This window comes from Lichenostomus cassidix, chromosome 2 (genome assembly GCF_008360975.1).
Source record: "Lichenostomus cassidix isolate B80296 chromosome 2, HeHo_3.0, whole genome shotgun sequence".
Classification (NCBI taxonomy): domain Eukaryota; kingdom Metazoa; phylum Chordata; class Aves; order Passeriformes; family Meliphagidae; genus Lichenostomus; species Lichenostomus cassidix.
In genome coordinates, this window is record NC_139482.1 from 122,629,627 (window position 1) to 122,701,715 (window position 72,089).

The 72,089-nt window shown below is 39.0% G+C and overlaps 2 long non-coding RNA genes across 2 annotated transcripts; both read left to right on the forward strand.

The window, feature by feature from the left end:
- Nucleotides 1-11,118: 11,118 nt before the first annotated feature.
- Nucleotides 11,119-26,327, forward strand: LOC146442156 (uncharacterized). The gene is made up of 3 exons (XR_014850170.1): nucleotides 11,119-11,311; nucleotides 20,751-20,841; nucleotides 23,655-26,327. It is a non-coding gene; the product is annotated as an uncharacterized LOC146442156 (long non-coding RNA).
- Nucleotides 26,328-31,308: 4,981 nt separating this feature from the next.
- On the forward strand, nucleotides 31,309-35,880 carry LOC146442157 (uncharacterized). Its single transcript, XR_014850171.1, has 2 exons — nucleotides 31,309-32,702; nucleotides 33,469-35,880. It is a non-coding gene; the product is annotated as an uncharacterized LOC146442157 (long non-coding RNA).
- Nucleotides 35,881-72,089: the final 36,209 nt, after the last annotated feature.

The following is a 72,089-nucleotide window of genomic DNA, read 5'->3' on the forward strand; positions in this document are numbered from 1 at the left end:
TCTGCAACTATACCAGGATGATTCACTTTGTTGTTCTATTCTATCCCAATTTTTAGTTAATTTAAAAATGTGCGATTAGAACATAATAGGTAGGAGTGAAAACACCAATATCCATTTGCTGTTTCTACCAACAACACTTCCAGCACTTGTCTAACTGCTACAGTTAAAATCCTGAGAACCCAAGATATTTGTAACTGTCTTCAATGTTAAGATGAATAAAAACGGGGCGTGGTAATCATAAATATTTTTTGCTAAGATACAAAACATAGAAGAAATAGATAAACTGTGGTTGGTGTTGGCAACTTTGAACTATTGTTTATAGTAAATACATTTGTTGGTTTACCTAGTCTGTCCATATCCAGGAAAAAAATCCTGAAAAAACCCTGCTTGGTTTCTGCTACTAAAGCTTAAAGAAAACAAACAAGGAGCAATCTTCTCTGCTAGCTTTAATTAGCAGTTGAACATATGAGAAATGTAACTCTAGGTGACAGAATGTATGTAGGTGTTCCAAAAAGACAATATAGTCATATTAATGAGTTGAAACAACACGAGAAAAGAGTCATATGATTAAATACAGACTGTATTTAAACTAAGATAAATATTCTGTCCGTGAGTCTGTCACAGACAACAGGAAAAAAAGAGAGACAATTTTAGCTTCAAAAGTCTTGACCTGCAAAGACTTTCTGACTTTGAAGTCAATCCAAGTGCTCGTTTATAGGCAATGCAATTAAGCCATGATTTGCCCCTGGGCAACTGCCTGACAGTATTGGAAGGATCCATTTGGTGGATGGATTTTAAAGAATTAAAGGACACTAATAAATATTCTTCAGGAGAACAAGCACCACTGCTGGTCTAAGGCCAACAAAATTCAGTGAGGATGCTGGCTGTGTATGAAAAGAGATTCTACCTCCCATTGCACTTGATGCAAATGAAACCAGAAGTTGCCTTTGTCAAAGATGCTCATGGCTTGAATGAGCAAGTGTTTCACTGGATAAAAAACTGGCTTGATGACCAGGGCCAGTCAATGGAGTTACATCCAGCTGGCAGCCAGTCACAAGTGGTGTTACCCTGGGCTCAGTACTGGGACCAGGTCTGTTTAACATATTTATTAATGATTTGGATGTGGGCATTGAGAGCACCATCAGCCAGTTCACAGATGACACCAAGTTGGTTGGGACTGTTGATCTGCTGGAGGGTAGGAAGGCTCTTCAGAGGGATCAATGGGCTGAAGCCAGTGGTGTGAGTTTCAGCAACACCAAGTGCTGGGTCCTGCACAAGGATCACAACAACCCCATGCAGTGCTACGGGCTTGGGAAAGAGTGTCTGGGAAGCTGCCCAGTGGAAAAGGACCTTAGGGTGCTGGTCAGCAGCAGCTGAACATGATCCAGCTGTGCCCAGGTGGCCAAGAAAGCCAATAGCATCTTGGTCTGTATCAGCAATAGTGTGGACTTGATCATCTCAGAGGTCTTTTCCAACCTAGTTGATTCTGTGATTCTTTATCCAGCAGGAGGAAAAGGCCTCAAGTTGCACCAGGAGAGGTTTAGACTGGATACTGAGAAAACTTCCTTCAATGAAACGGTTGTTGTGCATTGGAACAGGCTTCCAAGGGAAGTGGTTGAGTCTCCATCTCTGGAGCTGTATAAAATATGCATAGGTGTGGCACTTAGGGACATGGTTTAATGGTGGACTTGGCAGTGTTAGGTTAATGGTTGCACTCATGGGTCTTAGAGACATTTTCCAACCTAAATGATTTTATGATTCTATATGATGTTCACTGCTGCCCTCCAGCACCTCCACACAAGACACACAGGTCATGACCTCAAGAGGTGTGAGCTTTTGTACTTGCTTTGGAAACAGAAGCAAAAGGGACTATTCCCCTTAGATACTTATTTTCCACTAGTGCAGGTATAATTTATATGCATGTTTAAAGAAATATACCTATGGGCAATAGTAAGCGTGTAACAAGAAGATAATCAAAAAGTAATGTCCTTATTGCAAAAGATAAAAGTAACACATCACTCAGCTGCTTAGTGAAACCTCATACTGCTTGCTAGATTGCTCTGGTTGCTTTTAACTGCTCCTAAGTGATTAGGAATAGAGCAGTTCAAAAATACAGTAAAAATAATGTGTCCTTAGATTTTTTAATAGTTTTATTATTATTGCAAAAATTTAATAGAGAAAAGAATTCCTAGACAGCTCAAAGATTAAAATGGAATTAAGAGATATGGCACCTTTCTACTAGTAAGAGTAAACATAATTGTCGGCATGAAAACCTTTAGAAGGGTGGATAACTTCTGCCCTGTAGGAATAGCACAAGAGAAAAATTCAAATGTAGTTTCAAAAGCCAGGGACGAAAAGCTTAAAATACCTTAACCTTCTGGTGTTAATTGTAGGGGTGTTCATAATACAATGTACTGGGCACTCCACTTAGAGTTGTTTTGCAGCTGACTCATCGGAGAAAGCTTATTCATTCATCAGAGAATAATTCAGCATCAAAACAACTCATAGTGAGCAGACTTTTGCTGAAGCTATGGCATGCCCTGAGGGAACTTTCAGAGGTTTCCTTCCCCAGGGCAGAGGCTGTGATGGTTTTGATGCTGGCAGCTCTATAAAGGCCTGTGTGTGGGTGATCTCCTCATGGTGATAAAAACATCTCAATTTCCAGTTGAGGGAGACATGTGAATTGTTTGACTTCAGTTATATAGATCCAAAGGACTCCTCTTTCTTCTTCCATGTGCAGATGAGTAAAGAAGGAGAGTTGGGGGTGGAGCACATTACACTTGCCCTGGAAAGGAAAGAAAGGGAAGCCAGCAGAATAAGTGGAAAGCTGTGAACTTCACTATGAATTTATGAATCAAAATGTACACTTCTTGGCCCATTATTTTACTGAAGTTGTAAAATCATGTATTTCCCTTTTCCAGGATTACATGCAAAATACAGCTGATTCAAAACCTACATTACTATTTCTTTTTGAGAAGGAATATAGATAAAAATTAAGGAAATTACCAGGATATTCCCATTGGGTAGAAACAGATATATTTAGTGTCAGCTGGATATTTTAGGGAGTGCAGAGAGTTTCAAAAGTAAGTTTACATTTGTATGTACATATTGTTATTTGTGTAACTAAAAGCCTGATTATGTTGCTAGCAATTCATTTGCTGGAACATGGACAGAATATGTTGTTGTACTCATACTGAATATGCCTGGTTTTGAAGTCTTCTGCTGGATTGCATAACTTAAAAATTTTTTAGGTCTTAGATCAATATTAAAAAAATTGCCTTGAAATGCTCTTCTCCACTCCCTCAATTCTGTTCCTCAAATCAGTAACAGATTTTCAGTTTTTTATGTCTAGAAAGTAAATGTTGTCAAGTCTTCCCACATTCCCAATCTGATGCCATTTAGGACTGAAATCCCTTAAAAGAATTCTGCCTCTGCTAAATCAATTTTTTTATAATTGACTCAATGGCTGAGCCAAGTGATTCACTCCATGCTCACCATCTTCCACATAACCAAGATAACAAACCCAGAAACACTACTGAAATATGATAATTACACATTTTGTTAGGAACCTATATACTCCAGAATCCTGAATTACTCTAATTTTTGTCATTCAGGAAACCATTTTTCCTTGTATTCCATCATACTTAACTGAAAAATATAAAACACTGGCCAGACTTTCTCACAACAAAGAATTTAATGCAGTAAAAAGCAAGTAGAATTTAAATTGCACTGTTGATTTGAGAGAAACATTTAGAATTTAGCACACTGAATCAGATTTCAGACTTGGGTAATCTTATTTTAGCATTTATTTATATAAAGATTCTTAACTATTTCATCTCTAGTTGTGAAAATGATGATGGAAATTTAATCTCAAATGATTCATACAGAGTAGAAAGATATTTTTCATAATTTACTATTGTAAATCACATTAGTCCAAACTCTTAAAACAAAATATGCAAATATTTGACAGTGCCCAAAAGCTACCTTAATTAAAAGAAAGCTATTCCTAGGGTAGGCTGCAATACAGTTATATTTTTCTGCTTCTAAATCTTGAACTGCTCTCTGTAACCTTTTTGTTGCTGTGCCACTAGACCGTTCAATAAAAAAGAAAGATAGTTTTATATAGAAAGGCTCTTGCTCAACTTCTGAGACAATAAAAAAGGAGGTCATAGGTGATACTTCTATTAGTGTTGACTTATTTAGGTCATGAATCAATTTTTTTTTTAATTTCGTACAAACCCACTGATTAAAAACATCAAACACGTGCAATTTAGCTTGCATTCAAGTGATGGTAATAAAATCCAGTCTTTTGCTTTCTCTAGGGTTGTTCAGCTCTATCCTGAACTGAGCAAAACATTTAAATACTTTCTTATTTATTTCAGAGAAACTCTAAAATTTACATTTGCACAGTTCTTTTGATCTTCACTGCACAGATGGAAACAAACCTAGATATATATGAAGGAACATGGGCAAGCTGTTCTGCTGGGGAAGGTTTTGTGTGCCTGGGAGTCTTTGAGAGCCCTTTGCCCTGCTCTCAGGGGAACAGCTGTAATACCTGGCACAGCACTCTAAATGTACTCAGATTTGCCAGTCTTTTTTTTTACTTCAGCAGGGAAGCAAGAGAAAATACTGAATACTGATTCCTAAAGCAATGATTTCTTTCATTTCCAGAATAAGGGGACAATGTGGATATATATGAGATGCTTTCTTAACTGTTACAACAGCAAAAATGCCTTTTTTGAGGTGAAAGTTTCAACACTCTGATCTAAAAAATCGAATACATCAGAGACTAAAATGCCAGTTAATTTGTTAATTTTACAAGGAAATGGCTCTCTTTTTCTACAATAAAAATTGATATTTGCCTGTAGTTTTTTTGCCTATTAATAAAATTTTTAAAAGCTACAATAAGAGTTTTGATGAGAATCCTGGTTAGATTTAGGCAGTTCTTCAATATAATTTTCTAGCCTGCATACCCAGGACAAGAAAAATATTCTCAAACAATACTTGGATGACTGCCACATCCAGAGGAGATATACTCTTATCTGTGATCCTGAGACATCATCCCATGAATTATTACTTATTTTATCAGAAGCTGTTCCCCCATCCTCAGACATAATATAAATAAAAACTTTAATAAGGCCAATGGAAAAATTGGAGGCTGCTGTTTGTGAGGATGACAATATTGTCCCGTAACACCTCCATGACCTCCCTCCCTTGCTCTGCTCTCCTGGTACAACAGTAATGCTCACACTGTGGTCAAGTGCCACATTCAGCTTCTGAAAAGTATGAAGAAACCTTTTCCTGGCTGCAAAGTAAAAATGCCAAATGACAGTAAACTAGAGAGCAAGATGGTTATGCTTAAAAAAAAAAGATATTTCTGACACTTTTTATGCTGTGTGCCCGCTCTACTCTTCTAAGTAGCATTCACATTTGCCAAAACCACCAACTTGTATGTGTAAGAGGCAATGGAGCAGAAAAACAAAGTAACCTAAAACCCTATGGAAGTAACCCCTTCCTTGGCCCAAACTGATAATGCTGGCATCATCTCTGTTTTTCACGGTGGACTGAGGAGACCTCTGTAACATGATAGAAAATGCTGCATAGCATCACAGTCACAAATTTGGCGTAACAGGATTTAAACTGAGGGGCTATGGGGAAACTTGACTCCTCAGAACAAAACTGCTACAGAGAAGTACTTCTCACCATGCTGAGTCTAAGGAGCTTAAGGCAGAGCTTAAGGAAGAAGTGGAAAAGGCTGAGGAGTATATGGGAGAGGGAAAGAGAAATAGGTGGAGTCACACCCTTCCAACCCTGAGAGCAGCTCAGCAGGAGCCAAAGGAGCCCTGCTCCTCTTGCCAGCTGGCAGAAGGAGGAGACCTAGTAGATGGGGGGAATGTAAATGGGTCTCTACTAGGAGGGGAGGTAAAATAATTCCCTCCTGACCAACCCCCAATGCCTTCCCTTGTGCCCTTACAGGATAGGTACAAGGCCCTGCATCCAGAGGGTCAGGCAGATGACACTCGAGAAAAAAAATCTGTCTGAAGGGTCTCCCATTGCACTCCATGTGTCAGACAGATCACAACTTCAGGTACTAAGAAGAAAAGAAAGATAGCTGTAGTAGGTGATTCCCTTCTGAGGGGAACATCTGAGGACCCTGTATGTTGACCGGACCCTTCCCACAGGGAAGTCTGCTGCCTCCCTGAGGCTTGGGTACAGGATATTACCAGGACACTCCCTGAACTAATTCAGCCTTCTGATTATTACCCAGGATGGTGATTTGGAGAGCACCTTGGGAAACAGCCCTGAAAAACAAAGGAGTGCAAGAAGGATGGACATACTTAAAGGAAGAAATACTGAAGGTGCAGGAGCAGGTTGTCCCTGTGGGGCAAAAGATGAGCTGGAGGTGAGTTTGAGCATAAAGGAAACCAAATTCTCCCTCACCAGATCAGCTGCCACAGATCTGGCACCTTCTCATTAAACTGAAGTCCTAAGTGGGAGGTGGAAAGGCAGAGGAAGATTTTTCAAAATGTTTTTCAGGTTAGGATATCACATAATCAAGGCCTGGAATACAGATGGGAATTTCCAATCTGAGAGTACTGAAAAGCCCTATGGATCCTGTACAGGCCTGATAAGCTCCCTTCCTGGTTTTGATACTGTGCTGCCAGTTTTTTGGGAGCTATTCTACACAGCAACAATAACAATGAGACCAGAATCCAAAATTTATAAACTATAGAGTCTTCTGTATAAGGACAAGGACAAATTGACCTTAGGTGACACTCTTAAGTGTTGACAGTCAAGAAGGAGGATTTGATTTTTTAAAATTTGGATTCAAAAATATGTAAACCAGACAAAAATTATAACGTATTACAGTCATTTTTATTCTAAAGTGCCCTACACTCATGATATCCCAAAAGGCTCAGAGAAAAAGATTCAGAGATAAACTAATTAACTAAGTAAATAAAAAAATAATTTTGTTCCAGCAGAGATTCTGGAGAACTAAATTTTCCCTGTAAAACAGTGATTCTGGTCGCAGTACAAATTCTTGTTACCCAGCTGACGTCAGCAAACAAAGATGAACCCTCCCTTCCAGCACTCAGATGAGCATTGGGCTTTTCCCTGGCCAGGCCACCACTGCAGCTTCCAGTTTTTGGAGATCTTTGGAATAGATTCAAGTTTCCAGAATTCTCCAGAATACTCTTACTTCCATGGTAGGAAATGGTTTGTGTGAGCACAGCCTTAAAAACTATGTGCCCTTGGGAAACACTCTTGCTACTGTGCAAATAAAATTGATCCATTAAGATATGAGGTCTATTTTGTGAGGGGCTTTGCTTTTGTATGGCTCATTCTACATCTGTTTGCCTGGAATGGATAATATATCTGACCCTTCTCCTTTCAACTGCAAACCCAAATCCATCTGCTGTGTTCCCATGTGTTCCCATTTGCATTTAATTTTCAATTTCTGATGAAAATATGTGAGGCCCTGGTCTGTAACAATCAGCACCTGGGTCACTGAGCCATAACAGTGAAGTGTCATCAGCTGTGGTAAGGAGTATCAAAGTCAAAATATCTTCTTTGTGCTCACTTCCACAGCTACAGACCCCAGGAACAAAAAGGATGCTGAGAAGGACTTGGGAATGTTGGTGGATATGAGACTGGACATGACCCAACAATGAGCACTCACAGCCCAAAAAGCTCATATGTGTCCTGGCTGCATCCAAAGCAGCATGAGCAGCAGGGCCAGGGAGTGGATTCTATCCCTCTGCTTGCCCAGGTGAGACCCCACCTGCAGTGCTGCATCCAGATCTGGGGTCCTCAGCACAGGGAGGACATGGATCTGTTGGAGTGAGTCCAGAGGAGGTCACCAAGATGATTGGAGGGATGGAGCACCTCTCCTGTGAGGAAAGGATTGTTCAGCCTGGAGAGGAGAAGGCTTTGGGGTGACCTATCTGAGGCCTTTCAGTACCTGCAGGGAGCCTACAAGAAAGATGAAGAGAGACTTTTTACAAGTGCATGTAGTGAATGGACAAGGGTGAAGGGCTTTAAAATGAGAGTAGGTTTAGATTAGATACAAGGAGAAGCTCTTTTCCATGAGGGTGGTGAGGCACTGAAACAGGTTGCCCAGAGAAATTATGGATGCCCCAACACTGGGGGTGTTCAAGGCCAGGTTGGATGGGGCTTTGAGCAACCTGGTCAAGTGAAAGGTGTCCCTGCCCTTGGGTGGGGTTTAGAACAAAGTGATCTTTAATGACTCTTCCAACCAAAGTCATGTTATGATTCTATGATTCTGTTCTGTGATTCTGTAATATGAACAGAAATGGCTTCCACAAAAGTTATAGAGATTAAAAGGTGGATTAGGTTTTATGTGCAAAATATCTGAGGTTTTTCTGTTTTGTCCCACAAAAGATTGTGAATGGGCCTCAAAATGGAGGAAAAAACAATTAATTGCTACTTAAACTTGCTATATATTGCTGAAGAGGGATGAAAAAGTTTCACATAGAAAAGAATGTGACCTACCAGGAATATATATAATACTCTATTACAGGAAGACACGTGTCCTTTGAAGTCACTAATGTTGCATTAACTTGCCTTGTGACTGTGTGTCCAGAAATTCACTTTTACAGCTAAATCAAGTTTTTGGTAAATGTGTCCAGGCTGTAAACATATTGTGTTGACAAAGATAATAGAAATGTGCATTAAAGCAGCTCAGTCACAAGCTGCATGTAAAACCAGATAGTCTAAAGCCAACCCTTTCCCAAATTTAGCATCTGGACAATGTTTGCAGCTTTAAACAGCTGCTCTTTGTTGTTTTAAAATTTTGAAGTATACCATAGTACATGGGGTACAACACTATAATCACATTTTTCTCAGGGTTTTCTCATGGATTGCCTTCAGCTGCTCCTAGAAATGAACAATGTTTTTCAAGTCCTGTTCCTCTAGACTATCCTATTCTATACACGTGTTTGTTGATGCATTCATGTCTTGGAAGAGAAATGGGTTATAACCACAATTGTGCCCCATCTGGGAAGTGCACAGCCTGGGTAAGCCAGCAGCAGATTTCTTCTGCTTGCAGCTGCACAACCCAGTGAAATTTAGGCTCCCTCCTTGAAGCTCAGCTTCTCACAGTGTTTGCCAGAGGCTGGACATCCTCAAAAGGGACAAAAGAAGGTTGAGGGAAGGCAGCCTGCTTGCACAGATGTGGGCATGTCTGACCTCTTTCAGAAAGCCTTCAAGTCACTTGTGTGGTCACACTGTGTGTTAAAAACTACCAGTGGGGCAGCCCAGTAAAATACAGGTGTGACCAATACTTCTCATAGCAGGTAATATGATGAAAAGTTTGGACTTCCAAAGATTTATAAATATGCATCAGGTCCCTGAACATAAAGTCATAAGAAACCAAAATACAAAATCTTCTTTTTAAGACAGCTGTAAAGCAGAAGGCCATATTCAGAGGATTTAAATACCAGGAGAACCAGCTTAAGGTCTAAGATATCATGTACATTGGACCTCATGGGAATGCAGACATTGTCTGGGGAGCAGCAGGGATCCTGGACTGCCCCACAAAGCCTGGCCAAGGGGGTCCCTGGGGGCTGAATGGAGGATGGGGAGCAATACAGCAGCACAGGAATTGTCACTACTGCCTCAAATGCACCTCATGCTTTTGTCTCGCCTATTACTCTTCTCTATGTTCACATGTGTAGAACTGTCTGAGCCTGTGGCTAGCACAGGTCTTTCCCATGAGAACTTTCCTATGTGTTTTATAAACAAAGATAAAGTTTGGATGTTATGAAAACAGTGTCTCGAGATTTGGACAGTTCAGGCCTGGCCAATCAGGCCTAGGGGGAGGTTTCCAACTGACCAATCTGGGTGACCTCTGAAAAGTCTATATAAGTTGGAATCAAAATAATAAAGCTTCTCTTTTCTTGCCACACTGAGAACCCGGGTCCTTTCTCTGCTAGCAGCTCAACAGCAACATGAGCCCCGCTGGGTCACCAGGGAATGAATCTCACCTTTTCTGGATACTAAAAAGCCTGTCTATTGTCATGGGTCTGTGTTTTGTGGGACACAGTGAAGCCACAGACACTTCCAGTGGAGATCTGCCTCAGGAGACTGGCATTATGGTGTGGACAGGGAAGCCAAATGCCATCTTCAAATGATCTCTAGATTGCCAAAGATGTGTTTTCATCACACAGTGAACAGATAGTACTTTATTCCTCTGCTGAAATATTCCCAGATGTATTGTCATGCCTAATGTTTCCTTTTTCACCTCAAGGTCTTCTGATTATGCCTGACTTCTGTGGAAGTAAAAGAATGTAATATGTGCCTTTACAATAATCCTAACCAAGTCTTGGAGAACAAAATCAACAGTCTGCTTACACTGCCTGCATGCAGATTGTTGGGCAAACAGGGTTGTGTTCTCAGTAGCAAATCTCATTTGTAGTAATGTGGAAAAAAGACAATTCTTGCATCAATCAACTGCAGAATCTGCCCTGGGAAAAGGTAGCTGGAGCCTTGCATTTCCTAAAAAACAAAATTAAATCATATGCTGTGAAGTCAAAGTTTGTAAGCAGCCTCGCAAGACATCTCAGACAAAGGTCTCAGTCAGTCCTGTTCCCTAGTCCTGGCAACATCCTTGGGTGGAGGGCATTGCCACAGGAGGCAGAGCTGTAGCCTGTGAGTCTTGACCTTCCACTGCATGAGTTACAGACCTATAGATCATGAAGCTGCAGAGACTCCTTTGAATAATTACAGACCCCAGGGACCTGAGGAAACCAGAGAAGGTTTAATCAGTGAAACCAGCTGCTTGTTACTTGTGTGGTCAGGTAGGAGGAGGAAGGTGCTTATTCTTCCTGTGAGGCTGCTCCAAGGAGTACCTTCAGACCTTCTGACTCAGCTGCATTCACTGCAAATCATATTAAGCAAAGCTTTGCTGCCTTTTAGCTGGGAAGGGCTGGACATCACTCAGTGAACTCTGTCTATAGCCCTGATGTTTCTTTCCAAGAAACATCTGTCTGTCTCTTTCCAAGAGCAGCCTGCCTGTCCATGATGGGTGGTGCCACAGAACCTTTCACAGTACTACAAAGAGCACACTTGCCACTGGTTAACTGAGGAATCCACCCAGCTGTATGGGGTTAGAGAACTTCTTTAAGACTCCCCATTAGGGGCTCAGTTGCTCCTTTGCTCCCCACCCCTGTATCTAATGCTTCTCCCCACCAGACTGGTCTCAGGAACTATGTTTGGTGATGCCTCTCAGCTCCATGATGGAGACTGCACAAGGAAGTGTTTCAGCAGTGCATTGACAGCACCTGGCCAGGTAACACCATAACACTCTCTCTTTTGCATGTATGGAGCCTTGTTTACCCTCACACTTTGAACAGCTTTGCCCTGCTCCAGCACTTTGAAGAGGAGGGCAAGCAGAATGACCACTGGCTGCAGCGAAGAGGGAAGGGCATGTAGGCCATCCACCTCCAGTCCTTCTGTGTCTGCCCTGCTGTGACAGGGCCCAGAAAGCAGCAATGACTAGGAGATTGCAGTCAGTAATTTTGTTATCAGTGGGTGTTGGGGACAGCTGCATACATATACTGTTGATACTATTGGTACTAACAATATAATATTGGAGTAGAGATATGTTGCCCATGGCTACTTAGCCTTGAACAAGTGACAGATGACAGGAATGAAGGCAGGGACAAGGGACCGTAGACAGTGCTGTTAATGCTTTGTCTGAGCTGGGGATCATTTTCCTTTAGAGTAACACTGCACTCACCTGCTTCTTGATAATAGCATGAGACAAAAACCCAAACAGTGCAGTTCACTTAATAATTTTTCATGAAGACAGACAGTACAGTTGACTTATAATTTACTGACATGATTTTGAGCTCACCTGTCTCACCCCAGAACTCCAGATCACAGAAGCAAAAAAACTTGAACTCCTTTCCTCTGGGCATAACCTTCTCTAGAGGCAGTAGTCCCCATAGAAAAAATGCAGTTATTTTGTTGTATCTGACAGTTTTACAGCCATCATAAACAATGTGAAATGACCTTACTATGAACCATTCTGGCACCTTGTCTTCTACTGCCCAGGTCAGACTGAAGATAGGATGGAGTTCAGCATAACTGAAGAAAACACTCTAGTGAACATGCTCACAGCTGAAAAGCAGTCAGGAATAAGGGCTGTTTGTTCGTCGGCTGATTCTTTAAAACTGTGTTTTCCAGCAAAAAACACCTCCCCCCAGTCCAAACCCTTTGCTCAAAGCAGGGTCAATTCAAGCAACCTGCTTTGATATTTTTTTTTTTTAAACTTATCTGTGGTAAATAACTTTATTTATATAATCTTTTTTTCTTTTTTCTTCTTCTTTCTTTTTCTCTTTTCTTTTCTCTTTTTTCTTTTTTCCTTTTTTCTTTTCCCTTTTCCCTTTTCCCTTTTTTTCCGTTTTCTTCCCTTTTTTTCCGTTTTCTTCCCTTTTTTTCCGTTTTCTTCCCTTTTTTTCCCCTTCCTTCTCCTTTCCCCTTCCTTCTCCTTTCCCCTTCCTTCTCCTTTCCTCTTCTTTCCTCTTCTTTCCTCTTCTTTCCTCTTCTTTCCTCTTCTTTCCTCTTCTTTCCTCTTCTTTCTCCTTTCCCCTTCCTTCTCCTTTCCCCTTCTCCTTTCTGTTGTTTTCTTTTTTCTGGTTTTCTGTTTTCTGTTTTCTTCTCCTTTTTTCCTTTTTTCCTTTTTTTTTTCCTTTTTTCCTTTTTTTCCCTTTTTCCCTTTTTCCCTTTTTCCGTTTTTTTCCCTTTTTTTCCCTTTTCCCCTTTTTCCGTTTTTTCCCCCCCTGTTTCCCCCTCTGTTTCCCTCCCCTCTGTTTCCCTCCCCTCTGTTTCCCTCCCCTCTGTTTCCCTCCCCTCTGTTTCCTTGTTTCCCCTCTGTTTCCTTGTTTCCTTCCCCTCTGTTTCCTTGTTTCCTTCCCCTCTGTTTCCTTGTTTCCTTCCCCTCTGTTTCCTTGTTTCCTTCCCCTCTGTTTCCTTGTTTCCTTCCCCTCTGTTTCCTTGTTTCCTTCCCCTCTGTTTCCTTGTTTCCTTCCCCTCTGTTTCCTTGTTTCTTCCCCTCTTTTCCTTTTTTCCTTCCTCTCTTTTCCTTTTTTCCTTCCTCTCTTTTCCTTTTTTCCTTCCCTCTCTTTTCCTTTTTCCTTTCCTCTGTTTCCTTTTTTCCTTCCCTCTTTTTCCTTGTTTCCTTCCCCTCTGTTTCCTTGTTTCCTTCCCCTCTGTTTCCTTGTTTCCTTCCCCTCTGTTTCCTTGTTTCCTTCCCCTCTGTTTCCTTGTTTCCTTCCCCTCTGTTTCCTTGTTTCCCCTCTGTTTCCTTGTTTCCCCTCTGTTTGTTTCCCCTCTGTTTGTTTCCCCTCTGTTTGTTTCCCCTCTGTTTGTTTCCCCTCTGTTTGTTTCCCCTCTGTTTGTTTCCCCTCTGTTTGTTTCCCCTCTGTTTTCTTCTTTCTTTTTTCCTTTTTTTTCCTTTTTTTCCTTTTTTCCTTTTTTCCTTTTTTCCTTTTTTCTTTTTTCCTTTTTTTTTTCCTTTTTTTTCCTTTTTCTCCTTCCTTCCTTCCTTCCTTCCTTCCTTCCTTCCTTCCTTCCTTCCTTCCTTCCTTCCTTCCTTCCTTCCTTCCTTCCTTCCTTCCTTCCTTCCTTCCTTCCTTTTCTTTCTTTCTTTCTTTCTTTCTTTCTTTCTTTCTTTCTTTCTTCTTTCTGTTTTTTTCATATATATAAAGGTAATTGAGGGGGGAAAAAATCAAGCCAGACTAGATTCATGTAATAGTAAAGTAGAAAGCCAGTCAATATCCAGCTTTCTTACATTTTTTCCTTCAAGCAAAAGTAAACAGAATGTGGCATTTTGCCCTGTATGATGCTGTTAGAGTAACAGAAAGACTTCTTTTCTTTGGACTGAAGACTTAAATATACAATAAAAACAGTGTTCACTGTCAGCTCTCTTAAATATATGGGCTGCAATTTCAGTAATTCTCTGTGCTGCCTGTGTTGAATAACAAAAAGTGATACTAAGCCTATGATTACATACACATGGCATGCTGAAGTGCTGACTCCAGTCAGATATATAGGGAACCATGAGTGGATTGCCACAATCTCTCTGGGCAATACAGCCTTCTACAGCCTCCCTTAAACTGTGAATTCGCACAATCTCTGTGACCTGAGGCAGCTCAGGTACTGCAGAAGGTGTCAAAAGGGGGGAATAAAAAGGCAATGAAATCTAAGTTTGATTTTAAATTCTCTGGTGTAACATAGAACCAGAAGTTTCAAAATACCGAGGTGCTGGATTTAAATAAATCTGCTGAAAGCTGCTATGCTTATATTCCATTTCAACATGTCCTGAAAACACCAACAAAACATTCTGCCACCAACTCCACTAGGAACAGAAAATGTCCCTGTTAGAGCCTCTTTCTCTCTCTAATGCCACTATGAATATTGGGGGGTGGATGGTTCATTTCCATAAAATCCATTGAAAAGTTCATTAAAGGAGAGAGAGGGATGGTTTGGATATTTATGAGGATTTTAATTGATCCAAACTGTAAAGCATGGGGAATCCAAAATATCAACTTGCTTCAGATCTATCCTTGAAATTCCAGCTTCTGAGGCCATACCTGCAATTTTCTTTTTAAGACAACTCTGCATTATAAAGTAGTATTAATTCATTGCTAATGCTGTATCTCTTGAGATTCTTGAACTTCCTTCATTTATGTTAGAAATGTTAAAAAAATACTGAACTAATACAAAATTAAAGATGTCCCAATGTTATTCACTTTCACATTATCTATTTTATTGTTTACTCTAATACCATTATTCTAACACAGCACACTTTATAAAAAAAGTTTTAAGAGCGGTTGAAATTTTTAGACTTTTGTCAACATTTGTCTGTAGAAATAGCTGGAAAGAAGTTGTAATTGTGAAGTTTGCCTTTCTTCTATCATATAGGCTTTGCCATCTGTATCGCTGGTTTTGTAAAGTTTTCCATAACATATTTATCTTCAGAAAGGAAAGAAATGAATTTCTGACATAGCCATAATGTAGCAACAGAGGGCAGGGGCACATTGATATAGCACCTTTGTAAATGTAAAATAAATATAGTTCTCATGCTCAGAACATAGGAAGGAGGCCTAAAGAGAAAAAAATCTGCAGAAGTTAAAAGTTTTCTTTCAATAGCTACTTGAGAAGGATGGGTTTGGCTGTACTCTAGTCCCCAAAGAAAAGGGACGACCTGAGTGTCCCTCATACAGTCCCAAATCTGCCTTCAGGTCATACAAGAGAGAACCTGAGCCTACCTGCCCTTGAACTCCACTAGGACTGTAGCTCTGAAGGATCACCTCTGGGAGGAACTTGTATCCACTTGCTGTCAAGCAAAAGATGCTCATACCAAACAGTGATCAATCAGGCATAGCACACGGGAAAATTATGAAGGTGAGGTGACAGGTGAGGAAACCTTTGGGGTCCACGCCAGGGGTAAAAATCCAAGAGGGAAAAGCTATACATAAAGAGAGGGGAAGAACACTGTTCTTGTTAGTGAGATCAGTGGACAAATTGTGTGCCATCTGCAATGCAAAGATACAAATAACTCACAGAAAAATAGCCTGGTCTAAGGAATAAGCTTCTGAACAGATTCTGGTGATGCCTAAAATGCTGGTAAAAATTGAGATGCAGACACTGCAGTATAGGAAAAAGGGTATTACTTTGGTTTAATAGGATCCTAGGTGCACCACGACAAAAAGAGAGTGATGGTATCACGCGTATACAATTTATGGACTTCATCAATTAGCATGCCTATCTAAAATTCCCCAATAAGAAACCTAACAAATGAAGTAATTGCCCCCTTATTCAAATTACCTCCCCCAAAAAGGTTACAACTTAGTTTACAAAAACATGTTCCAGGGATGGGGCTCTTTCAAGGTTAGTGCCTCATGTTCTTGAGATTGTGGAGATTGTTTCATCTTCTCCAAAGAATTCTGAACAAGGCTAGAGTACAAGGGTTATAAACATGTGGGGCTAAAATACAGGGAGTAAAAAGTAAAGGAATGTGAAAGGGTAAAAAGTATATAAAAAGGGTATAAAAGTATAATGAAGAAGGACAAAAAACCCATCAGGCATCATTTGAAGAACAGTTTTACCAACTGTAAACAGGAATTTGCAAGGCTTAAATAGTGATCTTCCATTTAGTACAAAGAGGAATAACAGCTAGGGAGGGTGGCAGTGCTGGTGCTGTCTGTGGTCTGGCTGGCTACAGAAGCACTGCTGGAATATGTTGAACAAACAGACACATCTGCCCCCTCAGCAGGAGGAAAGCCATGGCTGTGTGGATCCCTGCAGCATTTAGTTAGATGTGGCAAAATGAAAAGCTTCAGGATGGATCTCTGAGACATTACAGGAAAGTCACTGTGTACCACAGTTCAGGATCAAATGAAAAGTCACACTGGCGAGGGAAGAAAATGTTTCTGTTGAAGCAAATGTTAAAACATAGAAATATATTTCACCTGGCAGCTTGTCACATTTCACTGAAGTAACTGAGTGGGCAAGTGAGCTCACAGCACAAGCTGAAAGGATGCCTACCCTGATATCTGACTCGATGGCAATAGTAGAGGCTGCATGATGTTGCAGATCCTTGCAGAGAGACTGTAGGCACACTTATTCCTCACTCTTTCATCCTGGAAAGAAAAAGGAAAGCAAACATTCAGGAAACTGAGTGACAGATAAAAGAAATGGAAGATAAAGCCTTGAGGTACCAGATCAACCTCTGAACAAGCACTGAACAGCTGCACATATGCTTTACACAGAGCCAAACCTAGAGTGAAGAAGAAAATTAAGGGGAATAGCCCATATTTTTTAGTGAAAGTTTGTTGGACTGCAAATAGCATTTGAGGATAATGCATAACAGATGGTAACTTAATGGGAAGGGAGATGGAAAGCAATTTACAGTATAAAAACTGTTTTATGAAATAGCACGGCAAAAGAAAGTACTGAAGGGATTAGAGGTAACTAGCAAATGGTACAGACAGCAAAGGAGCTGTGGCCTGCTTGAGGTAAATGAGGACCTGCATCTGTTGGCTGTGTTCTGGGCAAAAGATAAGATATGCACTGAAAATAAGAAAAGGGGCAAAAGGGACGGAGAACATTAGCACAAGTGCAAAGTCAATGCACAGAAGACCAGTAAAAACCCAACTGAAGGACTGTTTTTAGGAGCCAGACCAGGAACTCCACTAATCTTACTTGTAGATCCGCTGTGTTGAGGGAAAGGGAGAAAGACCTCAAATCATGGTCTCTCATTTCCCAGCAAGGTGCTTCTAGCACACAGAGATAAATTGGGCTTAAGCAGGGACTCTTGCTATTAGGTCTTCTCTGTTTGTATGAATACTTGGATTTGTATTTCCTGGACCAGGGAGAGCAACCATTTGTTGAGACACTAAATTAGGAGTGAACATCAGCAAATGAAAATTTGAATATTAAAAACCCCAGAAATATTTCTGGGGTAGCCTAGCTGAGGAATTGAGCTCTAATAAGCGGAAGTGTAAGTAGGAGTTTTGAGATGAAGTGAGTAGCACTGTAAAGGACCAGTACAGGATGGGAGCCAACTTGCTGGAAAAACTCCATAGAGAAGGACCAGGAGTCCTTATGGACACAAGGTGTCCATGATCCAGCAGTGTGTCCTTCTGGTCCAGAAGGCCAGTGGTATCCTGGGGTGCATTAGGAAGACAGGGTCCCAGCAGGTCAAGGGAGGTGATCCTGCTCCTCCACTCAGCCCTGATGAAGGCACATCTGGAGTGCTGTGTCTTGTCCTCAGGACAAGAGAGACATGGAGCTCCTGGAGCAGGTCCAAGAGAGAGCAACAAAGATGAATATGGGACAGGAGAATCTCTCCTATGAAGACAGGCTGAGTGAGCTGGGCCTGTTCAGTCTCAAGAAGAGAAGACTGAGAAGGAACCTCATCAGTGTCTATCAGTATCTGAAGGGAGGGTGCCAAGAGACTGGAGACAGGGTCAACTCAGTGGTGCCAAGCTGTAGTACAAGAGGCAATGGGCAGAAACTGAGGTACAGGAAATTCCACCTGATTATGGGGAAAAGTTTCTTTACTGTGCAGGTGACTGAGCACTGGAGCAGATTGCCCAGAGGGTTGTGGAATCTCCCTCACTGGAGATATTCAAGAACCATCTGGACACAATCCTGTGTAATGTGCTCTAGGATAACCCTGCCTGAGCAGGGAGGTTGGACCTGGCATGGTCCTTTCCAGCCTGACCCGTTCAGTGATTCTCTGAATTATGTAGCATCTACAGAATCAGCCTGTGGAAACAATAGACAGGGTAGCTCATAGTCTATATCAAGGGAAATACAGTTTTTAAGTATTTCATCTTGGTGTGTATCTTGCCCAGGCTGAGATAGCAGCAACTTGAATCCAGAGCTTACATCTCTGATTCTCCCCCTGAAGTACTGTTGATTTTTTTTTCAGACCACAGATGAAGGAGAAGAAGAAACTCACTTTTTAATTCAGAGTCCAGAGATTAAGATAGTAAACTACAATGTGGTAGCCTTCCTTGCCTTTTTTCCTACAAGCCAGAATGTCAAAATGAATATTATGAAGAAGGAAATGGATAAAACACAGAATTCTTGTGGAAAAGAAGCAGTTTTGTTTAACTTTTAAAAATAGAAATAAATATCTGAGAGTCTATTTATTGGCAAAGTAAAACGTGACATTAATTATAATGACTTTAAAAACCCCATGAAGTTTTACTCAAGCTGAAAGCACAAAAAATGGGGGGGGAAAAAGCTTTTCATAAAATTAGTTCCTTTTGTCTGTTAGTTAAGAATATCTTTCTGCATCTGTTGTATTCTGTTCAGCAGATATTTAGCTGAATGTAGAAGGAAACTAGTAAGCCCCAGCATGCGTTAATGTGAACCTCATATATTTTAATGGGTTTGTATTCACTTCACTGCATCTACAAAACTCCTGCTAATAGCAAATAATATTGTGTTAATAAGGTAGGGCAAACACATTAAAGGCCATACAGTCCTGTAACAACAAAGCCTTGAGAATGACACATTTGAGATTAAAGATGTCCTATAGATTCTCTAGAACTAGCTCATCCCCATTAAAATGACAAGTACAATTACTACAGCCGTTTGAGTTACAGTGACAGTCTAAAAATAACCAAAAAGTGGTCTTTATGAACAGAGCTACTTCTCAGTACTGATTTGTAACTATTCCCCTGGATACTGAAAACTTTTTCCTAAGATTTTTTCCCCTTTGACTCTGCAATTACTTAGCAGCCAAACAGATTAGGGCAATCCCACTTTGTCATAGAATCAGAGAATATGCTGAGTTGAAAGGGACCCTTAAAGGTCATCAAGACCAACCCCTGGCCCTACACAGGACACCTCAAGAGTCACACCATGTGCCCAAGAGTGTTGTTCAAATGCTTGAACTCCGTCAGGCTTGGTGCTGTGACCACTTCCTTGAAAAGCTGTTCCAGTGCCCAAACACCCTCTGGGTAAAGAACCTTTTTCTAATATCCAACCTAAACCTTCTCTGACACAACTTCAGGCCACTACCTTGGGTTTTGTCACTGGGCACCAAAGAGAAGAAATCAATGTCTGCCCCTCCTCCTCACAAGCATCTTCCATAGAATTTTTGTGAGCCATGGATACACAGTTGCCATTAATGTCCTAATCAGCCTGCTGACACTTTGTAAATGCTGGAGTTCAGCTGGAACAATGTATGAAAAAAAAATACAGTTTGTGACTGACAATAAAAAAAACAAAACTAAAAATATATTTAAGTAGTTTGTTTCTATATGTCAACAGTAAAACCAGCTCAGCAGTTATTGAACATGCAATGCTTCAATAGAAAGGTTAGACTTCACAGTGAGAAACACACTTCCATTTATGAACAAAAGTCAAGACTTATTATTAAATGCCATTGTATGCATGATGTGATTTGTTAACCTGAAGCAGGCCTCCCATGCCATAGCATAGCAATTTGGCTCTGGGGTGATTGTGGACCCATTGTGTGAAAAGTCTTGTAGCTTTATAATAGAAAATAAGGTGCTGCCAAATTATGATCAGAGTGTACAGAGTCTCCAAGATATGGTAGGCAATTTATGTAGCAAAACTGGAATTTTTCCAAAATGGATAAAAGCATAAACAGGATGAAGGCTTACTGACTGTTTTTTATCTGGTGCTATTTAGGGTTAAGTGAAAGTTGACTTCTAATAACAAATGAAAACTTACACCTCATATGAAAATAAACATGGCCTACTGTTCATCTCTCTCCAAGATGTAAGAGAACAGAAGCGCTGGTGGAGGCTGTATTTACCATGGGCCAACTGAAGGCTGGACAGCCTGGCATAAGCAAGCTGAGGATGACTCACTTCTCTGGGAGTGGGGCCTTCATTTGTCCTTGCTTATTGTGCCATGCAAACCTGAGGACTCAGAGACTGATGTCTAACCCCATTGCACGTTTCTCTTATAGGTGATTTTCCATATTTTTCTTCAATCAATGTGTTATGTTTTACTGTATTTTGTTTTACTTGATGTCAGATAAGGCTTTAGAGTTTTAGACCTAAAACTCTTTGCATAGAAAGAAGGGGTCATGGTTGCCTTGAATGCTCTTCTTGGATAAAAAATTAGTTGCTCTATCTTACCTTTCAGAATAGCAGAGTACTTGAGAAATAAATGACTGTGACAAAAAATTGAATAATAAAGTATTCATATTAATCTTCTTTTATATTTTACAGTGGCAAATAAATCAATATCTTATAGACTTGCATAACAATCAACAAATGAAACTGGAAGACAGTGAATTCAGAAAGATGTCCCATTCATGCTGTAAGTGGTTTATGACAGTAATATATTATTGATGCTCTGTCTACCCGTAAGATTCAGATACTCTTAAAAACAGCTGAGCCCAAATGTCCCATAAGTAATTTTCCTACTGCACACAGTGTCCTTGTCAGGCTTTCTGAAACATCAGCTGACCAGTAAAATGGTGGAATAAAAGTATGTGTGGAGTGCAAATCAATCTCATTCCTCCCCAGTTGCATGAAAGAGTTAAAATTTTAAATTTCTTAGCTATGCCACTAAATCGGTCCTTTCCTATCACTTTCTCCAGCCTGAATGTACTTTATTCTGAGGTTTTCTAGAATTCATCTGTTGCTTAGGTGTCCCCATATGCCGGTTTTACTTCAGAAAACCTCCACACATCTAGTATTCTCTCTGCTTCTTCCCTCCCACTGAGCCTCATCATAGCCATTTCTAATTTGTTGCCTTGGGCTGCTGACAATTACCGCTTAAGAAATTATGTCCTGATACACATATATCAATGCAGAGCAGATTGCTGAAGCACTGGTGTGAGACTGCTGCTCTGAATTCCCTACCATGCAAGCACACTCACTGCCATGGTGCTACATGCCCACTTGCTGAGCGAGGAGGCCACAGTGACATGGAGAAGAGGAATGGGAGCACTGTCAGAAGGTGGGAAGAGGGATCTCTCTCTGTCCCTGTTCCTCTGCCTGTCCCACAGGGCACAAGTGCTGCCCCAGCCTTGCTGATTCAGCTGCATTGCAGCAGAAGCCTGGGGTGAAGAGCAGGCACTCTGCACACTGTCTCAGATTGCCGTACAGAAATCAGTAGCAAGAAATGGGGAATATTTTGGGAAATTACTTCCCATCTCATTATCCAAAGCATCACAGGTAAAACTTTCTGTAGATGATACCTGAGATCTCAGATACAAGCTACAGTGTTTGGTCTGTGCTGTTCTTGCATTAAAAGGCTTTTACCACCTTAAATTTGAGCTTTAATACACCCAAGTCAAACACAAGAGTCATATTGTATTTTTAGTATGCAATGTTTTCAATTTTAAGTTATGCAACCAGCAACAAACAGCCTGTGCATGTTATAAATAGTAGATTACATGGATTTCAGTAGGCTTGGGAAAGATGGTTATGTTGTATTACACCAAAGAAATTTCTGATAGTGTAATTCTTTATCAATGGAAAAGAACCACTTTGAATCCAATCTGATTCAATGCAAAAATTCAATAAGTAGTTGGGGAGTATTCTAAGAGCCAAGGCTCACTAGCCGTAAAACATAAAACATAAGTTTAGCCCATGCTGAATGTTTTAAGGAGGGTGAATGTGTACCTTTTTTATGGGAATAAAGTATGAACAAAGTAGTGTTGAAGAACAATGACTGTTAGAAAGAAATGATAGATGACTGCATAAGTGTTATCATCAAACAGCAAAAACCTACAAAAAATCCAGAAAAGCAACCAAGCAAATCTGGTTTGAGTCAGGTATGATTTAACACAGCTTAAACATTCTTAAAAGTAATAAATAGGCATTCTTCATTAAAGAGTGATGAATCTAATAACTTTCTCATTCAGTATTCAACAGTATTCAACAGTATTCAACAAATGCCTGCCTGGGTTAAGTGGACAACTGGTCCTGCAGTAATCAAGGAAAACAGTGTTTTCCAGTGTTTTCCAGTGTTTTCTTGTGACCTTGAAAGCTTCTAGTGTTCAATAAGATCTTGAGATTCATACCTGAATCACCAGGTTGAAACACCCCAGTAACACATCTTCCTAAAAAGAATCAGTAATAAACCATTTACCAAGAGGTACTTAAAAATGTTTTCTGTGCTTACATTTATTTGTCATATGCTTTTGAGTTTTGTAAAATTCTTTGTTAAAAAAAAAATCAGTCTTGAAATAAGTCTGTCATGACTGAACTTAGAAATCAAAAATGGAATAAATAAATTTGTACCCTTCCCAGTCTGTCAGTGGGACTATTTTCCTTGAAGAACTTGAAGTATAATCCACTTGAGGTTTGTTTGAAGAATAAGTCCAATAAAGTTTTTCCTCTTTCTATAGGAAATTGTTGTGAGAAGTTACACTGGATCTAAATCAGAATCACTTAACTACTCAGTACAAATTGTTTTACTGGTTTCAACTAAAATACAAGTTTTTGCTATATGACTTTCTTTTCTTGTCCTTTGGCAATATTTTGAAGAAAATTTTGTGAAAGGATTGTCTAAGGGCTTTTACCATAGTTAACATGAAAGGAAATTAAAAAGTTATGACACAATTATGCAAAAACTATAAAACTGTAAACATTTTATTGCCTGTAGCACTGAACATAAAATGATATGGTTCACCATGTAAGAAGTAAGAAGTAAATTCCCTGTGAGAATTTAAGGCATTCTGTGGTTGAATTTACATAAGTAGTTTGGGTTCAACTGGTGCATTTTTAACCAAATTGGTTTACAGCACACAACAATATTTGATAGCAAAAGCTGTATTCCTCTTGGAAGAAAATTAATTTAAAAAATGTACCACAGGTATATTGACTTCTAATTGACTCCAGATGCTACTTTAGTCACTCAAAAGTAGAGTCCCTAAAACATGTTTTAAGTGGATATATGCAATAATGAAAATTTTCACATAATAGAGCTGCTCCTACTGTCCTGGACTAATGATTAACGTAGCTGTAGCAAAAGCAGGAGCCTTTATTTTTTGGTAACTTAAAAGATAAGGTTGTCCTTCACTATCTGAAAATCAAATTATTTCTGAGGTGAGTTTTTCAATTTGGCAGTTTCTATAGTGCCCACACTCGTGTAACACTTCTCTCTTTCCGGATTGACAGGTTTCAGTCATTCATTGAAGAGCTGTGTGCTGGTGAAGCCTGGCAGGTGGAGGGAGCACCTGGGGCACCAGGAGATGCACCCTGCAGGCTGCTCTCTGCTCCTGGGGTTGGTTCTGCTCTCAGGCCATCGTTTTCCATGACCTTGGGAACTTGCTCTTCAAGGGACATGGAAGGTCTGCCATAGAGAAATGGGGTGAATCTGGTGCAGAAGCAGTGTTATGATTCTTTCTATCCTCATGTTAGTTTCCATAAGGAATTCCTCTCCTTGCATTTTAAGGGGAGAAATAGAGGATGAATATGTCTATATGAGAGTCTCCTATACTCTCCCAAGAGATCTGAGCAAAAAGGGATCCCATCTTAAGTGACTCTAAATTTATGTTGTATGCACAAATTAATGTGTGCTTCCTGGGAAAGAGATAGAGAGGGGGATAAAAATCCTGGGAAAACATAGAATGGGATAATTAGGAATATGAAGATGTGTTATGTAACTCACAACTGGACCACTGCAATGGATAAGGAGAAACTCTTTGGAAAAGACAGGCTGTGAAGATGAGAATCAGGGGATTGCTACAGATTCCACAAGTAATAAGGGGAGAAAGTGGGAAAACCTTTAATAACTTGAAGGATCTCCTCAGATGAAAGCTCTGGTTATCATGGGGGACTTTAATCACTCCAATATCTGCTAGGAGAGCAACAAAGCACAGTGTAAGTGATGATTATTTTGTGTAGCTGTGAGACAGACTGACAGAGAAGGGTGTTCTGCAGATCCTGTAAACATCCTCGTAAACAATGAAAAACTCATTCTCCAACCAGTGACAGTCATTGGGAGCTATGACTGCAGTGACCATCAGTTGAATTTAAGCACCTAAGGGAAATAAAGAAGACAAGCAGCAAAGACACTAGGTTTCAGGGGAACAATCTTGGCTACTTCAGGACCTTGGTAGGCAGGATCCCTTAAGAGGCTGTCTGAAAGGGCAAGAGAAAGATTGTCAAGGACATTCTCCTCAAGGTATAACAGTCTGATTAAATGGATAAGCAGACAGGCTGTTATCACAGGAGGTCAGCTTGACTCAACAGATTGCTCTTGAGCTCAAATACTGAAAGGAAGCTTTTGGAAATGGCATAGACAACCAAGGACGAGTATGTAAAAAATATCTGGACGTGGATAGGAGGAACAAAGAACACTGAAAATGCTGAGGTGCTAGTGTCTCCTTTGCCCTAATCCTTACTGGCATAGTCTGCTCTTCCTGGAGAAAGAAGTACTATCCACTTCAGGGGGCAATCAAATTGGTGACCACTTTGATCAGCTGGATGCACACAAATCCATGGGATCAAATGCTGAAGCATCTCAGAGATGACACAGCAAAACTGTGGTCTGTTACTCTTAGTAAAGGAGTGATGACTTGATAGGTTTCCAATAACTGGGAAGGCTTCCAGTAGCTGGAAAAGCAAAGCAAATGCCATTCCCATCTTTGAAAACTGCAAGAAAAAGCTGGGAAAATACAGGCTGGTCACTCTCCCATCTATCTCTAGAATAGTTGGAGTATGCTTGCATGTCCTGAGACACATAAATAAAAGCAAAAATTCCAACACATTGACTGAGGGCAAATCATGACTGAACAACCCAACTGACTTCTGTCATGGCTGATTCACTGCAAGAGAGAACAAGAATCGGTTTTTTGGTACCTCAAAAATGTCAGGGTTTAAAGCAGAAACACTACTGCTAATAGTCAGTGTGAGGCATGATGGCCTAATTGGGCAGTTTATCAGGTGTGTGGAAGACACAGCCAGGCTGCTGGACTCAGAGAGCCATGGCCAATGGCAGTCAGTTACCAGTGCCTGTCTTCAAGTGTCAGTATCTTCAGGAGCAATCCTGTTGAAAATCTTCATACTGTCCCCTGCACATACACCAGGTTTATAGATGTCACAGAACTGGGATAGATGAGAAAATTGTTATTGATATACTTGAAGAGAAAGGCTGTCATTCACTGGGCTTGACAGGAGCATCCTGAACTTCAGCAAAGATGAATACAAAGTCCTGCACTGTGTGATGGTTTTGCTTAGCCCAGAACATCAGTAAGGTGTCTTTAACATCTAAGTGAAATTTAAACCCCTCAAAAGCTGTTGTAGTAGGCCTGAAGAAGTGTCTGAGGGGTGGGGAGTGGCACAAAAATGGCTCCAGTGTCCTGAATGAAAGTTCTGGAAGTTTTTCATCAAGTCCAGCAGAGCCAATCTCTGATGGCTCTGAAGGTGATGGACATGCTGCCGGCCAAGTTTGGGTCAATTGGAGGTGCTGTTTACGCCTCTGTGAAAACATATTTAAGAAAATTAAAAACAAAGTCGTGGCACACTTCTTTTTACCTAGAGGAGGAGGAGGAGGTTTAAATATGTGAAGGGAAAACAGCATGGAGACACCAAGGTCAGTGGAGAAGGTGGGGGAGGAGGTGCTCCAGGCGCCAGAGCTGAAAACCCTCTGCTAGCTGTGGTGAAGACCATGGGGGGAGCAGGAGGTCCCCCTGCAGCCCATGGAGTCTATGGGGGTGCAGAGATCCACCCACAGCCTGTGAGGACGTCCCATGCCAGAGGAGCAGGTGGATGCCTGAAAGAAGCTGTGATCCAGTGGGAGTCTCATTTAAAGAGTTAAAGCTACAAAGGCCTTGCAAAAGAGAGAAAGGCCTTTTGCTTGCTCCTGGGATGGAAGCAGCCTGGCCTCGGCTAGGGAGAGTCTGCATCCTATGGACAAGAGAACTCATGTTGCAGCAGAATTCAGGTGGGATGTTGCTCGTGAGATTGGACCCACGCCAAAGGAGCTCCCAGAGGACTGTCTCTCGTGGGAGGGACCCCGTGGCTAAGTAGAGAACCCCTCTCCCTGATGGACTGACCAGAAAAAACTCCTTACCCTGCCCCCTGCCCGTGCTGTTTGTTGGAAAGAGGGAGGGGTTGAGCGGAGAAACGGTGTCTTAAGAGAAAGAAGAGTGAGCAGAGAAACAGTGTTTGTAATAGAAGAATTGAGGTGATGAATAGATTTATGGACTAAAAGACCCTGCCCCCTACCCAAGTTGTTGGGTGGAAGGAGAGAGGGGGGTGAATAGAAAAATGGTGTCTTAAGAGGGAGGGCGGTGAGTGAACAAATGTTGTCTAAAAAGCTTATTTTTACCTCTCATTTATCCTCTGACACTGTTAGGTAATTACATCACTTTGCAACTTTAAGTTTGGAGCTTGTGTTCCCTTTTTCTGTGCTTCCTATTATCAGTGTCCTATCTCAGCTCATGAATCTGGTGTGTGTTTAACAGTTTTTTTCCTCTCCCCTCTCCTGCACGTCTGCAGCAGGAGGGAGCAGAGGTGTCTGGCATATAGTCAGGGTCAAACCCCGACACACTGTTAACAAACAGCCTCAGATGTCTAAGGACTGTGGTGCAAGTCCTGATGGGTAATAAATTGAACATATTCCAGTGTACCCCTTTGGCATCCACGGCTACTTGCACATTTGTGGAGCAAGAGCATAACTGAGAGCTTGAGGGATGTATTTATTTCCCTCTCCTCAGCACTGGAGAAACCCCACTTGAAATGCCATGTCCAGGTTTGGGGTACCCCAGACTGACAAGGCAACAAGGTCAACAGGCTGGAAGGGGTCCAGTAGAAGACCAGGAGAATTGGGTAGAAGTTGGAGAGCACAAAATTCAAGGAGAGGCTGAGGACAGAAAGTGTTCAGTCAAGAGCAGAGAAGTCCTCCTCTTGCTTTATTCTGCTGTCTAAACGGGAGAGAATAGAAAATGAACTTATTTTCAGATATGTACAGGGAATCAAGAAGAGGCAATGGCTGTACATTGTAAGCATGGACTATTCCAGTAGGCTTATGCTGTGACGTGAGAGCCCCAGGAGAAATTGCTCAGAGCAGTTTCTGAATCTCCATCCTTGCAAATTTCAAAATTTGACTTCGTGAGGCCCTGTGTGCCCTGAAAAACTGAAGTTTTCCTTGCATTGAGTGGGGTGTTGGAGTGGATGAGCTCCAAAGGTCCCTTCCAACATCATTTTTTATGATCCTGTGCTTCTGCTGAATCCGTCTGGTCCTGTTTTCTATCTGATTGTCATAACATTTTGAAAGTGTGGGGTATTTTGACTGTGGAGGGTCAGAAAGTTGTTCCTGCAGGTTTTTTTTAATAGATATTAAATTATTATTGTGTGAAGTAGGAACATTTTTGTATATGTAGAACTTAATGTGGACTATAAAATTGCTTCATCTCCACATCTTTAAAATATCTGCAACATGTTATGCATCTCCAGAAAACCACATGATCATTACGACAAAAAGTAATCCCTAATGATCCTGACCCATGTTGTAAATATTTGGGGTTTCTAAGCCTTTTTTTTTTCCCTGAAATCAAATTTCTTTTTACTTCATGAAAAAACCCAGAAATTATTTTCCTGTGTAGGTAGGAAAATCACTGCTACTGCCTCTCTTTGGTATTCTAAAATCTAAAATCTTCCTCTTTGTGTAAGAAAATGGCTTAGTAAATTGGTACTGTGTTGAAGCTGGACACATTCTTGTTTATCAAGAGCTTTTCTGTGAACTGGCTACTCTGTACCCAAAAAGCTGTAACACATGAAATTTAGCTTCCTACTTTTATCTTGAGAAATATTTGTCTTGGCTTTAAATTTGTGCAATGTCTACTTCTATTGAATTTGTACCACAAAAGACATTTCTGGGGTTGAAGGGGTTTTTTGGTAAACCTTTTAAATATTCTACTTCAGATGTCTGGGAAACATTTTAAATTTTATGTTCAGACAGCCTATTTTGTACTTGAGAAATCACTCTTTGCTATAATCAAAAGGTAGAAGGGTTGCAGCTTCCTTCACATTACTGAAAGCTTGAATCATTTTAAATGAATGACTGGTCACTTTTTCTACAGTACCATAAAGTGGCCTTGTGAAACAGTCACATGCTCTTTCCTGCCTGTGTTTCATTATATTAATGTTTGGCAAACGATATTGTGTTTGTGCAGTGTGGGTTTAAAGTGTGCCTTTATAATTGTAGTGTTATTGTCTTTTATTCTCTGTGGTGAACATTTATTAAAAAAAAAACAAAAAACCTCAGCAGGCATTCTGAGAGCTGATAAGCTGATGCAGCTCCAGGAGAGCACTGGGAGCAGGGCTGAGTATGGTTAACCAACCCCCCGTTGGGATGTTATGATGCTGCTGCCTTTGTATATTGCCATGTATACCCCCTATATGCATGGCAATTTCCCACAAATTCCAGAAGATATTTACGGAATCTTAATGGTAGATCCATTAATGAAATATTCAGACTTCAAGTGTGATTCCACAGTCAGTTTGAGGACATACATGCAATTGATGGGGTGAAAAGAATAAGTGATGGGGTTCAGCCTCTTGTTTTCAGATGCATGAGATAGGATATTTGCCAGGAGTTCCTTGGCTGTGTGACAAGCTGACAATAATTTTCAATATCCTGTTGGCAGCTCTTTTCCATCTGATGCTGACAGATGCCTTGGGTAACTCTGTACTAACTGAAAAACTTGGGAAAACTTCTTACTAAAAAAAAGCCTAAGCATGGAAAACTTGTCAGGAAAGAGGGAGGGGAAGAAGGGAGAACTTGAGTAGCAGAGGCCAAAGTTGAGTAGCAGCTGGTGGATGGAGGAAGCTCAGTAATGGATCCCTGCACCAGGAACCAAGGTTGAGATTGCTCAGATTTCAAGAGTGGCAATGGAAATAAAGGGTGCTGGCAGCATCACTGGAAGCATTCACTGTAGAATGGAGGAATTTCTTCACAGAAAGGTTGTCAAGCATTGGAAAGAACTGCCCAGGGGGGTGGTGGAGTCATCACCCCTGGAGGTGTTTAAGGAAAGACTGGACGTGGCACTTTGTCTAGTTGACAAGGTGGTGTTTGGTCAAAGTTTGGACTTGATGATCTCAGAGATCCTTTTCAACCTAATTGGTTTTGTAATTCTGTGATGCTGTGAAAGGCTTTACATTGGTCACTGCACAAGGAAAACTTGGAGAAAGCTCACAACCTTACATGGAAACATATGCTTTCTTCACAACAGATAGACACCACTTCTTATCTAGAGCTAGAGCATTTCTTCTCTTTGTGGCATTGAAAATTTACACAGTGATTTACTCATTGCCTCTGTAAGATACTTCTTATGCAGTTTTCCTTTCAATTAAATTTGAATTTTGTTGTCAGAAAAATTACCCTTAATGGTCATTAAATTCTAAACTGAGTGGAATTAAAACCTTGCAGACATTCCAGCTGATATTTTATCCATTTTATATTTCAAGCAAAGAGGAATAACCAGCATAGTTTGAGAAACCATTCCTCTTGCTTGATCAACAGCCTATATATAAAACTCCAACTGACAGAAAAGTCTTGGAGTATAATTCTTCAACACTGTTAATCTCCCAAATTAAACTCCACCTATGCGCAGATGTCTCATCCCCTAGAGCACTATTTATCACAATAAAAATTAAATATAAGCTTGGCTTACAACAGGCCCATAAATTGAACTGTCCATTAGATACTTTATGTCCCACTGGTTATGAACCTGTTCACAATCTTGTAATTATTAAAATATATCACTTGAAATTTTTGCTGAATTTGTGTATTTAAAATATTAAGTGCTTGATGCACACGTAACTTGGGAGGAATTCAACTGCATCTTAACTTGAGAGAATCCATAATAAATTGTTTCTATTTATTTCAAACAAAATCAAAATGTCCTCTGCCCCCTAACATCTGATAAAAATGCCTGTGGATCACTATTATGAAAGACTGGAATTTCCACCAGTCATTTGAGCCAGTCTTATATATTTTGAGTGCTATCTCATGTCTCTATTAGGCATTTTCTCTGAAAATAACATGAGAGTAACAGGCTTTTTAAAACCTTGGGCTGAAATGAAATGTTCTGGCTGATATATTTGTACTGTCATTTTAGCTTGGGTTTGAGCTCACCCTTGAAACTGAACTCTCTAAATAATCCTCCTTCAGGTTTTAACTGTGAAGCCACTCAACTGGAATGCCATATGGGGAGAGGCAAATTCACGATGGGTTCTTGCTGCAACCTCACTCCTGTCCATACAGGCATGGGGAGCAAGCAGCTCAGGGCATGATGAGTAGGAACCCACACTCACACATCTGAAAAAATCCATATTAAAATAAACCCATTGAGAACTGCTGTTGTCAGTGTGCCCTACTGGGTAACAGTGATTCCATGCCCCTCATTGTAATGATCTTTTCCCCAGTGCTTGCTAGATTACCTGCTGTTATGTGAAATATCATAACGACAAATGTCAGCCCACAAGTGTCCAGGAACACTGCATTGATAGGAACATTTATTGTGATTTTGCTACATTACAGATGAAAATATTACAGAACTTAAATTTGTGAGGAAGGTGCCATTTTGCACTATGAAGACTAACCCCTACATTGTATTTTTTAGTTATGAACCATGTGGACTGTGGTTTTTCAGTTTTCAAAGAAGTTATGGAGAATATAGCCTAAACTGTAAAGCAAGTTATATATCCCAAGATGCATAGCCCCAAGATAGTTTGGTTTTTGAGTGAATCCCACAGCATTCCTATCCAGCCATCTAAATATCTCTATGTCAGAAATCCATTATGAATCTGTCTGTGAGTCTCTGAAATTCAATGACATCTGGAAATTTGATTGCAGTGCGATCTAGTGGATGAAACTCAGAGCCAGGAGTTTCTGACTCTTCAGTGCTTATCTGATTTTGCTGCAAACATATTGCCTATCATTAAGCAAGCTATTTAAATGCCATGCCCTGGTTTGTCATGCTGCACTAATGGGAGCAATAAATACCATGGAACCCTGCTAATTAGAACATCAAGCATTCCTGCTGCTGGTCAGGCTGGTGAAAAATTGCTGTACTATAGCTAGAAACAAATACATATTCTTCAGCTATGCTACAAATATTTCCAATCAACGTTAGCTTTTCCATGTAAGATGAAAGAAAATAAGCTATTGTTTTCAAGTTCTTGTAATAAACATATTTCTTATCATAATCAGTGCAGATAACACAGAAGTAAATGTTGAGAGAATTAAATTTTTTGAGTTAGTAAATATCCAAAACAGTAGGGTTTCTCTGTGCCTGTACTGCTGGGTGCTTTGAAATTTAGCATGTGAATACATTCTGCAAAAGCAAATTGCAAATAATTTTTTATCCAGCATCTATTTTTATGCAAATACCACAATTAGTTGTAGGTCCAGTGAACATGAACACTTCTAATTACTTTCATATTGTCATGTGATTTAAAATGAAATCTTCTGCTTAGTATTAAAGCATTTTTCAACTTACAGCACAGACTGTTTAGACTGTTTTGCAGCTTTAATATGGTTTACAAAGGAAACAGGAATCGTAAAGGTGTCACATGCTGGATATTTGCAACCTAGTTGCAACTGTCAGGAAAGGCTCTGGTTAGGAGATATATCCCTCTCTCTTGTCCTCAGCATTACATTTTCAGCCTTTTTTCTCTGTCAAGGTCAGTGTCCTGCAGATCTAAGACTACTGCTGCTTCTGCTCATAGTCATGAGCTCACCTCTACCCTTTGTTATTTCAGCTATCATATCAGCTGTTTTGTCTTTTTGTAATTAGTTTATTAGATTTGTAGGGCAGGGACCATCTCTGTGTTTTGCATTCTCTAAGTCCAGTGAAGGCTGATATATTGTGCATTTATAAGTCACATCCAACCACTCAAACACCATTTATATGTTGCTTCTTACCATACATATGTCATAAATTTCCATACTGGTTAAGTAATGACATTGATCAGAACATACTAATCTACATTAAATCACGGTTAAGGAGAGTGGAGTTACATCTTAATGTTACAATTTCCTATTTGAATACAAAACCCGTCATGATTTTGGTGTGCAAGAAGGGACAAAAACATTTCTGTTTTGCAACCAGGACTCCCAGTATGCATAAGCAGGGACTGACAGCAAGGGACGAAGGCAGACTGCTCTGTCCCATTGCTCCTGCTGGGAGGTTGCAGAGCAATACTAGGTGGTATGTGTGTGTCTTGCATGGGAGAGAGGAGTTTTATGTGTTTGTGCAGTTTGACAGACTTTAAGATAGCTAGTTCCCCAAGACTTAGTCCCGTTCGCAAGATTCTTTGATATCTGGCCGATTTGTCTAAAAATACCTTTTATTTGACACAGAACATAACAAACATACAAACACAGAATAGATTGACACACATAAACACACAATGAATACATAATTGCAACCCTACAATAGTTAAAAATGCAATTATGGGGTAAAACCTTGCTTGAACTATAAAAATAGTTAAAAATGCAAGAAATGCTTGCTTGAACGATAATGCAAGTTAAGAAATGCTTGCTTGAGCTAGCTGAAATGCAAGTTAAGAAAGGTACCTATTAGTTAGCCAGAATAATACAATTTAGGAAACTCAATGATCTCACCAAATCCAGTTTTTGGAGCTGGGGATACATCAGCGTCCTCACCCAATCCCTCGGGAAGTAACCACAGGGCTGCGTCCAGACCTGGGGAGAGGCTTACTTCACACTCCAATGTCCATGTAGAAAGCTTCTACTTTTCTGAGATTTCGTGAGCTTTTTATAGGATAAAAGTGTGTATTTGTAGTCACTGAAAATTTTCTCACCTTCTCTCTGCATTCCACAGGGGATTGTCTTTTCAGACTTTCAGTCGCCAGCACTAGGTAGTTGTTGATTTAGGCTATCAACCTAATCTGAGCCATCCATTTCCTGGGACCGATCAGGGAGAGAGAGAAGGGGGAGGGGGGTGTCCTGCCACAGTGTGGGATGCAGAGCCCAGGAACAGCTGTCAGGAGCTGCAACGTCCCTCAGCTTTCTCAAGGGTGTTGTCAGAGGACCTCCAGATGATGCAGTTTATCCCCACAGACTTTTTTCAGAATAGAGTTAGGGGTATGCTAGGCCTTAAGTCTCATATGTCACTTAAGATTAATAGATTTAAGAAAAGAAAACAAAAATTACTTTTCTCTCCAAAGCGATGATCTCCTCTTAAACCATTCCCACCCCACTGCAGAACACAATGCATGCCACAAAGGTAAGGCACTCTGAAATCAACATTCCTGTAAAATTCTGGGTCCAAATTTGTGAGTTAAACCATCTACAGTCCTGTTGAATTTATGGCATTTGAGCCTCTGCATGAAAAATAATCTAATTTTAAATAAATCCAATTAATTATTCAAGATAGTGCACTATAATTATGTTAATACTTTAATTTACATATTTTTGCAGTTTTGTGCTGCCATCATTTCTCATCTGCATCACTTTAGATAACTTTTTGTGATGAATTGTGTATAATATGGCTAATAGACACTGTAAGGATAAGAAAATGCAACTAATGAAAAAGTAGATGAAATGACTGTGTAGGATTATGTGGGCAATACTTTGAGATGGTTAATTTTCAAATACCAATGTATTATCTACATAAAATATAAACATTCCTTAGTTTGCACTAAGTTTTTAAATCAAAAATTTGAACAGAGAGGACTAAAATTATCTGTCATTAAAATACATAGACATACATAAAAAATAATTTACAGAGGCTTTATACTATACCAACTTTAAGGTGGTGAATTTTTCAAAACCTCTTAACTCTGACCAAGTTAGGATGTGATTGCAAAAAAATCTGAGTTAAATTCACAAAAATACTACACAGCAATTGCATTCAGTAGATCCTAAATGTGCTCTACAAGATACCAGCATATATTTTGTTCTCTCATGGTTTATAAGGAGATTTAGATGCTCTTCAGGCTGTAGCACACTTCTCTAACAAAACAATATATACAGACAAAACAATATGTACAATATATTGCTGAAGTCAGAGGAATGGTTTCTGGTGCAGATTTGATTCAAACCACCAGCAATTCACAACAATCCCAAGCACAGCTTTGGCAATAAAACCAATCAATCCCAACTGGGAATTTGGCTGTGGCCATCCTTTTTTAGATGATTCTACAGTATGAACATAGCCCTTTCCTTGACAATTGTCCTCCACTCAAGCAATGGCATGATTGCATACTAACATGGATGAAGCCGTATAGTTCATGACGAAACACAAGGGAAAATGATCTCATAAAAAATTCAGAAATTTCAGAAAAAAATCTGATTCTGTCAACTCTGATTTTATTGTAAGCACCTGTGATATTTTATTTAAAACCTTAATTTCTGGAAATAAGTGATTTCATTACTACTTTCCTTTTAAGACGAATATTCTTGATGTGCTTGAAAAGCACAGTTCAGTTTTATTTTCTCTTTTATTTTATTCTTTGATCTTAATTTTTAATATACGAGAAGGGAGGGGCTGGACAGAGCAGCTTCATACTGCAACCTGAAATAATTCTAGCATCACTTTTTTTAGGAGGCAGTACAATGCTGGAGATGAGCAATATCGCTTCACATTTCAAACACTGCACTTTAGCCCATGAAAGAGGTTTCCTGTCACAGGTATAAATTTGTTCTTTAGCTTCACATTTTACCAAATCTCTCCAGCCTAAAACCACTGTAACTCCTCAAAAAAGCTCATACTAGAGGACAGACACACTGAAAGGGACTAAAAAGAAAACCAAAGTCCTGTCTGGCCTTTGGAAGACCTTCCATTGACTTTAAAAGGCAGACCCCAATTTGTCATTTCTTCTGGGTTCTTAAAAAGAAACCTTGCTTGAATTCAGCTTTTGACCTTACAGGAACGCTTATTAGCAAAATCTGCTAATAAGTTTTTATGTTCTGACTGATAAACAAGAGCATACAACAATAGCCAGTGTATGAGCTTTTGAGCTTTTACACCCCCTTTTACACCAGGAAATTATTTTCAGAACCCTCTCATTAAGTACTGTATAGTAAAAGCTCAAAGGTGAAACGTGAGCTAGCAGTAGGAGAAAGATGTTTCTCTTGGAGATGTATGAATAAGCTTTAAATTGATATATTTTGAATGTTGATGCTCTATGATATGAGAAGTGTGCAAAAAACAAAATTACTGTTTTAATAATATATTTTATTGGCTTTTCCTGAAATTATAATAGCAATAAAGATGGATGTTGCAAAGAATCAATTTTAGCCCTGTGTTTTATGCTGACCCTTCCTGACATCTGAGCTTCTGCAACATTGAAAACCGACGTTATTACTTGTTCAACGCTATCAAACTGGAAATTTTACCTTATTAAAATGCAGTTGCTATGGAAACACCATAGTTCTGTGATTTTTGCTTGCGGGTGGTATAGAAAAAATCTTAGTATCAATATACAAGTCAATGCATGTCATTTTAAAATACCTTCTTGGTTCTCTGATGCTTTTATATACCAGTAGGAAATGTAAGATGTAGCACTTTATCTTAATGTGCTGGAAGAGTGAAAGACACTTTTCAACAACAATCTCAGGTATATGCCATAGAGACGTAATACATATACAGAGATTCCTGCTAAAATTGCTTTCTTTTTTTTATTAAAGCTAACACTTCTAAAGGCCAAGTTCCTATCTCTTTTTTATTCATACTTACTAATTTCATTTGAATATTTTTATTTTAATTGCTTTGTCCCCAGGGTTTAAAGGCTGCTCTTCTTTCTTGAGAACTCTGAAAAACCTTTCAAATGTATATCATGCTATTATCCTTTCTGACAAGGAAATACAAAACCTGATAAGATTTGTGCCTAGGATGCACAAGAAGGACTGAGTAGAGCAGGAAGAAAACTGCATGCAACACTGCAGACCGACCTTCATCCACTTCACCATGTTAGCATTACCTTTTAAACTGGCCTTTTATGACAGTTTAATTTTCTTATTCTACCTTCTGTCATTTAGGTCAGGAATATATATTCATTTTATCGTAATCTGGACAGCTAAGGATTTATTCACAGCTCTGGCACAGATTTTTTGGATATGCAGTACAGCCATGGGATAGGAATTGGCTGAGAGCAAAGGTTTGGTGTGAATAAATGTCTTATTCACAGTCTGGTCAAATGTGGATGCCTAAGAGCAAAGATTTCTTCTGATGTTGTCCTGTAACCTCCAGCAATCTGAAGTTCAGGGTCCTCCAGGATGGATTTCCCTTTCCATAGCTTTGTCTAATGCTTGGTTTAGTCAAGTAAGTTTTATACCAACCAAAAATCCCAGCTGTGCTGCCCAAATTTTGCCTGGGGACTGTGTGAAGAACATCACTGGTTTTGAATTTGCCATCTGATTGTCTCCCTTGATACCCTCTAGCTCCTGAATTAGAAGAGTCAGACAGATATCATGAATTAGGTATGTAATCCACCTTCTCCACATATTCATGACTCCATAAATCATTATTGCATCATTCCTAAGCTATTGGTTACAGGCAAGTTCCTGCAAGTCCATTCTCCTGTGTCTCACCTTCAAATAGAAATAATGAGAACTCTCATTTTCAGAGAATTCTCATCAATGCATACTTAAGAAACCACTATATTGAAGTTAGAATAATAACTAAGATTATGGCAGTGGGTTGGTATTAAATGTGACTGAGTGAAAAGAGAAGTATCTCAGATCCTACTTCACCTGTACTGGCTGTGACAGACCAGGGTGGGCTCTTCTGTATGAGCCATTTATTTTTCAGCTGCTTTGGCAAGGCATAGTCAAGTGGGACAGGGAAGGGGGCTGGTCACAGTGATTCCATTGCTGTATTTGGATTGCTGAGGTACTAACCATTCTGAAAAGGCAAGCTATGTCAAAAAACAAAGCCTGTGCTTGGCACTGGTGTGGCTGCAACTCGAATCCTATGTTTGGTTTTGGGCCACTAACTACAGGGAGGACATTGAAGTGACAGAAGTGTGTCCAGAGAAGGGCAATGAAACTGGTGAAGGGTCTGGATACAAGTCTTATGCAGACCTGTTTAGGGAGTTGGGATTGTTTAGCCTGGAGAAAAGGAGGCTCAGAGATGACCCTATCACTCTCTACAACAACCTGAAAGGAGGTTGTAGCCGGATAGGGGTTACTTCTCCCAAATAACAAGTGACAGGATGAGAGGAAATGGCTTCAAGTTGTGCCAGGGGAGGTTTAGATTAGATATTAAAAAAAAATTCTCCACTGAAAGGATGGCCAGTCATGAGAATAGGCTGCCCAGGAAAGTGGTGAAATCCCCTGGAAGTGTTCGAAAAATGTGTGGATATGACACTTAGGGACATGATTTAGTGGTGATCATGGCTGTGCTAGGTTAACAGTTGGACTCCATCTTAAAAGACTTTTCCAACCTAAACAATTCCATGATTCTGTGACAGTATCTTTATCCTGCAAACACATCCTGAAGCATTTCTAGTCAAAATAGCGGGCAGTGTGATAGTAAAGCTGAAGTTTATAAAAATGCACTGGGTACCATGTTGGCAATTTTATGTGTTGATTAAGTGAAGTTTGGAGGTTATCACTTTTTCCAGATATCACCTCCTCCTCCTCTTATTAATTGAGGTTTTCCGCTTTCTATTCAGTTGAAACCAGATGGTGACTGACTGTATTTCTGTCACCCAAACCACAACTCTGCCTACATGATAGTGAGGGCTGGCTGAGTGGTTGATTGATGCCTAGAACTGCAAGAGTCCAGTGGGGGAGGCATTTCAATACAGCAATTTGAACATGCAGTTATTATTTAAATCTGAAGAGAGAATGTACTGAGATACGTCTGGGTAAGCTAAGGCTAGGACAGAAAGGATTTAATTGAGAAAATTTCTGACCCGTGCAAAGAATCTTTAACAATCAAATGAAAATCCTTGTAGTAAAATTAAATTCATTGCTTTTGTAAGAGTTCGCTTCTTGCTTAAGCTCTCTTTCAGTCTGGTTTATTCTCTGCATAATTATGTAAGATATAAGTACATGTCAGTAAATACACAGCTTACAAATGCCTTGAAAACACTGCTTTTATTGTGATACTACTACTAATTCTATCCTGACATGACACAACTAGAAATATCTTTTCCTCCCTTGTAAAGAGAAACTATCAGGAGACTTGTTCTCATTTAACTCCAGCACAGAACTCAAGGGACTTCAGTAAACTATATTAGTTCTTGGAATGCCTACATTTTCTTCCTTATTTAATCTTGAGGGGGGGAAAATGAGGTTACAGGGATCCAGTACATTATCTGAGGCTCACTAGCACTTAGCAAGTGAAGCCATTAGTGATGGAGTTATCATGTGCCCTGGTCATTAGTTTGAAGGAATGTATTTTTCATTTCAAAGAAGTCTGAGTCTGTTAGCTCTTCAGTATAGTTGTAGGTTAAATGTTAACATGTTTGGTATGAGTGGCAGGTGTCCAGACACTTGATAAGAACAGTGGTGAAACCTGAAAACTTAGGAAAATCGGGCTGTTGGTTCTGCAGAGGAACTTTGGCAAAGCAACATAGGAAGTGGAAGGTGGTTACTTTCTCCACATTACACAAGGGCACTGACCCTTTCCAGCCCATTTCTGCACTGCAATAGACCCCTGAAGTATGGATTTGTTCTTGCTAAGTTTTTAGGAGAGCAGAAGAAAGACAGAACTCTGTTTGATGGTCTGAGAGTATAAAAGGCCTGAAATGATGTCTTGGGTCCAGCCCTCTGTTAAAGCCAATCCCATGTCACTGAGGTGGGTGGCAGTTTGTGTTGCTCTGTGTGTTTGAAACCTTCCTGTAACATCCACACATTTGCTCAGGGGTTGTTTACACCCACTCACTCTTGTGCCAGCACCTTGCACAGCCAGCTGTGTTCTATTTTGAGTATTATTTTCTGACATGCACAGATTATGTGTCCAGTAGCACCTGGTTAATCTAAGAGCACAATGACCATTGCATTGCACTCCCAAGCCAATAATTTGCAAATTCCTATTCAGATTTCTTCACCTTCTCACAGAGTAAACAAGGATCAAATACAGAAAAAAATAACCTAAAATTCTACTAGAATGAGTTGAGCTACCCTCTGGGTAGTGAAGGGAAAGAAGAGAGTCCTTTATTTGAACAGCAGGCAAGTACATAATGTGATAGAAATTATGATAGTTTTAGGGAGATATTAAAACAGTATCTTTGTGCTGCTACACGATAGGGCTCTAATTGCTAAATTAAATGACACTAATTAAAAATACTTCGTCATTATCATTACTCCAGAAAAATTCTTTGAGACTTCAAAAAGAGAAATACTTCAGGGATAAAAACACCAGCAAGAAACTGGAAAAAAAAGAGTTCAATATACAAGGCAAGTTAAATGGGTTAAACACTCAACATAAAAAGTTTCAATGTTTTATTACAAAAAAGATTTTGCCTTTAGGTAATGGTAACTTTACTATGGTGCAGTAATAAACAAAATTCAGAAACACTCCTACTCTTGCTACTTTATTTCCGTTTGCTGAGGGTATTCCAACTCTACCATGGTTGCATTCATGTAATTTTTACAAGGTATGTTGTACCATATATGAGCAGTATAATATTTGGAAGTGGGTTTTTTTCATATGGTTAATTTTTTATGCACCAAGGACTTTGTGTCATGAGGAATTCCATTCTGGTTGAGTAGGCTGCAGTTACAGCAATCTGGCATCCTTTTGCTGTCACTCATAACAGCAACTCAGATAGTGTTCCTATCTTATAGCTGCTGTCTTTGATAAAAAGAATGAAAAAGATTACTTCTTTTGCTGAAGAACCTCTGGATATTTGGCCAGGCATGCATCAAGTCAAGTGCATATGGCTGATATATTGAACGTTAAATTTACTGAAGTTTGTTAGAAGTTGTTTTCTGATAAATTTTTAAACTTCCAATATTTATGAACCTTTCAGTTCTGTAAAAAAAGTTCCCGTTAAATACAGTATTTAACAAGCATCTCTGACTTTCCAGAAGCATTAAAGAAGCCTAGTTTTCAGAATATGAGTATCAGTGGTAACGTCTGAGCACTGAAGAAAAAAATTCTAATGAAATCAAAGCAAACATCCTGTAACAATACAAAATAAGCTACCTGTAATAAGTTGTTTTGTTAATATTCCTGGTCTGCTATTGCAATTAAACTTCTGCTGCTCTGCTTGTATAAACTAGAATTTCAGCTTTCTTGCTCTATGGTAGTAGGTATAGTTTCTAACTTGCTTATTTAAGCTCTGATTGGGGTAACTGTAGCAACATTACAAAGAAATGGCATTTTCTATGATCAGACAGTCATTATTTTGGGTAATCAAAGAATAACACAGCAAGACAATCCCTTATGAAATAACAGCTACCTTCATACTCCCTTCCTTGACCAAATTTGTTACCAAACTGGAAATAAAAATATATGAGCATCACTATGTCTTGGCCATTTTGGATACAATAAAACAGAAAGCACAATTAACTCTGCAAACAAGCAGTGATGATCACATTTACTATGTTAAAAGAGAAATTCATCAGCTGTCCTATCCAGGTATGCTTTGATAATACTCCATGAGTATCAATTTTCATACAGTACACATTGTCCACTTACTTCAGCCTCACAATCACTTCTAATAGTTGTTTTGTGCCTTTATCTTTACCAAAGTAATGCCTTTGAAATGGGCTTTTGAGTCTGTAGTAAGAAAAATGGCACCAGACTGACAGGACCAACATCATAGAGACGACATAATATTCAAGTTGAAATAATGCTAAAAAAATCACCTTCTCAAATTGAAAAGTTTGGATAGCTTAAAATTACTTTTAAAATTCACAGCAAAATTCTGCCTATTGTTACTTCTGCCTGTATGCTATGTGCACTTGTTACAAGAGAACACTAGAAAAATCTGCATTCACTATATTAAAAAAACTAAGATAATCTGTCTGGAGCTCAGAGAAAGCTTTGTCTTTCTACAAGAGCCTGGTGGATCAGCTAAATTCTTTCTTGTGCTCCACTGAGTTGATGAGGGGCTCAGGATGCACCTGTGACACCATACAGCTCTCCAGGAGATCCATATGGCAGATGTGGCAAAAGATTTCGGTGTACTTGTGTCCTGCAGGGTAGATGACTGTAGGCCAAATGGGATATCTGACATTTTTGCAGAGGTCTAAACAAAGGCATCTAATGTCCCTTGATGTGAACAACCTCCAGGGTGTCTGAGACATCCATATGGGATTGGCAGACATGGTACTTACAAGGGACCTGTGTGCTTCCACACCAGTGTCTGGAGGCAGGATACCCTACAGCCTCTAAAATGTCACTGACCGTTCAGGCTGGTCACAGACCATGCTGTAATTCTTTTTTATAGCAATCTAAAGGTAGACATGTAATTTACAATAAATAATTAAGATGCATAGTTTAGGCATATTTTTTTTACAGAAGATCTATGGGCAGATTTGACTTTATTTGAATCTATCCATTATTTAAAATTTTTAGCACTTTTCATTGTTACAGATTTTATAACCTGTGGATCAACTGCACTTAATTCTCTAAACGTTGCTAATATTTGATGTTCCAGTTCTGCTCTCTGGGGAGAAATGGCACAGGGCAGGAATATACATACTTGAGGTTATAGTAGAGTCTTGCATTAAGATCTCCCTGGCAGTTCTTGCTGCTTTTCCTGATAATAGCACCAATTTAGGTGAAACTGGGTTTATAAATTCAGTAGCTGGGATTGTGAATAATTGCTCTAATTGGTTGTTTATTTGGTTTAAAGGTAAAGTATTTGCTTTACTGTTGGAACTCCTGCAGTCAGTTGCAGCTTACCCACTGCTGAGAGCAGGTGAAGGTTTAGCTCAGCAATGAAGACATCAGCCACCTCTCCACATCACTGTCTCTCTCCATCTGGAAGACTGCCTTGAGATGACCACCCTGTGGCACCCTCTGCAATCTGGTGGTGCCTTATGCCATGGTAAGAGCCTCAGGAAATCAGCTACATTTCAAGACAACATTTGAATCACACACAGAAAGGGAGCTGAAAATGAACAGCAATGTTTAATGTTCCAAGATGCAGAAGGACTGATAGTCCTTAAGTCACAATTTCAGTAGCAGGAAATTAATCCACTTGCTAAACACAGCAAACAGACTGAAGCAGACCTGCCCCCAAGCCTCTTTGCTTTACTTAATGGCTTAATATAAAAATTGAAACTCAAAAAAATCAGCAAAAACTTCCAACATGAACATTGTCATCTTACATTTGTGAGGTTATCTGGGCATTTTAGAGAATTTTTGTAGATTTTGTTGTTTGCTGACATCTCTGTGGGTCATAAGAAGCAAGCTAAGAATATGTCTGATTAAATTACATCTTTTGTCCAAATAACCATTGAGACCTGTGAGCTTTTTAATGCTGAAGTACTTGCACCATTATGGAGAAAGATATCTTACTTTTCAGCTGCAGATGGAATGACACTTTCTTCTAGAATAGATTTTTTAATGGTGTTTATATTACCAAGTCTCACTTGGTGGGAAAGAAATCAGTTGGGCCTAGGCTAGGAACACTGTAAGTTAGTGCATGACTACCACTGCAGAGGCTCAATTAAGTGCTTATGGAGTTCAGTATAAAAAAGGAGAGATGACAAGACTCACCATGGGTTTGATCAGGAGAATAACCCAGCATGATGTATGCACATTGGATTTCCTTCCCTAATTAGTATGGTAAGGTGGCAAATGTATTGAATTGCAGTGTTCACTGGCTTAATCAGACTTCAAGATTAATTGCTATGCAATCAATATGCCAATGAGCAGAGGTGCAAGATAGCAAGGTTGGTTCTCAAGGGGGAAGTCAATGCTTGGGTCTTCTTCCCATTTATATTACCAGCTGCCAGCCCATAAGGTCATAGGACACATAAGTGAGCAGTTTAAAGGACAGAACAATAAGTGTGATGAAGGAAGAGCTACCTGAGTAATGCAAACTGTCAGCTACTGTCTTAAAAGGATAACATATCTGTTTTTGAAAAGTGCTGCTTGAAATGTCAGTAACTAGATGTCTGCTTCCTTCCAGGTGTATACTGCCACAGAATGCATCTTCCTCAAACAGCAAAATGCAGCTTATTACAAAACCAGGATTCCAATGCTCAGAAAAACAAAAAAATCATTAAACGCTTACTGAACAGGAATATGTATTTAAAGCTATTCTATAAAAATGCTGCTCATGGAGAACAGCTTAACTGTTTTCAGTGTGAGACTGCCAAGGAAAAAAATTTTGCAGACAGAGTGCTGAAATGTGTGACAGTTTATAAGAGGAGAAAACAAAATTATCATCATGGGAATAGTTGTAAAACACACGAATCTCAAAATTTTTACAAGAAAGCACAAATAACAATCTATGACAGAGAACAGAGCTGCCCAGGGACAGAACTTTTCAGATGTAGATCAAAATAAGAGTAACTAAAATGTTCTTTTCAACTCAAATAAATATTCTAAACTAAACAATTTAGGGTTGTTTTGGGTTTTTTGTTTTTTCCAGTTTCTAATGATGGGAAATTTTATGGCCTGGAATAAAAAAATATTGCTTAGAGTAATCATAAAATTTAACAATCACCAATGAAATTGCATTTAGACAAACAACTTCAAAGAATCCTAGAAAACAATATGTTGGGCAGCCTACAGGGATTTGGAAAGCTGGGCAGAGTTTTGCCTTGCTTTGTCAGGGCTTGGGATTAGGCAGCAGATATGGAAAAACTTTTCCTTCATAAAACAAAGGGATGGAAGGCATTTTTCATGTTATCAGGCCTTGTTTACATAGGCTGGACAGATGAAATTGCAAGCCCTTTCCTTTGAGGAAATAAGCCTTGAGAAAAATAGAGTATGTGGTGGCTTCTGTTGTTTTAATTCCCTCTTTATGTTACCAGCTACAGACCTGAAAAAAAAAAAACAAACCAAACTTGTTAGTAGGACAACAAATGAAGGCTTGCTATTGATTGTATTCTGGATGACTTTGATTTCAAAAGCTTGTCATATTCACCTGTTTCATTTTTTCTAAGATATCGCTTACTATCCCTACTATCCCCACACCATAAAGAAATAGAGATACATTTTTAGTGCATTTAATTTTCTCCTGTTGCCCCTCACAATACAAACCAGGCCTTTCCATGTCCTTGTGAACTTGAAAACTTTATATATCCTGGGGATTCATTGTCAGACAGTGTTAGCTGGAAAACAGAGGGGAAAAGAGGTTATAATAGACCTTCTATTCCTTTCTCTCACCAACCCACTCAATCAGTTTAGAAAGCTAGAAGGAGTTCATTTCAGCCTCAGTTCAACATACCCATTTTCCCTACAGCCTCGGACCAGAGACCATTATAACAATCCTTTGCTCTCTATTTATAACACCACACTTTCAGACATCCTCCCTGGCCTCTGAAGTGACAGCTCTAGTGGCACAATGCAATGGAGTGGATTCAAATCTGGCTGGAGTTTTTGTCTGAAAATACTTTCCAGACTAAATCAGCATTACTATGACAGGTCGAGCCTAGTAATAAAGTATAGCTTCATCTTCTCAGTAGCAGTGGTAGCCTGGGAGCACAAATGTGAAAAATTGGACCTTTAGAGTAAAAAAATTTCACAATTACAATTTTTATCACCTGTTAGATGAATTGTGCTAAAACCAATGTGGCAGAAAAGATTCAGTCTCTTGTTAGATACAATGAACTTTATCTGTGCAATTCAGAAAAGAATCTGCAAGTCTTGTCTTAAAAACACAAAGTTGTGCTAAATTGCCCTTTTTTTTAAGATAAATCTAAATAGATTAAAGGATCTACAGCTAGGCTAGAAAAGTCTCAGTTCAATATCACATGTGTTTTATCTGTCAAGAGGAAAATAATGGTTGGAATTGGGGATTTTGGAACATTTCAGGATGTTTGATGCTAATTAAATGAAATTTATACGTTTAATTTTGAAAGTGTCAAAAACCATTAAATTTAATATTCTTTCATAATAAATTATTTTCTCATTTTAAAATGACTGCTTGGTCTAAAAGGTTTATCTCAATTTTCCTCTTAAAAATACAAAAATTATTTAGAAACTAGAATAAACTAAAATATTGCACACAGAACCAAAATAAATTCAGCATTTTGTTTTGAAAAACAGAACCATTCAGCTTTGATTTAAAAGGAACTTAATTTTCCTGGTGACAGGAGGAAAATGGGTAGTGAGGACATTTTATTTCCTGAAAATATGCTTGCATTTGAGAATGACAAAAATACGTAATTTCTCGGCTTATGTTTAAAAATGTTAGGGATTTATTCCTTTGTTTTTCCATTACCCTACCACGAGAGAGAGCACATCTTAAGATACAGTCCCTTGCACTTGATTTTGAAACACAGAAGCCATGGTATTGAGATTCCATCTTGTTTGATTGCACCAGAGGTGACAGGAGCACTTTCTGTTTGAGTATGTAAATAGTTAATAAAAAGCCAGTAGATGGCACTCAAGAATGCATACCACTGATCACTTCTGAGAAGTAGAAACCTTATTGTGCTCTGCAAATGGCTTCCTCAGCCTTCTCTGCACAGGAGACCTTAACACCTGGGATCCAAAGGAGGCTGAAGGAAACACTACACTTTGAATCTTACTGTTTGGCCTGTTCTTCTCCATGAACTATGCAAGTCTGGATTTTGTATGCCTAGTAAAAATAATTGGAATTAGCTCCTGAATGCAGTGAAAATAAAAGAGAAACCTTTAGGGAATATTTTCAGTTCCTTTTTGGCTATGCATAAGACTGGACTTCAGTTGGCTAAAGCAAATTAATGCCTTTTTTCAAACAAGTATGAGTATGTTCTGATTCTGTTTGATATTCTTCCCAAGTCAGAATTTATTCTTTTTAAATAGGTCTTGCAATATTCCTCTTTAATCTGATATAAATTACTTGTGCAAACAGAAGAAAAACAATCTGGTGAAGGGGGTTTCTTGCTTTTCTTGGAAATCTCCTCATTGGAGTCTCGGAGAAACTGGCCTCAGCTGGAAAGATTGGAATGTAAAGACCACTCTTCCAAGTGACCACTGTCATGGTAACAGGAGAGAAACCATCCAGGTTCAGTGATCTGTGATCTGAATGGCTTCCAGTTACACTGCACATAACTGGGCATAAAGACCTGTCTGATATGGGGATATTTATAAGGATGGGCATAACTGAGTCCAGGTGGGGGTCACGAATATGAGCAGAGGTGCTGGAGCACCTCTCATGTGAAGACAGGCTGAGAGAGTTGGAGTTGTTAAGCCTGGAGAAGAGAAGGCTCTGGGAAAAGCAGAAGGAGAATCAGTTCTAAATTTCTCTTAGTGCAACTAACATAAACTGTCCCCCCAGAAATGAGGGGCATTGACTACTCTGCTAGGGAAAGGGGAAGGAGAGGAGTGGAGGAAGTAGGAGGGGAAAAGAGATACAGAGAGAGAAGAAAGCAAAGCCCTGAAGAGTTCTGTTCCCCACAGGGAAATGGGAGAGTATAAGCACTGCCAGTGGCCAAGGCAGCCTGCTTTTCTGTCCACCAGACTCTGCTCCCTGTCACAGCTCAGCCACCACCCCTTGTGCTCCCCTGCTTGTGCTGGCCCTGGAAAAGCAGCAGGCTACACACTGGCTGACCGAAAGCAAAACTGAGGCATGGCCGTGGGGTGTGGTGTCCTTGTCACCCACGTTTGCAAGAAAAGTCTGAGAATCTGCATGACCTCTGTAGCCACATGGTCATGGCTGGGCTTATGGGGAGATTTTGTAAGAGAGGCAGAAAAGTGAATTTCTGCTGTAGGATGCAAAGGCATTGAGCAATACTTGTGCCATTCCGATGAACCTGAGAGATGAGAAACCTCATCTCACACTAGTGTAATATGAGACCTAAGTGAAAGAAAGTAGTGTTGAAACATGGTCTTCTTAGTTTTATGCCTTAGAAGGAATATGCCCTCTTTAGCTTCTAACTTTGCTAAATCCTTTTCCTAACCATCACACTCTAGATCCCTCCATCTTCTGCAAGCTCAACAGGCTGTGAGGCTCCTTCCAATTCTTATGACAGAGCTGTCTTGATTTTCAGCTCTTACCATTTTGATAGGTTAGTGTATTTCCTACCTAGGTCTTGTTCATGCTCCTCTGCATCCTTTTCCCAAGCTGCTTCCTTCCCCTATCCCACTGATGTCAGCCTTTCCCCATTTCCATCATATTCCCTCACACTCTATCCTGCCCCAACACCGTCTCTGTTGGCAACCAACCTCCTAATTGTATTTTAGAGAATAAAAGCCTACAGGCAAGGAGTAAGAAAAGGAAGATTATGAAGGATTACAACTGCATAGGCCCATAAGGTGCTAAATAACCCTACTCAGTAGCACAGAGTTTGAAAACCTGGTGAATGGAGCCTTACAGATGTTTCTAAACCAGCATTTTTGCTTGGTAGGGAACACGTACTGAGGGGTGATTTGGTAATTCTGATATCAAAGAAAGAAGAATGAATGAAAACCTAGTATTAATGGTTTAGCAAATGGAAGCTTAACCAGCAGATATACTGCTTTATACCAAGAAGCAGTGTACCAAGAAGCTTCTTAGCACTAAAACAGAGACAGAAGGGACTTATTCTATTTACATAAGAAAAAACATATCCCAGAACAGTTTCAGCTGGAAGGGACCCCCAGAGTTCCTCTGTTTGGCCCTCCAAAACAACCACTGTCATTAAGAATATTTTCTTCTCTCTAGACAGCATTTCCCTTGCTATAGGAGCCTCTTGTTGGTAGGTTTCTGCCAACACTCAGAGCAAGTTTTGGTAAACATCAGTTTCTTTGCAGCAAGCCTTGCTCTATGGAGCAGAGGTGGTATCTTAAAGGCCTCTCAGCATGTTGATAAAAGCAGTTTTGTGTGCTCATATGACCTAACAGAAAGATGTGAGATCCTGTCAGAGATTTTTATAGAACAGAGCAAGTTCATGCTGCTTTCTGTGCATCATTTTTCTGTCTTTCTTCGGGTGTGTTAAAAATACTGAATGAGGAAGACATTTTCTTTTTTTTTTTTTAATTTCCTCTCTTTTTTTTTATAACCCTCCTGTCTGTGGGCACCTCAAACTTATCTGATATCAGAGTGATGTACTATCATTAGGAGCCTCTATGCCTGCAGGAACCTACCAGCCTGGCCCCATCCTGTCCCAGCTTTGCTAGCTCCTCACAGAGCTAAGCAGTCTGAGATAAAACACAGGTCTTGATTCAAAGGCATATCCTTCTTGCCAACTGGACTAATATTTGGAAAGAGTATAGTTATTTGAAAGATCAAATGCTGTAACTATAGCCATATCATGTACATTATCTAAATAAAAAACAAAAATATGACAATTGGAAAATAAAACACTGCAATATAATATAAAACCGTATTGGGGCACTATTTAATGCTAAAAACTTTGGGAAAGTGTCAAATCTAAAATGAACTGCCTGCAGAATAAAACTGTGAAAGAAGCACAAAATTCAATTTTGTGTGTAACTTTAACAGATCCAAACCCCTTGCATATAATAGCCTGATTTTTTTCTATAGTGACACATAATTTTTGCAAATTATTTATCTAACTTTTTAGAGGAAACAGTTTTTACTGTACCATTCATCACTCGGCTTTGCATTTTTTCCAGTGATACATGAAGTAAAATAAGCTACTATAAAGAATACACCATTATCCAAACTTAAAGCGGTTCTGAAGAAATGCAACAAGTTTGAAACCAGTAGCAAATTTGATAGAATGAGTGCACACAAGAGGGCTGAAAAAGATAATGAAGATTTTTGTTACATATACAAAATTTTTTCAAATGCAGTGGTCTTTTTTCAAAAAGAAGATGCAGATGACAACAGAGGCTGTAGATAGCATTGACTTAGGCCAGCTTAACACACAGCACCCAGCACCCTACTCCTAATGGAACACTTTGCAAAACTGCAAATCATTCAGAAACCAAAATCAAATTAGAAATCAAATATTTCCCCTAAACTTATATTTTTCTTATCCTGGAAAGTAGCCACATTGTAAGGAAAAGTTTTCCAAAAGCAAAAATTTTAAAGTTAATTAGGTTAAGGCCTATCAAAATGTAAACTTGGAAAAAGTGAGGACAGTGAAAGATGCTCAGTATATTAACTTACACAGGTTCCATCACCTCCTAGCTCCTGTAATTTGAAAATCCATCAACACATGTCAGCAAACTAGCAGGTTTCTTTGTATGAACTTTTCTCCTCAGCTGAGAGGCAGCGATTCCATTTTTATGTGTTTTACAATCCTTTCAGGAAAAAAAAGAATTCTAAAATCAGAGGGAATAAGAAACCTGAACAATTTGATCTGCTTGATATTGAGGTCAGATATAGTTCCATACAAAGACTCACCAGGGAACAGAACACAAAGCTGCTGTACATAAACCTCCCCAAAGAGCAAGAACTACATATTACAGATTTTTATTAGATGATGTTTTAAAGTGTCCCTAGGCATAATACAAGCTTTTATTTTTTTATGTGTTCAAACAGCACATTTGTAAGAGAATGAAGCCGTAATATGCCATGTGTAGGTAATTCAAGAAAGAAAGCTTGTAAAAATTAACAGCCAGGAAAAAATAAGTAGCTGTATATCAAGAGAGGCATTATTAAAACAAGAAGGGTCTGTACTGCCTGCTTATGGTGAATTCCACAAAACAGCAAGGCAAGAAGCATTATGCCTTTTGTGCAGTTTACAGTTATATTTGCCCCCTTAGCCTCAAAGCATCAGTAGAGGCAATGATTAGACTCCAAGATCAATGGAGGTACCACAGTAACCCCCCCAAATCTTGTTTAGTATTTTTTTGCTTTTGGTGTATTTTAAAGTGTATTCCCAACTGTTGCAAGGTAGTAATAAAGTAGTTGACAACAGCTCAGCCTTTTAATGACACAAGAGATCCTATTGCTCAAGATTAGCCATGATGCATATTCACTATGTTTGCTAACCCCTCCTCCAAAAGCCATTATTTAAGATAATATAATAAAACACAGTAGACTCACAGAAAGACAATGTGATCACCTGACTGTTTTTTTCTGCAACTCAGTCTATACAAGTAGAATCTGCTCCCAAGATATTTAAAATTCCAGTTTGTTTCCATATTGTGAGCTCAAAGAAACATTCAAAACATGGAGCCACAATTTAATGCATTACATTTTTCTTACACTAATGACACTGCAGATGCTGTGAGGCAGTTCAGAACTCAGTGCTCAGGTTTGAGCAGGAGCATGAAGATTCATACAGCATAAGCTCTTGTTTGTCTGTTTCTTAAAGGAAGGATTCCTTGGTGGCAAGGTCAAATGTGATCCCTGAGGATTGCCATGGCAACTGTATATTGATTCATTGCATGTCAGAGTTTGCTCTGAAGCCTCTCCAAGGCAGGATATTGTCCTACCATAATTGTGTTTCTCTGCTCTTCGACTTCAGTGTATTGTTCCATGGCTAACTGATTCTGAATGCGAAGAAAACCAATGCACGTGTCAGTTATGCAAGGATAAAAGAAAGTAGAGAGAAGAAGACCAGAGGAAGAACAAAAAAATTAAATAAAGCTGAAAGATGCACAGTGCACCTGTAGGAAGGGAGAAGAGAAAAAGAAAAGGGGTAAAAAGATGTTCTGATGCTGCCTGTGTTGCACTAAGTCAATAAAATCACCTGAGAAAGTCTTGAGATTAAATGTGTCACTTCCTGGATACGAACTGAAATAAATGCTGTTATGACATGGTGAATCCATAATCCCAAAGCTCGCTATGGAAAACATGAATGAAATATCTGTTCCTGTAAGTTCTGCTGCACCAGAAAATCTGCAGGCTAAAGGGATAAGCGTATAGAATCATAGAATAATAGAATATAGAATCACATAATGGTTGGGGTTGGAAGGGGACCGTAAAATTATCTAATTTCAACCCCCCCTACTATAGGCAGGGAAACCTTCCACTAGACTAGTTGCTCAAAGTCCCCCCATAAACACTTCCAGGGATGGGGTGTCCATAACCTCTCTGGGCAGGCTGTTCCTGTGTCTTGCCACCCTCATGGTAAAAAATGTGTTTCTAGTATCTAATCTAAACCCACAGTCATTCATCTTAAGGGCATTTTCCCTTGTTCTATCACTACACGCCCTTGTAAAAAGTCCCTCTCCATCTTTCTTGTAAGCTCCTTTCAGTATTGGAAGGCTGCTCTAAGGTCTCTCTGGAGCTTTCTCTTCTCCAGGCTGAACAACTTCAACTCTCCCAGTATTGCTATCCTGACCTCACTCTGTTGATGCAGTATTTAAAAAACTATGGAGTAAGTATTGATTATAGCCACAGAAGCATCCTGTCAGTTTGCACACATCCACATATATTTTGAATTTCTGTTTGCTTTCTTAGCTAAATATGGACCATTATTAAAGGGCAATAGAATCACCTGCATCTCTGTGTTGAATTTCCCTATGAGATATTTATACTTATATGCAGTATAATATGAATATAGAATGAAAATAATCACATGGGTTAACAATGCTTTTGATTTTATTTTGGCAGAGGAGTTACGTGGCTTCTCTGAGAGGAGCAGGTATCTCTCTTTATGCTTATCTCTCATGTCTGCCAAATAGAATTCAAACACCCAAACACATTGCTTTACAATGTTTTATCAGCTCTCAGAAGCAAAGTAGGATCAGTCTTAGTCTGTAAGGAGGGTAAAAATATTAACAATATTGTGAATTATTATATGGGAAATGGTATTCCCTGACAAACACAAGACACTGGATCTTTATGTGATTTTTAACAGACTTTACACATACTTTTAATTCCCAGACATTCAACACTGCTGGGTTTTAGCCCCTATTTTGTGACTATGTTAAGCACAGGCAAGTGCACATTTGTGCTGTATGTTCTGTCTGTAGAGCAGTGCAAGAGTCCTTGTGGAGGTGTGGTGGAGTGTCCTGGCTCTCCACAGAGGAGGAGGAGGAGCACCTGGCCCAGGCTGGACTGGCTGATGCAGCTCTGTGCCTGCCTCTGTACCACTCCCGTTACTGAGCTGATGAGTAATGGGAACATCATTGCTTGTTGAAGGGGACAGTGTGAGCTTTTAGTCTTTCTGTGAGAGCAAACACCACGAGATCTTCTGTTTGCTTTGCTTGCCCTCTGTCCTCTTCACATGAGATTGATGTGACCTTTTCAAGTGCAAAGAGGAATGTGGAGCCAGAGCTTCCCTGGTTTATTGATGCTGCCACTCAAATGTCTTCCCCTCGTATTTCCTGTGATACCCTGTAAAGATTTCAGTCTTTACAGCTGAAAATCCCAGGAGCTGGCTTGGGTACCCAGGGTGGACCTCACCCAAAAACCATTCTCTAAACTCCCCTGGTTAAAGTAACTCAGACTGGGTTTCCAAGAGGCACTGGGTGGGATGACAGCTTGCAAATGCTGTTGGTGGAAGGGCACCCACATCGCATCTTTCATATCCCTCACTGCCCCTGGGAAAAATGGAACATACATTCTTGCCTCAGTGTCCTCCCCACTGGTGTCTTGTGTGATCTATGGGAGCTCCAGAGGTGCATGTGGAGCAATGGTGATTTGACATAAAAACATCAGTAATGCCACACTGACAGACCACAAGCTTTGTCAACGTGGCAAAGCTCTGCACAAGCACAAACACTTCTTCACAGTCCTCAGCAAGACAGGTCCTATGGAATCAGAAAGCAACCCAAAGAGTGACTTTTGGATCACAGCCCCACCTGCATGTCCCTCTCAATGACCACATTGCCTTGTATATCAAGGTCTTTGCATTGCTTGGACAGCTTATTTTTTTTGGCAAATTTCCTTTCCCATTTAAAATAAGACCTTTAAAATTTCTATAGTTAGTCTTATGAGAATTATCAGACATCTGCAGAACTGCATTTTTGCAGTGATGAATGAGTACAAAACCTTCTGAGAAAGCCCACACACATCTTCTTAATGGTGAAGAGGGCAAAGATCAGTGATGAAGTGTGAATACCAGCCTACATTAGCATGCACCAACAGCTGATAGCTATTTTAAAACTTGTGAGAAAACGCTGAAAAGGCAAAACAGTACAAATCTTATGTGTTTCTGTGTTTGCAAGAATAGAGTGTATTCATTTTCTGTGTGTTGGTAAATAGCAGAGAATGGTCAAGGACTGATCCTGCCATTCTCCTGCCTCTCCTACTTTTCATGTGCACTCACTGGAAGAAGACTTTCAATAACACAGAAAAAATAAAGAATTTACATTCAAAGGTTAAAGAATCTTTGAGGATGTGATATCATATAATTGAATAATATCATATAATGATATCATATCTTTGAAGATGTGATCTGTGTGTTTCAGCCCAAAGGTAACACAGCTGAGGGTCAAGGGCTGAAATTTAGGGATCATTTTATGCAGAAGCTGGGTGGCATGGTGAGATATAGAAGGTATCACTCTCTCTTCTGGGAGAACATGCTCTGAGACATCATGGAAGAAGCAGAAGTGCAATTAAGTCTTGCTTAATAACAAATTGTAATTCTTCAAGATCCTCTTTTTTTTTTTTTTTTTTTTTTTACCAATCTTATCCACAGTATTGACCACAATTTAAGTCAGCTATCCCCATAGACATTCATCCCTCTGGTCTGGTATCTTAAGCATGCTGCTGCACAGAATAGCCTGTAATTTTATTGCCACTCACACACTAGCACTGAAAGGATCAAAGAACATGTCTATGTGAAAGAGAGTGGAAATGAGATTTAGGGGTTACAGTCACTGATCTCAGAGTGCCAGCATTCAGGGTTATGTATGAAACCATTTCAGCATCATTTTAAATATGGATTTTAGTATTACTTTTTTTCCCCAGAATACCAACCCAGCAATTAACAGAGATTAAGAAAGGGTCAACGGAAATTCAGAAAGACTTTTGTCTCAATAGCCCTAATCCAGGATGCAATTCAAGTGACCTCTATTCCATTCTGGGTGCTAATACAGCTACATAACATTTAGGAGTGATAGATGATTAGAAATGAATGACACCTGCAAGTATCAAAACATTGTTTTAATCACTCTGTTTTCTGTTCTGTTTTATTGTTTGTTTTTGTTTGTTTTTTTAATGTGTTTCTGGAATAATCTTTAACAAATTATGAGAAAGCAGGCCAGTGTTCAATGTAAACAGTAATAAAGATATAAGGCTGTCCCTCTAATGTCCAGAAATATTCCTTCCTGCTCTGGGGGCCAGACGTCTTCCTCAGTGCTGTGATTACCATTTATTACCTCACAATAATCTAGCACCAGTCCATTCAAAACAAACATTTTAGACAGCAAAATGCCATTTCTATTCTTATACGGCATCTTCAGAAAGAATTATTTTCCACTGATCATTTTGACAGCAGCAGAATAAAATGGTGAGATAGAATTAGTATCTCCTGCTGACCATTTGAACAAAAGGAGAAGCTGCGAAAACATTCCTACAGGATCAAATAGTCAAGCATGTTTAGCATTTCTGCTATCACCACCACAAATAATATGTGCTTTGAAAATATTCTATCACATCACGCCAGGTAGTGTTATAGGAGAAAAATTCATTTATCAGTGAAGTTATTTATCAAATTTGATGGAAAAAACCCTCTCCTACTACAAAATAATCCAAGCTCAGAAACCAATTTCCTCAATATTCTCTTCCACCACACTGCCATTGTCTTTCACTGAATCACAAAAGTACAAAGGCAAACAGAGAGAGCCCATTAGACTCTTTCTTTAGAGGAATAAAGATAATGAATTAAGGCTGTTCCTGTGCTTAATGCAATTTTTTGACATTTTAACCTGTAAATGAATAAAGCCCAGTCAGCCATAAGAAAAAATATTTTGATTTTTCAAACATGAAGTTCAAAAACATAATTAATCTTTTCAGTTTTGTTGCACTTTGAATAAAAAGAATACTTACCATATTTCTAAATTATGCCTTAGTATAAATGATAGGAAAAGTGCATAAAAATATGAAAAATATTGTTTTCTAATTGCAGTTTTAAGATGGAAGCTGAAGGTGAGGTAATGCAAAGAGAAGAAAAACAAGGGCTGAGATGAGACCATATTAGATGAAGCAAGGGGTTATTGAAGTGAATAGAGAAATAAGGAGTCTTAAACTCGAAACTTTCCATTTGATTAATTAAACTGCATCCTGAATTTGCTAATTGGATGCTTACATGTTGTTGTGGGACAATGACAGATGGCATTGCACTGATGGCAATTAATCCTAGTAGGACTTTTAAAATAAGGCATTAAACTATCTGGTTATCCCTATTTCAGCAGTCATTCCTCTGAAAAACTAGGATGGAAATAGCTATGAGCCTCATTATGGGCAAGACAGAAGTGATGGGTATACAAGCAGTTCTAAATAACATTTATTTGCTATTTAGAATAATAATAGCTTTCCAATAAAGCTTTCCTATTTTGTGACATTTACTGACAGTGTCTCCCTTTTAATTCACACCTTTAGTAGGGATAGAAATGCACTTTTAAGCTTACATCTTTTTATTATATCCTGTACAAAGGAAAGACATGAAATATAAGTAGTCAAAATTGCAAAGTCAATAGGAAAACCACATTTATACTGGATTTTGTTGGGCTTTTTCCTCTCTGTTTTTAATATCATGAGTAAATGCACAGGAACAGATGTCATTTTGGACTGACAGTGGTGTAAAATACTAAACTTTGCTACTCTGACTTCCCAGGGAATTTGCATTTGATGATATATCAAAGCATGAAATATGTGTCCATTTATCCTACTGAAAACATCTTGGTGAAAACTTTGCTAAAACCTCACTGAACTATGCCATGAGAAAGAAATCAATACTCACTGTGATTTAGGTCACTTAAAAATAGACACAAGGAAGGCCAAGGTTCAGTACTATATGTGCTGACTCACCCTTTTTTCCTCACTTAGTAGTTGAAATTGTTGGAAAAGTCCATGTGGTTGACTTCCATTACTTCAACTCACATATGCAAAAAAATCTACACATTGTCATAGTCATGAAAAAATTTTGCTAACATTATTTTACACATTTGTTTATCACCCACCCCCACCCCCCACCTTTTTTTTTTTTTTCTTTGCAAGCAACTCGATTCTCAATTTTTAGTCAAAAACCATAAAGGATGTTATGGAAATTACTCTGCTTAATCAATAAGTTTGTTTCTGTCACAAACTTCCTCGAGGTTTGTGAAAACCCAGGAAACACCCTGCAAAATAGAGACAATAATAATTAAAATAATAACCCTTTCCTTTTTATTTCTTAGCCTGTGATGGAACTGTGCAGCAAGAAGTACTGAGGCAAAGAGTAACTAAGGCTGTATAAGATCTTATACATAAGGTCTTTAAGAATGCTGGGATGCATGTCTTAGAAAAAATATGTCCAACATCTAGAATTTCCTCAGCTCATTTAATGCCTCTAGAAGTTGCTGGAATTAAAATAACAAATTTATTTAAGTTTTGTGATGTGATATTCCAACCACCCTAATTTATTGACTAGTGACTAATGCCAAAAGGTCTGAATTATCATTTCCAGATCAACGGTGGGAAATAATTCTTATAGAAAGTGAAAGGGGGAGATTGTTTACAACCTGACCATGAAAAGTACTGGCCTCAATCTGTATTTTCATGTACACTTCTTACTTTGAAATGCCAAATACTTCTTAAAAGATAATACTGGATCACATATGAAATAAGCAGTGTCCTTTAACATTTCTTCTGTCCTATCAGCACTGGTTCTTCTAGATGATGGCAAAATTGTAGCAAATCAGCAGGATAATAATCCTTTTTTGATCTTTTTTGTATTGTAAATTCAGGTCATATGTGGGGGTTTGCACTAGAAGTCACTTATTACCATATCGAGTACTAACATTTTATAATTTTCGACATTGTTCTGTGTAGCACCTCTGAAAACAATTGCTGTTTTACAACTCTGTATATATAACACATATGATAATAATAAATAAATATATGCAAGCAGTGGAATTAGTCTGCCTGAGAAGCCTGGAACAGCAGTGCTGGGACATAGAGAGAAAGATACTAATGACTCTTATGCTGAACTGAGATCTTACAGCACCTACATATTTTTTGCCACTCTTGCTGGTGCATTTCTGACCATCATAATATGGTGTACATTTATTTCAACAGAAACTTAGAAAGTTGTTGTTGTTATTATTTTTATTGTTATTAAATAACACCTTTCTGAAGCAAAACATTACCAGCAGTTTGCTATTCTGTGCATAGCAAAAGAACATTGGACTCACAAACCAAAAATCCCAACTGCTTCTAAAGGCAATAGAATCATGGAATATTCTGAATTGGAAAGGACCTGTCAGGACCATCAAATCCAATCAAGGTGTTATCTTGGATAAACCTGTGAAGCACGTTTTTTCCAAAAGTCTCTTTCATAGTCCCAAAATTTCAATTTATTTCTTTGCCCACATGTGTTCAATGCTGGGTTTGAGACACTTTATTCCCCTGAGTTGATCTGCAATACATTTGGAATTACGTCGATACCACATTTACAACATGTTTATGGACATAGTTTATGGACTTTAGAGTATCTTTTAAACCCTTTGGTGACAAATCAGCAAAAGCCAACCAATACCTTGATGAAACAGCTCATGCCCCATAGTTAAATCACTCTCATCTATCTAGACACATTTCACTCCAGTGTAATATACTAACATATTGCATGGCTGTGATACTTAACAAACAATCCAAAATATCTTTTGAATCACAGCAAATACTTTACATTTCCATTATTCTTACCATCCTTGTTAAACAATGAACTAGGTATTTAACGAGCATGGATTTTTATTAATACTGCAGAGACAAAAAAATCTTTACTTTTCAATTGAAAGAATAGCCTGTATTTCTTTAAACCAGCCACAAAGGTTGGGAAAAAAAGTAAACCAGAAAAAGTAAGACTACCAGATCATTGGAATTTTTGAGACCTAGCAAATGTACAGCCAGAACTTCTGCCACTACTCATGGATATGCTCAAGGTTTTGGAAGCACTTGGGTTTTTATCATTGTATTTATATATATCTCAAAGACTTTGCAGCCCCCTCCACAAAGATGGTCCCCTGAGGATTTGGAGGATTAGCACCTTCAGGATTAGTGCTTTCAGGAGGGACAGCTTTTGTATGAGAAGTCATTAAATAAAATACAACCACCACAGCGACTCCCACTGGCGAGTTACTGAGCCCTGCTATTTTTTTGTTTCCATATGCTCTCACAAACTTTCAGTCCTTATCAGACCAGTAGCCTAAAGGAAGCATAAAATGATGGACATTTGGACATTGCCCAGGGCCTGGGCTGCTCAGCTGATAGAGAGAGCTGGGGCTGCTGCTGGTGTGCAGAGCTGAGGCCACTTGCTCCCAGGGGACACCCAGGAGGTGTTGTCTGGCAGAGGAAATTACTGCCATGTCCCCAGCAGCAGCCATGGGGTGTGGATGGGATGTAGCTGCCTTTGGAAGGTGCTTTGTCTCCCTCTTCCTATTGATTCTTTGGAACTGAATTACTGTTATGGGGGCTTTTGGATATATAATTTTGTCTAAATAGGCAGTACATAATGTTGTATTGGCTATCAACTGCTAGCCTTAAACAAAGATGTAGTTTGACTGCATATAACACCCAGGAAAAGTCTCATATCCCATAAAACACAACCCAGTGCCAGGGGGTGGCCTGTTATGAGCACCAGCATTACATTTTGCTAGACTGCCTAGTTTTCTACTGAGAAAAGACAATTGATTAAGGTCCTGGGGCTATCCCACGTGTTACAGAGAATCCTGATTAATGAGCAGCTTACTAAAAAATAGACTCTTCTCAAGGAGCTGTCAAGCCCTGAAGAATTGTGCCAGCACTGCCTAGCTGTGCCCTCCACACCTCAGTGAGCCCAAATTGTTCAATTACTCTTGTACATTTTTGGAGGCATGGGAGGTTTTTCCATCTTTCACAGTGGATCCGTGAAGACATTTGCTTGTCAAAAAAGCAACTTTCCCTATCCCAGGGTATTAATTTTTTTCAGATAAAGTTATATAAAAATGGCCTTCCTTTCTATTTTGGGTCATAGTTGCTGCCTGTGTATTGAGCACAGACTTTCGTAAGGAGCCCATACCCAGAGTCCACTACAGGTGTCCAGCTAAGACTGACTGGAACAGGACTGCAGTGTAGGAAAATGCTGGTTTTCTTTCTCTTTGTTTCACCAGCCTGATAGAAGGTAGAGAGAGAGCCATTTTCCCTCACCACAGGTTATAACAATGCCAAACCTGCTTTTGTCTATATTATGCAGCAGAACACCCTTGGAGTGATTATATTGGTGAACAACTGCTTAGCTCTAATAAAATCCATTGCTTCTGGCAGGCCCCTTTCTAATGTATAGAGTTGACCAAAGTCAAAATTTTCCTAAGGCCAAGGAAAAACCTAGCAACCTTTAGGATATTTTTAGGACTCATTGTAGAGTCATTTTCTGCATAGGATAGAGACAGGTCAGAGCTTTATGGGACTTCTTTATGTCAGCAGCACTCAGCTTGTATGACCAAATATGTCCTGTAGGCAAGATCCAAAATGTAAAATCCTGTTCCTCAGATGACAGAGAGGAATTACTGTGGAATGATGATTATCCAGGGATTCACAATAACGTAACCTTGCTGTGTCCTGCAGTGCATCACAGAAACAGGAAGGTTATTGAGAGATACTGCTTTGGCCTTCATCTCTCTCAGAATAGGAGTGCTGGCTTGCTAACACAGTGAAGTGATAAATGTGAGGTGTATGCACCCTAAACTACTCAGACTTTGGATATTGACTACTAGTTGAAAAGAAAAATTAAAGATGAGAAAGTGTAACTAATCCAGTCTGTTACAATACTAGTATTTTTTACAATTAAAGACAAGGTTCATTGAATTTTCATCATTATTTCAACTGCTGTTTGCCCTCATTTAGTCTTTTGACAGGGGTGCTGGCCTGAGACTTCCTTCTGAAATTAATGGCCTGTGGCCATAGGCTTCAGAAGATAAAAGATTTTTCTTACTTTGTGACTGAGCACTCAATTTGACTCTGAGTTACACTGGTACAAGTCAATTAGCATAGGGATAATTGAGAAAAAAGCATCAGCAATGCCTCTACAATCTTCAGTCTTTTTGCTTTTAATACACTGAAATTATTTCAATATACAAGAAACTGGAGACCCATGTAATTATTAACTATCTATTGTGAGGTAGCCAATAGTCAATATTTGCTGTATCTACAGCAGATGGTGCATTTTCCTCCAGATTCTTAAAACCCTTTAATCTGTATGAATGTTTTTAATTACAAATATGCTGTAAGGCAATTGAAACCAGTTGGCTAACGATGATCATCCCAACCACTCACAGGAATCATTTAATGATTCCAGTGTCTTCTTGCATTACAAACACAGGCTTATTATCAAGGAGTCTTGCTGCTGAAATTGGCATTTTTTGGGATCCAGTACCTGTCACTGGTGGGCCCAGGCATGTCATGCAGAGGTCAGACAAATATCTTACACAACACTGGGAGATTTGGGCATTTCTTTAAAGAGGAGAAAGAAAACAAAAGAGAGAGAAAATATACAGGACATATGCTCATGATACTACATTTAAAGAAAAATTAAATTAAAATTTGTCAATAAATCACATTAAATTTGTTGGAGGCATCAAGATTAACACATACCACTGTAACACTAGTAAACTGTGCTTCTTATCCTGATACAAAATGTTTTCTGTTTTATTCTACGACTGTCAGATGAAAGAATTGTCTTAGTAAGCCTTTGAATTTAATATTAGTTGACTTTTATCTGTCTGCTTCTCCTCTCCTGTTGTGTTTTTTTGTTAGTCAACTAAATTTCAAGCCAAACCAGATTTGTTTGGACCCTATATTGGCTCTGAGTAGTGCAGGGAGGAAAAAAGCACATGCATACTGAGTCAATGCTTTCTCATGTAGAGTGGAATAACCTTAAAAATGCTTTTTCATAATGGGAAACTAAATTATTTTCAAGCTACCACCCACAATTAACTTACAAAGTTCAACAGTGTTAAAAGAATGGCAAAACAAAGAAGCCATGTATGCTTTTCACTGCCTGCATTTTCCATAATAATTATGCAGCCCTGTGAACACAATTAATATCACCTCTGCTCAGAAGCTATACTCTGTGCCTATGGACTGAGATTGCTCTATAATAAAACATCAGGTCCATTGCTTGATATTAGAAAGCAATAATTATATCAACGCATTTGAGGTTCTTTTCCCTCCATAAAGCTACCTTTCTTTAAAGGATTATCCTGACAGACAACACAATCACCTTTTTAAAGAGCCAATATAATTAGATTCCTCCCACCCCACTGCTGCTTGTTTCTCTTATCTCTGGGTTGATCTGAAAAATAAGAGCAGTGCAAATGTTTGTTCCAAGAAAGCACAATGGCAGCAGAGGCAAAACTGCTGCCTTGATTTAGTGGGTCAGGAGGGTCCCTGCGGATGCAGGAACCCCAGACACGTAGCCCTGTTGCTAGGGAACTATATCGATCCTTTCCAGCATCTTCACTGACACCCTCTCTGCTCCACTGTGATTGAACACCACCCTTTACAGGAGTGGAAGAGTTAGAAGCTTTGGCTTGGCTTTAATATTTATGAAGTAAACGTTTTAACCATTGAAGCTTTAAATGTCTAATGCTGTTTTCTTTTTCCAGAGCAGCAGCTTCCTTTGGGAATATTTCCATCACTCTAGTATGGCAAATTGCTTGATGTTGGAGGCAGAGAGCTTATTTTCTCTGAATTAAATGCAATTGTAGGAGATTTAAGATGCCCACAAAAATAATTAAAGTATATTTTTCCTCATTCATTTTAATTCTCTCATTATTTCAAGATAATTTGCACTTAAAATGCATCATGCTACGGGCTTAACTGAAAATCGCCACAATCAGACTGAAAGGTAGATCAGAATATTCTGAATATTTTTATATAGGCTGAAAAATACAAAGAATATGTATAAAAATGTGATGTGTACATACAGAGGATGCTGTTACACAGAAATTGTCAACTTAGCCCAGTGGGGCACTGGGGGAAACGCCCAGTCCCCTTACCAGGAGGAATGAGGAGAGCAGGTTATAAATCTTGAGCCAGCTATTGGGATATTCATCTCTGTGCATATACAGCGGGAGGTTTTTAACATCCAGCTTTCCAGGAAGGTTCTACAGAGGTTCTACCTGAGGCAGTGCTGCAGCCCCAACCCCACCTCGCTGGTTAGGACCTGCAGTAGAGGACTTGTAGCCATGCTCCTGCAGGTCAGGCACACGTGCAGCCTGCAGGCAGCATCCTCAGCACGTCAGCTGTCTCAGGGGGAAGGAGGGCCTGCAGACACCTCAGCTGCCGCAGGCAGACAGCAAACATGCTGTATCAAACGGTATAATTGAAGGAGATGGAGCACCTGAGTCCTGTCCCAACAGATTCTCAGGGAATATGTATTTATAGAAAGGTGATGCCATGAAGCCACACAGATTGGGAGAGTTATCAGATGGTATGAAAGCTTTCCAAACCACCTCTCCTACAATAGTGGGAAGAAGCTGAAGTGATTATAGTTTTCCAGATTAAATATAGCAAATTCTCTATCTGAATTTTAAAATTTACCACTAGAAGTAGACAAAACCCATATACCTAAATAAACCCCGGTTGATCTTACATCTATATAAAAATCAATAATTTAAAGTGTATGTGAGATGATTAAGCTCTTGGCATCCTTCCTATAAATACTCAACACTGGCAGAAAATGTCTAGCAGTAGTGTTAGAAATTGAAATAATTGCTGTAATCAGACACCAGATGCCTGATATGGAGCTGCATAACAGATACCGCAGTGACCCGAGGGAAGAAGCTGCAGCATAAAGAGAAGGTACCTATGTGAGCAGTAACAAATTTATCAGAAGAGCTATGTGGACAGTAGCTCCCTCCCTGTCAGCATCAGCCTGTGGGGCACACACTCTATTCTCATTATAAGAAATGCTGCTTTCTGTTTTTTTGTTGTTCTCCTAATTATTGGGAAGGCCACACCTGGCCCTGCAATCATTCCTTTTTGTTTGGAAGCCCTTACCAACAACATCCCCCACTGAAATCCCTGGACAGTAATGCAGAAAGTTAGTTTTGTAAAAGCTGTAGTGATTCCCTGCAAGGCAGCCAGCAGCTCACACTGCTTCCACACATGCAAACGTTCTTTGATGCTGACATCATGTGGGTGTGCATGATAGGCTCTGGCTCAGAAACACAAGTCTTTGTTTGTAACTTTAACCTAAATCATGCTGCATATCCTATAGTTAACTTGATTCCTCTGATTGAAATACAAAGTTAATAAACAAAAAAGTAAATTTATTAAAAAAATTAAAGTATTCAAACTTGTGCTTTGTAAAAGATGTCAGCAAGTTCTAGACCTGCCTTCACTCTTTTTACACCTTTTCATCTTAATCTAAAATAAATTCTCATTCTTCCCCATTTCAAAGCTAATCTTCGCCCACTCACTCTAACATTCAGTGTTAGTATGTAAGAGACCATGAATTAGGATATGGCTGTCAAGACAGCACTGAAATTCTTTTTTCTTATGCCCTTATAAGTAACAATGTTATATCATTTTCTACAGCATATGACATAATGGTCTTCTAACTAAGGTGCTGCTAGCACTCAAACTAGCACTCTTTCCTAATACAGCATTGACATGATAATAGCATAATACTTCAGGCCATTAAGTCTATTGAAAGTAAATTATTGTCATCAGATGTGATAAAACCTAGTTGGATGCATTAACAACCTTACATTCTGTCTTGATAACACTACTAAAATAGTGATTGCCTCTGCTTAGCCTTGCATTAACAGTTTTTTATCTGTTTTTTCTTGAAGTGTGTTGGTCAAATGTCCCACCTCAGTCACTACTCAGAAAACATTTAGGGAAAAGGGCAGCAGTGCAATACTTTGGATCCTGATCCCAAGTCTGGTGAACTCAAGGGGTACCCTGCTATTGGCTGCAATGTCTTCAGCTCTTTATGGGCTATCCCATGTCATTAATAACAGAAATAATGAATAATGAAAAATTCGAATTCCCCTGAAACCTGCTGATTTATGCATAGTTGTTTTATATATATATATATATATAACATGCATGTATATATGTGTGTGTGTATTATGCACACTCATGCATGCACATTACTTATTATCCCATTAATAAACTGAATTCCCAGGAATCCCCTCTGACAGCTAAAAGTTGTTTACATACTGTTGTTTTTATTTTAATTTCTCCAGTGAATTCTTTAAACAAATGTTATAAAAAAGGTTGTTAGAAGTATCTGAGAAATGTACAAGTTTTAAGACTTCCAACAGGATGTCTCTTTCATTAATGAGAATTTTTCCATTTACTTTTTTTAACATGGGGTGAGTATAGGTGAGAAAAGTGATTCATTTTCCAAAGGGGTTGTAAGTCATTTAGCATTTTTTAATATCTATTTTCACAGTAGATGTGCCTGTTATCTGACATGTATCTAAGTATTAGATTAACTTTTATTAATTTAATAATTTATTAATTTTATTAATTTATTAATTTATTTATTAACTTGTAGAAATATAAAAATCCATCATAAAATATAACTTTAGAGTGTACTAGATTTTTCTCCAAGACAATGGAGTAAGAAATGGCAAACTTGTCTCTGATGTGTAATCTAGGCACCACTGCACATACAATAGATATGTAACACCAAATAATATCACTTTTAGTAGCTGTAAACCCTGTTTCCAGACACAACCAATTAAGCAAAGAGTAGCAGTATAGTCTGTGGACATTTACACACCAGTAGCATTGGCAAGACACACAACTGCTTGTGGAGGTTGATAAATCCACGTAGCAAACAAGCCTAGGTCACAGTAGGTCTGGCTCCTACGAACACTTCAGTCACAGATACCTGCCACCCTGCCAGGGTCATGAGCCATAATTGTGCATCTATTAAAATAAAGGCACTTTCCCACCTCCACTACTTTGTCAGGCTTTGTAGCTGTCCCTGCAAGTGAATTGATTGTTTCTTGATCAAAGCAATTAGCTAAGCTGCTCTCCACATCCCTGCCTACTACTTTATTCTTCCTCCAAACTCCACGGTTTCGCTGGGGAGGTTGGTGTCAAATGCACTTGGAGTGATGATGCTCACTGCTTAGCATTCAGCTCTGAAGCCTCTCAGAGAGGAAGCGTGAACATATCTGGCTGCCTGTCAAAAATGCTGGCCTGGATGAATTGCAACTGCCTGGAACCATGTGGTAAATAAGACCTAAAGCTTCTACCAAGGGTTTACAGGCTCTGGGCAAACATGCTCACTCATAGTTGTTACATTTGACAGCTTGTAGCCCTCAAGTGATCCCTGTGATTTTTAAACAAAGCTTCATCTTTTTTCCTCTCAAAGAGTTTATCTATGTTAATTTTTTCTCAGGAAGATGAGGTTTCTTATTCATGAAGACTTTTCCACATGCATGCAGTGGGGGAATGTGGCGACAAAAACATAACCTCTCATATAAGGTTTCCCTTAAGAAAGTAATTAAGGTTTATTCAATCCCTTTTCCCTCAAACTCTGTAAAGTGTTAGCAAGACAGATGAATAGAGATAATACAGCCCCTGTAGCTTCTTGCAGCCATAATGCTGGGTAGAAGTTCAAGTCAAGCACTGTGGGGGTAGGAAGAACAGGACACACAAGTCTTCTCCTCTGCTTGGGGACCTCAGGAGTCAGGTGTTGGTTACGCTTTAAATCTCTACTCTTCTTTTATCCCATTTTACTGATTTTCAGAGACATCTAATTTTAAGTATTTTGAGCTGCCTTCTCTTGGATGTCATCAACATAATTACTGATTTTATCATTTGCGCACTGAATAGGTTCAACATATTCTGTCAGTTCTTTTGTGTATGTAATGAATTGTGTGTTGCACATCACTAACAAACTTCAGCAGTGAGGAATTTAGTATACAGATAGAAAAGAGAGAACTATTTAAAGGTATTTTTCATTCAACTCATGACTAAGTGCACATGGAGCTTAATAGTATTCAGATATCAAAGGCCGAAGATTAGCATCTTCTAAGAATGCCTTATGTGTCCAAATGATCACTGGTAAAAGCTTTTGCAAGCCATTTAAGATGATGTTGACCTCCATTTTCTGACAAACTGGAAGCATTACATACATCTTAATAAGAGAAAAAAGGGGGAAACTAATTGACATAGAAAGGTCAAAGCAATGTAAATGTGATGTTTTCATGATAGGAAATACCTTCATGGTTGCAAAAGAAATGAGGCAGGTTATTGCAGATATTAATATTAAAAAAGCATGCTGTTAGCATTAACATCTGATTTGCCTAATATAGAGTTCATTAATGTTCTCCATTTCATCTAAATAATTTTCTTATTAATGCTTAACCAATACCAAATAACTCCCCAGCACTTGCTTTAGACATCTCTATGAATATTAGTAAATTTATTAGACTTGGTCCTCTTGTAATGAAGCTCCAGTGGAGTTGTAATGATCAGATACCTATAATAAGCAGTGAGCCTTGAGAAGACTCTTCTTTCTGCTGGTGTGAGCACAGTAAAATACCAGAAGTTCACTAGAGGCATGCTCAAAACTGGGCAGATAATGTGGTTGTGGGGAAAAGATATGCTTTTTCTAATTGTAAAGAGGCACAATTGCGAACATCTGCAGAATTGCTAACTTGAAGTCCTCTTACTACTCCCAAGGATTGTACCAGTACTGATTAGGTGCACCAGCTATTCAGACAGCTTTTAGTTGAGGAGAAGGCAGCCTATTGCCTATTTAACATGCTGGACTTCATCCTTCATCAAGCAACTAGAAAACTTCAGGAACTGCCTTCCTTACTTTTTAATTTCAAAATGTTAGCCAGTGGAAAAAAATGAATAAATTTTAAGGCTTCTAAAAATTTGGACTCTAAGAAATAAAGTAATCAATGCCTCACCAAGGGAAGAGGTGTGTTATATCAAAATCTGCAATATCTAGATACTGTCAGCAATTCTTAGAATACATTGTTCTTCACAGAACCTCATGGAAAAAGGTCACTGGAGATTGATTCAGTGACTATGATGAGAATGTTTGCATTTTAATTAACATGTGAGAAAATATGTATTCCTAACTTTGTAAGAAAACTATACTACAGCACCTTTCTCTGAACACAGATCATAGTTGTTAGCTGTATCTTTAGAAAACTGTATATTATCTATTCTGAAAAGAAAGACAGGTGGGAACGTGGGTTTTTCTTCTAACTTTGGTGTTCAGCTGACTGCACTGCATTTCAAGTAAAATATTATTTTTATTTAATATTCAACATTTTATAACAGAACATCTCAATGTCACAGTTAGTAGCTGAAACTGCTTCTGTAACATGACACACAATATGTCACAGGTATGAATCTGTGTGCTCAGGACTCACCCTGGGCCATTTAAAATGCTGGTCACAGCGAATAGTGATTTAAAGTAGATGGTAGCCATGGAAACCACTCAGAGCTTACCTTAATAATTTTATTTAAGAAAACTAGATTTCAAAGGGTGATTTTTCTCTTTCTTTGGGGGCACAGTGCATTATAGCATCTAGCAAATTATCCATTAGAGGCTTTTAAAAGCAATTCCATCTTAAAACCCTTTGCAGATGTTGCACAGTGCTCATTTCTGCACACTGAAGACCAGATGTGTTTTTAAGGCATGATAAACACACAAAAACCTCCCTGGGGAATGCAACAAGTGAGCAGCAGAATCAGACCACACCCCAGCTGCACTGAGAGGAGGCAGGCCCACTGTTGCATACTTATTTCCATCCACTCCTGGAGGGACCAAACAATTGGGGAAGATGTGCTAAGCGACAGGGAAGGCAGGCAGCCAGGAACCTAGAGAATACATGCAGTGCAGGAGAGGAGAGGTGAAGGCTCTTGTGAAGACTAGATGTATGGTGGGATTTATTGCCTGAAGCCTGAGAATAGGGCAGATGGAAGCTCTTGGTAAATACAGGCTTTGCTGTGAAATTTGCAGTGCAGAAAGTGAAGTTTTCTGAGAGGAAATAGTAATTTAGAAGATACTTTTCATAGGAAGCAAAAATACCTCAAAAAGCTTTTTGACTGAACATTGAAAGCAGGTGCTGAAAACCGAAAATAAGATTCACAGCATATTCTGAGTTGGAAGGGACCCACAAGGACCATCAAGTCCAACTGTTAAGTAAATGGCCTGTGTGGGCATTGAACCTGCAAACCTGGAGTGTTATTAGCACCATCCTCTGATCATCTGAACTAATCTCATATCCCTAAGGGGAGGAAAGGTGGCTGGTTAGTAGTGATCCCTGGGGAGGTGTGCTGTTCAACTGCAGTTCTCAGACAACAAAGACTTGGCAGTTCCCTCAGCTGCAAAAATGAGCAGGCAGACCTGACTGAAGAATGTGTTTGCAGCTAAATATAATCTCCGTGGCTGTGAAAAACATAGGGAGGGAAAGAAGATGGGAGAGAAATCTCCCCTTCCCACAGCAGGGAGGCTGTTCCTGCCTCTACCCCAGCCTGTGAGCCAGCAGACCTCCTCTTTGGCCACTCTGGTGAGAAGATCTGAAACAGATCCACAGGTAAAAGGAATGGAAAGGCCATCAAATGAAGATGGGGAAAAATAAGTGATTAACAAAAGCAGAGCTTAAGATGTTTTCCACTGCTTTGAAAGGATAAGACACCTATAAAAGCAGGAAGACAATATATACACATAAGATTGATTTTTTTCCACTCCTTAAAATTTCTGTATATTCAAGTTTGTCCATGCATGTTCACTTTGAAATAATTTTCCAGTCTGATAAATTGTGCTTTGGTAAGAGCATATGACCTCTGCAACAGACTCTGCTGGACTTCTGGGCAAGTTATCAAAAACTAATATCAAAGTGAGACCTGAATTCACCCTTGTCACATTTTTCATTACCTCCTACGCCAGAGAAAAACAAAAACCCAACCAGTCTTAGGAGTACTAGATACCTGCCACATTAATTACAAAGTAAAACCACTAGGAAAAAATATGGCTGCCTTGTGGTGCACAGGGATTTCACAGTATTAATTTAAATTCACCACAACTTTATCAGGGTGCCAAGCAATATCCTTTAAAGTTTGAGTGAATCTGTAGCTGAAAGTGGATCAAGGTCCAAATTTCATAGTATGGTGAAAAACATTTTACTGCAGAGCTGACAGATTACTATGCAGTCTTCCCCAAAACCCAAATATAAAGCTGATTTACTACAAGATTATTTCCTGACAAATTAAGAAACATTTTTTCCAGTTTGGTTGGCAATTTTGCAACATTTAGATGATAAGCAAGCTGTCTGATCTCAAATTAAATCAGCAGACTTGTGGCATTATAACTGTTCTCTTAAGAAGTATAGTCCATGGAGAGGAAAGGAAAAACAACAGCAAGGATTTTAATGAGATTTCTATCTAGACTCTGAAAGTATTCCCTGGAAAGATACTAGTTTACCTCTACCTGAATAAAATGAAACTATAATAGATGTCATCAGGATATATGAGACAGCCCTGAAGAAATTGTGGAAAAACAAAAGCTTGATAGCATTCATATTCCTCAAAGAAATAACTTACCATTGAAAATATGACTCCCAATAACCAAAAGCTCAGGTGGCTAACTCACGGTTCCAAGAACATGTCCTCTGCTGTTAAATATCAATCACAAAGTGCAGCATAGCCATTAATATTTAAGACCTTCACTACCAGGAAATAGAGCGCCACTTGAATACTCTTGCTTAAAATTTATTGTCACATTTCAAAATGATAGATGAAGTGTTCTCCAAAGTTTTGTTTCATGGAGTTGTTTTGATTGTCTTCTGAAGTACATGAAATTATGTTCTCTAAGACAGAAGCTTTCTGATGATAAGAAAAATAAAAGAATCTACATTTGTGAAACAGCTTTTTTGCCTCCTCAGTGTCAGTGTGCTGGAATCAAATTCATGAGGCTCTTGAATCCAGTGCAGGAAGAAACATTCAATGGATCATTGTCATCACTCTTCCCATGTGCCCAATTTTACCAGTCCCCATGAATAAGTATTATCTCAATTGCCCACTGAAATTGTCTTAAGGGATAGTCCCAACTTCTGGCTTTTCCTGTATTCTTCCTTACTCAACATGAGCTTCCTCCTCTTGAATGCATGCTGCAATTGAAAACAAAATGTAGGTTAACTGCAAAATTTGTACAATTTTGATTTTTGTCTGTTAATTTGGTGATACTTTCATAAAGACACTGCCTTTCCTTCTGCATCTCTCTTCTGATAAACTCATTTAATGCAGGAAGCTTTTCATTACTTTCTGTGGCAAATGTTAATCATATTTATTGAGAAATTATAGAAGGAGAGCAATTATTCACAAACTGTGTAATTTAAGAATTATCATCTTAATGATTTAAGGCACTCTCAGAATGAAATTAAAGTTTATAATGAATATACGATCTCTTCTCTCTATTCCCTTTCTTTTCTTTCAAGGATTTAAGAACAAAGAACAAGAAACCTAGTAGGAAATTCAAAACTTTCTAGGGAGTAAACAGATCCAAAAAGTCTATGACTTGGTAAAAGTAGAATAGCAAACATTTAAAAGGTTACAGTTCAATATTATGCTGCACTAAAAAGGAATGATCTATATTTATTTCAAATTCCCAAATGAAATTCATCACAGTCATCCCTTATTATGGAAGTGTGATATTTTTCTTAAAAATGCAATTTGGCCTGCATTTTAGATCTATATTTGAGAACTTGATTTGGATATTAAAGTGCACAGGCCTATTTTAACATGAAGCAGACTCTGATTTCAGAAGATTGGGAAAAGCTGTTAAAGGTTGATAAGTGAAATGGCTGAGTAAGGAGGAAGGCTTATCCAGAAGAAAACCATATGCTCCAATGACTATAAATCTCATTAACGAGGTTAAGACAACTGTCTTTGTTTAATCTAGTTTAGCACAGACATTGGGGTAACCAAATACTGAAGAAAAGGAAAAGCCTATTTTTCTCTTCTAGGAAGAACTATGTGAATCCTGGGAGCTCCAGTGATGTTACAAGCACATTAAAATAAAATTAAAACACCACCAGCACATACCATAAACCCAGGTGAATGATATATCGACTCTAAGCAAAGCATTTAAAACTAACTTGTTGGCATCTTTTGTCAGATGCAAATAAATAATGTATAAAAGTGCCAATTATTCCTTTTCACAAAACTAACAGAAAAATGTACCTTTTCATTTAGCTTGGACCAACTTGTTTACAACTTTTTGCTTCTTTCAACTCCTGGAATTTGTTGCAGAACTTCTCAGCCCATTGCATTTTATGCCTTCACTTCAAACTGCTGGTTCAACTTTTTTTTGTTTTTGTTAGCTGGAGGAGCACAGCTTATTGCACATAAAATCCCCATGGAATTCCCATCCTTTCACCAAGATCTTCTTTTGCACCTTTTCCTGCAGTCTATTCTATGTAATTTCAGCAAATGTCACTGCCAAAACAACAACCTTCTAACATGTTCATGGCAGGCGACATAAATGTGCATTAG